Consider the following 62005-nt stretch of genomic DNA (forward strand, 5'->3'; position numbering starts at 1 on the left):
CGTCACCATCCGGGCCTGGCTGCAATAACACGGCGCCCACTCCATATCCTGAGGCATCACATTGGACAACAAAAGGCAAATTGTAGTCAGGACAATTAAGTATCGGAGCAGAAACTAGACATTCTTTTATTTTCTGAAAAGATTCTTCACAACTCGGGGTCCAATTGAATTTTCTTCCTTTCTTCAATATCGCTGTAATTGGAGCTAGTAGTGTCGCAAAGGAAGGAATAAATCTTCGATACCAGGAAAATGTGCCTATGATGCTACGAACTTCCTTGACGGATGTGGGTGTTGGGATACGTAGCATAGCCTTGACCTTATCACCATCAACATGTAGTCCATTCCTATCAACCACATGACCCAAATACTTTAGTTCCGGTCTACAAAATTGACATTTATCCCAGCTAACGGTTAACTTAGCTTCTCTCAAGCGTCTAAAGACTTCCTCTAAGATCCTTACATGTTCTTCAATAGACTTTGTCACGATGACCACGTCATCCAAGTAAGTAAAAACATAGGGTTCCAACTCCGGACCGAGGACACGATCTATCAACCTCTGCCATGTAGCCGGGGCATTATGTAATCCAAAAGGCATTCTGCAAAACTGAAAAAGACCTCGACCAGGAACCGTAAAAGCAGTATAAGGCCTGGAAGCCTTAGCAACAGGTACCTGCCAATACGCCGACTTAATGTCTATGGTGGAAAGATAATGCGCGTTCTTTAATTTATTTAAAATATTAGAGATGTACGGTAATGGGTAGCCATCCCTCTCTGTTACGGCATTAAGCTTTCGATAGTCTACGCAGAACCTCCATTTTGGTTCTTCACCTTCTGGAACCTTTTTCTTCACCAAGAGAATCGGGGACGACCAAGCACTATTCGATCGCTCCACTACTCCTTTCGCCAACATATCTTCTAGCTCTTTATCAATATGGCTTTGGATTACTGGGGATACAGGATAGTAACGTTGTTTTATGGGTGCAGATTTACAAACAATCACATGCTCAGTGACATCAGTACAACCAAGAGAAGTGCCCATTAGTTCACGACTTCTATTAATAACTTCCTCCAATTGCGACTTCTCTGCATCGGTCAAAATAGTTTGACCTCGGAGATGATCCACTGAACCTACCATTGCTGGAGCGTCCGAAAAATACCATTCGTTATGCCTCAAATCTGGAACGATACCCATAACACGCCAAAAATCAGATCCTAAAATCAGAATGTGCGGTACGTCCAAAATAACTAATACTGGCAAGACACGCAAGCGATCCCTAACCATGAAAGGTACTAAACATTCCCCCAACGATTCACACATCTGACCATTCGCCACTCTACAAACGATCTTCTTCGAAGTATCCAACTCTAAACCCAAGTTTTGTAAAAATTTCCAACCAGTTCTTCCTACAATGGTCTTTGAAGCACCAGAATCCAATAATCCCAAAATTTCCTTTCCTAAGACTTTAACTTTCAAATATGGACGTTCATCTCCTTCGGAATGATGTAAAATAAAGTCTAAAATAGGACGTAGGTTGGTCGAGTCAACGTCGGCAACACCTCTTCGACCAGTTAGGTGCGCTTCCTTCCGTTTCCCGAATTACACGAAGGACAAGTTCTGACTGTAAACCCTTCTTTCTTACACTTAAAACAGTGAACAGCCTCCTTCTTCATTAGACACCCTACTGCCTTATGGCCTGACTGATTACAACGATAACAGATTAAAGTCCTAAACTTTCCTCTAGCGGACTCCGATTCGGATGAAACAACAGGACCCTCACTAACACTACTACAACTTTCAGCATCCACACTGATATAAGCTAGGTCCTTTTCCAAAGTATTCATTTTCCTACTATTCGGTTCAACATAGTTCCTAATACAATCACGTCTTTCCTCCATACTGCGACATAGAACACGAAGTTCCTCCAAGGTAGCTGGCAAAGGATCACGTAATCTATCTTGATAGAACGGATGCAAATTCCTAATAACTATAGACAATTTAACTTCCTCTGGAACATGACAACGCAAGCGATTAAAGTAACTATTCATTATTGCCAAGTAAACTCCAATAGTCTCAGACGAATGCTGAGTTCTCCTCCGAAGCTCTTCAAAAAGCGCTTCCCCATGGTGAGCTGACAGGTACTCCCTACGAAACTCTTCAACTAATTCAGCCCAACTCCCTACACGTAGACGAACATCTTTATAAAACTGATAGGCTTTATCCGAAAATAAATCTATACCTGATTCCAAAAGTATACTATCTGGTACATGACGAGCGAGACTCAATTCATTCACCATCTCAAAAAATGCAGAAATAGACATACCCCTAGCAGAACCTGAAAACTTTTCTATTCCCCATTTATGAGGAAGTATCATCCCAGAAGAAAAACTAGAGACAGACCCTGAAAAAACATTATTACCAGCTTGTGACATCGCTCCAGGAGAAGAAGCATGAACTTGTCCTACCCCTGCCTGAAAAGACTGATTTAAAACCGAAATCACATCGAGCGCTACTGGTACCGAACCAGATCCGATTGGATGCTGCTTATCATGTAAATCCTGTGACAACTTCAAAATCTCAGCAAGAAAGTCTGACTTAACAACCTGGGCTGCGTCTGCATCATCACCTGTTGGCAATACCATAAGATCAATTCTCCCCAAGACATGGTTAATCTGTGTCCGCAATCTCAAGGACTCAGCACAAGTAGGAGTTCCGGCAAACTTTCCAACAGCCGTATTCAGCTCCGCAAGTTTAGTCTCGATTGCAGTTTTATCCTGTGAAAAGGTGAATGGGTGCTCAGGATATCTAAAGCTTTCATTTGCTGCCTCACGACTAAGTGCATCAGACAGACTAGACCTCATAGACTCAACAGTGCCAGTAGACACTCCACGAATTTTGAGTTCATATTCCAGTTCCTCTTTCCTTAAGTAGTTGGGTACAAGTTTTCGCACCATCTTGCCAAAGTTCAAAATTTAAAAAAAAATGTATCAACCGAAAGGAGCAAATATTCAAACAAAATCAAGATATAAGTAAAAATATTAACACACAGGTACAGTTTACTTTATTAATGGGAGCAAACCAAAAGCAAAATAAAAGTAATAGTCGCTTTATTCAATCTATAAAATTTCACAAAAGATTTTCAAAATTTCATTGTTTCAGAACAAATTACAAGTCACAACATAATCTCAAAAAAAAAGATTTTACATTCCCTAACATAAGTAAGTTAAACCACAATGTAGAATTTCGAAGTCCAACTTCTCAAAAAAATAAATTTGAACTCCAACTGAAATAGAAATATTTCAAAGTCCTAATATATCCATAATTCTTCTAAGTTCCACAACACCACTTCAAAGTATCTTCTTTTAAGTTCCATTTTTGGCTTCTTCCAACTTCACGTCACACAAAAAAAAACTAGTAAGCACTTCTTGGCATACACTTCCACTAAACACGAAGTTCTAAGACTACTACTAAGTGCAAAACCAGTGGTAAAGTAAATAAATCAAAGTTAGTCAATTAAAGCCCAAACACGTTAGGTTAACTAATTAAAAGGAATCTACACAAGGGGTTGACAAAAAAAAGGTTAATTAATTAAGGGCCCCACGTTGGGCGCCAAAATATGTGGCGTACAAAACCGAATCTATATAAAAAAATTACAAATTGTACCAAATATAAATCAGACGTACACCCGGAAAGAAAAGTACTATACGGTGACAGTCTGGGAATGGCTCGCGGCTAGACAAAACAGTGGAGATGGTCGTGCGGTCCACAAAACAAAAAAATCCGAAGTTATATCAGGGGCGCCAGGTAAATTGGCCCACAGCCTTCCCTACGTTGCTATTCAATAAACCACCAACTTACCAATAGGTTTACTACTAAAATACTAAGTAACAGTATACAACCTGAATAAATAAAAAAATAAATGAAATTGTCAGATTAGAATTTAGTCAATTTTAATAAATAGATTCCCAAGATAGTTGAAAATAAATACATACATATTACATATTACAATATTATTTAACTTTACCATAGGCTTAATAAAAAAATAATATAAAAATGCGGCTTCTGCTTGCCTAACAAAAATTCATAAGTTATTTCTACTTAACAGAACAAAATGAAAGGTAAGACGTATCAAAAGTACCGGACGCTAAGGGGTGTGCGGTTCAATACCAACCAAAAAAAAAATAATTAACGCAAATAGGACACCACGTGAGCTCAAGTGCGTGCGCAGAAAATAATATAAAAAAAATAAATCTCAAATATATAACCCCCCCTTAGACGCAGTTTACAAAATTAAAATAGGTATGTGTAAATATTGAATTAATAAAATAAACCGCAAATTATCTTTAAAAAAAATCTGTAAAGTATTTGTAAATATGAAAATGAAAACTAACAGCAAATAATCTTTAAAAAAAAACTATTGTATTCCGCAAACCAAATTAGACGGTGCTTAAATCTTCCGTTGAAAATTAATTATCGATCCATACCTCGAATATTCATATACTTCACCGCGTGGAATTCCAGTTATAGTTCAGCGTGTCTTCAATCCAAAATCCCATACGATTGCCGATGTACATAGACTTGTGTGACAATGTTGAAAAGTTGAAAATTACAGCCAGATGGAAAAATACGAAGAAGAAGAAGCAGAAAAAAACAAACAAACCAACCAACCAACCCTGAAGCAAGAAAACATTAATTACCATCTGTGTCTAAAATAATTATTTGGAAATAAATATATTGATTTTAACACTTTGTTTATCTGCCTTTTGGCGATAATGGAGCAATACAAAAAAAAACTTGTCTCCGAACTTGAATGTATGAAAACTGACAAAAATGTGAATAGCTTTTTAGAGATGGGATAAAAAAATAACTACAACTTTTTAATTAATTAAAAACGAAATGTTCTAACACTCACCCTTCTTAGCCAGATTAGGGGTTTGAAATATCCCAAATTGGACCGAAGCGTAGCCGGCTATTTGGACTCGTGATTAAGGCTAATTTCTTGATCTAAATACGACTCCCGGTATTCACGTGTACTGTAGATCCGCTTTTTTTTAGCGAAATTGTGGATATTCCAAAAAAAACCCTTCCACGAAGGCAGCAAATCCCCTTGAATATCCACACGGTTCGGACTAGTCCAGATCCCACATGGAACAGCAGCAAAAGCAAAAAAACAAAATGCCGTTTTTAATCTAGCCCAACCTTTCAGTAACACCGTCAAATCTGGAATCACTTTCTTTCCGTCGTCTTTCCGAACACTTGACAACTTGACACACGGAGGTCACCGAATAATACCGAGATTCAAAAATTTCAATTTTATGATCCCAATTCTTCCAAGATAACTCTAGAAAGAACGATCTAAATTAGTTTCTTCACAAAAAAGAGGACGTGTTCCCTTAACTTCAGCACAATTTGCCAGACATTACCCCTATTTAAAAATTACTAATTTTATTTTCGCCACCTTGCTTATAATATATTATAGGCAACCGCTCTTACACGTCCTGAATTATTTAAATTTTGATAAAATAGAGGTGGGACTTTCTACTTTAAATTTGGAACGTAACAATGCAAATGGTTTTTCACCAGTATGAATTCTTAAATGTCTTTTTAAACCCTCGCTCCGTGAAAATTGTTTCGAGCAAATTTCACATGTAAAAGGTTTTTCTCCTGTGTGAACTGTTAAATGACTTTTTAATGTTGAACTTCGTGTAAACTGTTTGGCGCAAATTTCACATGCCAAATCTTTTTTTGTAGAATGTACTACTACTATATGTTGTTTTAAATAAGAACTTCGGGAAAACTGTTTGGGGCATATTTCACATTTAAATGGGAGAGTATGAATTCTTGAATGTCTTTTTAAATGAGAACTCCATGAAAATTGTTTCATGCAAATTTCACATGTAAAAGGTTTTTCTCCACTGTGCACACTTGCATTGTCTTTTAATCTGGAATTTTTTGAAACTTGTTCGTTGCGATTCTTTGTTGTTTTTGACTGTTTAGGAAAAATGTTTGATATAGAAGGTTTTTGTCTAGTATTCACTGTCGTAGCGGCAGTTAAATATTGGTTCAATTGACTACTTCCATCATCTTGGTTTAATATCTTACTTGGATCAGTACCTATATCATCACACAGAAAACCTAAAATCACATTTATCTATTAAATCAGTGTTAGGGAATGAAATCAAAAATGTATGATTGGAAAAGGAAAATATTAACTGACAGTAAAAAGGTATTGAATTATAGTATACTAAAAAAACTTACAAAGAAGTAAAAACTTCTGGTGTATGATGGTATATTATGTTATTAAAAATAATTAAAATTTATCCAAAAGGACTACAATTATTCCAAAACGTTTTCAGTCCAGTCAGACTATCAACAGTGATGGTCCAACGACCGTGGAATCGTTAAGTGCCATCTTATCAAATCTATCAATATATCTATCTATGGCATATGCTGATGACCTAGATCTAATGCTCACACTGACCAAAAATTTAAAGAAGAGCTTACCTCCTTTTTAACTGCCGTAGAAAATATGGACCTCACACATCAAAATAATACAAACTTGAGCCAAAAAGAAACTAACTATTCTCACAAGAGATACAACGCATCTACTATTCAATTATTTTTTAAGTTTATTTTAATAGTAATTTGGCTTATGAGTCACACTTAGAAGTTATTTCTACATATCATCCACAGTACAATAAGGAATAAGTGAGTAGGATTGGTAACTAGAAAAGCATTTTTTGTACTGAATGTTTTGCTACAAAAGTCGAGATCAACATAGAGATGTCTTTGCCGATTATGAAAAGGCCTTCAATACGAAAGAAGTATTAAAAGATAAAGGAGTTGACAGCGGCGACATCAGGATCCTTGAAAAATTATATTGGTGTCAAACAGCAACCATTCATATTAATGGGAAGTAGACAGAAGAGTATAAAATTCTAAATGAAGTTAGGCAGGGTTGTGTGCTGTCCCCACTGTGGTTTAATGTATATTATATTACACACAGTTATATTGAACAATGACTTTATGAACACGGTTGGACGAGAGATGGAACTAAAAATTAATTGTTCTAAAACAAAATACATGGTATTTAGTTGCTTACATTATCAAAATACGCAATTACAAATAGATGGACAACCAATATAAAGATTATCCAATTTTAAATATCTAAATTGTTATATTACCAAACAATTAGATCCAGATAAAAAGACAAAATGTAGAATTGAAATGGCTTGTGCAACTTTTTTAAAAATGAGGTAACTCTTCTATAACGATAACTTGAAACTTCGGAAATGCATGATTAAACGTTACATAATGTGGTCATTTGTCTTATACAGTCTCGAAGCATTAACCTTGAAAATATCTACATTAGATACTTTAGAAATGTAGTTGTATAGATGAACCCTAAAAATAATGTGGACTGATAAGCGGACAAATGAAGCAGTTCTCAACAGAGTAGAAGCTAATTGATAGCGTAAAATAATAATCTTTGACTAATTAGGATGGGTAAAATCAAAGAATGCATGGGAATTAGTAGAAAGCAAATCTGGTGGTTAAAGAATATCAAGATAGAGACAGTCAAGGGTACTTATAAGGCATGATAAGAAGAATGAGACTCAGCTAGTGTAAAGTATGCTTGTATGGGATTAAGCCACAATTGATTGCATTTAAAAGATACATTTTTAATAATATTTGATGTTTCAATTGCCAGAGTGGAAATCAGAATGTCAATAATATTAGTTTAAAATGTAGTTTTCAGTATAATTAATTGTAACCGAATCCCATACAAATATAATATTTAACTTACGATATTCCACAAGAAAAGAGTTTCAGAACCCTTTCAACTAGGGTTGATTCAATTCTAAGAACTATTTGTGCCACTGTCTGTCCCAAGTTGGGATAAAGATAGAAAGTCTAATACAGAAAAAAGCCTAAATCTAGATAAGTGACACTAGCAAATCACATCCATATATAGATGGGGTGAAAACAAGCCTCTAGCAAATTAAATTTGGATCATCTTGGCAAAGATAAGATACCCTCTAGAAGAGACTAGAGACTTCACTTATAGAGATTAACTAAAAGACATAAACAAACCCTTGAAAAAATAATTGTTACTAATATAATTGCTAATATATAATTTTGAAACTGAAATTTGAATCTGGCAAAAGAACACTAAAATTAAGTCCAGAGATATTTTTAATGCAGGATATATAATAAAAAAAAATGAGAAATGAACAAAAACAAATTCTCACCACATTATTCAGGAAACTAAACTAAAGATTAAAGAACAGTTGTGTAGTAAATGAAATAAGTCCACTGTAGCATTTATATCAACATAGTCCACTATGGTGTTTATGTTAATATAGTACATTGAATAATGTGATATTTGTAAATTACCAATAAATGTTGAGGAAGAAGTGAAAGAGATACTCTTGGAAAATATACAGTAAAATGATAAAATTCAAAGACAAGAGGCTATTTAGACTTACTAGCTGATTTTAACCCCTTAACAAACCATTTATTTCTCTAAAAGCTCTCAGAAGAAAAAGATATGTAAAAAAATGGTACCGCTAAAGATGTAACCACTGTATCAGTGAATACTCAAGATCCTGTCGACTGACTGAATTACAAAGGAAGAGGTCATCAAAAGAATGAGGAAGAACCAAGAGGTAATAAATAGCATCAAATCTCGAAGGCTACTCTATTTAAGACACCTTATGTGAAATGGATCTAAATATGCTCTCCTACAAGCCACCCTATAAGGGAACATCCATAAACTATGTCATAAAAAATGTGCACCCTTTAAGCATTTAATGCATTGTTCCGTGTCTGACATGGAGCGGCTTGCTCGTAAATTCAGATCCATGTCTCACATGTTTAACCATAGTACAGTGCCATTCAAAGGTTTTATGACTGTTTCTGACCCATTTATGACGAATTTCCAGAATAAAAAAGTTGATAATTTCATATTTGATCTCATTTAAGTGTGAATTATGTGAGTTTACGAAAATACTGAAATTCGGGCAGCATTGTAGGAATTAACTGTATTATAAGTTACCTAGATTTGACACAACTGGGAAACTTTAAGACATTGGAAACTTCGAAAATGGATAGTCATATAAATATATGTGAATTACATATATTTAAAGCTTGGTCAGTATTAAAGGGAAAAAAGTAAATATTTTTATTAATTACAATGAAGAAATTATGTGTGAGGAACATAAAAAATAAATCAATTTTCGTGATTTATTTACCTGCTTCCTTTGTTTGTTTCTCTTCAAATAAATTAAGTGTATCATACTGTTCTATTTCAGTCTTTATGGAGATTTTATTTAAGTCTAAATAATCAAATGTATTATCTGTACTTTCTCTCTTGGGTTCTTCAATAACCTCAATTTTGAAGGTATCCAAAAGACAATTATCCACCTCATAACCTTTTTCGGCTTTAGACGGATTTTCACTAAATTCTTGTTTTACTTCCATTTGATTTAGCTTGACTAACAGAAATATATTTACCCAATAAATAACTAATTCTATAACGGATGTCTAATTTACCCCAAAACAGAGTACATATACCCAAATCAAGATAAATAATAATATATTATATTATTATTAGGTATAATAAAAATAATAATATTAGGTTATTTATGTTATGACGACGTCTGTCACTGTCGTCATTGTCACCGACCGAACGTTATGTCAAAATTCTTTGGTCAAGGTCAAAGGGGTTGAGTTTACCAAAGGTGCCAAAAGTACAAGCTGCATATAGCCGCAAATTTCAAAAATATTTCGGTTTGGCAGTGTTGGCATGTTTTTAGAATTCATATGTTGAATGCTTCAAATATAAAGAGATAAAGCTTTTAAAAAGTACATTTCGATAACCCTACTATTTTATGAATTCTGTAATTTTTAATTTATATGAAGTAATAACGAGTTTTCCCTTTTATGTGAATGCACCTCTAATAAGTCTTCAATGATAGCTGTTTATGTTTTCATTGCTACTCTTTTATCTCTTCTTACTGGAGGTTCACATTCTGTTTGTTTTTAAACATCTTGAGAGTTTAAGTTTTTACTTGGAATTGCTACAAAATAGTTATGATAATAGTCAACAACAATTACCTCCATCCTTTAATTTCAACTTAGGCCTAGTTCATCCCATTATTCGAGCATACAATTCATCCACAAAATCATCCTTCTTGAAATAATTACTACATACTCTAACAATTTTTATATTTATTTTATCTTTTCTGCAACAGCGCATAATCCATATTTTTTCTAATTTTGTATTTCTGGGAAACGTGAAAAATGCTATTTGTTAATCAGAATCAGCAGATTTCTTGTTTTTATAAAAATTATTTTTACAAGTGACCATACTAAAACCTGTGCCTGGCATTTTAAAATTTCATTAATATTATTATAACGTTAATACACAATAAAATTTTAAAGTTTTAACCTACCTTATAAAAAGCTATTCTTGTGTAAGGTACTCTACAAGAGGTACGATGTACAACTACAATAAATAACTTTTCTTTGATAATTCAAAATAAGTTTTTACATGCAGTGCATTGTCTTGGTGAAAGAGCATTTTTTTGCGTTCAAAACCGGGGCGTTTTTGACGCAACTCGATCGAATCGATCCAATAATGCTGCGTAGTACTCACCATTGATTGTTTTTCCTTTTTCCAAGTAGTCGATGTGTATGATGCCCTTCGCATCCCAGAAAACAGTCGCCATCACTTTGCCGACCGAATGTGCACTCTTTGCCTTCTTCGGCGGCCCTTCACCGCGTTTGCGCCACTGTTTTGACTGTTCTTTGGTTTCCGGTGTGTAATAATGCGCCCAGGTTTCATCAACGGTGATAAATCGGCGAAAAAATCCTTCGGATCGCGCCGTATCATCGCCAAAAGCGTCTTCGAAGTGGTCACACGTTTTTGCATTTGATCGATTGTCAGCAAACGCGGCACCCATCGCGCGGATAGCTTTTCATGTTCAAATGATGGTGAATGATGTTGTGTACGCGTTCGTAGGAAATGTTTAGGACCTCTATTAACTCGCGGAGCTTAATTCGACGATCTGCCATAATCAAGTCATGGACTTTGTTGATCATTTCCGGCGTGGTGACTTCATTTGGCCTCCCGGGACGCTCATCATCAAAAACACTCGTACGACCACGAACAAATTCAGCTTTCCAAAATTTTACTGTTGCTAACGAAGGCGCAAGCTCACCATAAACTTCGTCCAGGTCGGCACATTCGTTTTACCCTTTTTGTGGCGGAACTTAATAACCGGACGATACTCAACTTTTTCCATTACTCCGAAAACACAAAATTTGTTAGCTTTTGACGGCTGTAAAAACCAAACTAATTGTTTTTAAATCTTAAAAGTTGACAGACGTCATGTCATGAATGGCAAATGTCAACACCGAAACCAATTCGGTATCAAGTAGCGCCATCTATCAAAGGCTAGTTTAATATCAATCTATCCTAGTATTATATATATTATTGAAATTATTTTTCATCGATTGCAAAAAGTATGCACTTATTCTGTTACAATGAAAAAAGATTTGGAGAATTGGACCAAATGGACGTCATTAGTGTTAATATGTAAGAAGAAATAAACCCGTCACAGAAACAAACGGATAATGATAATGCTGAACCAATAAAAAAGGCTCGAATTGAAGAGGACAGGCCAGCAGAAAACGGGAATACACTCGTATAGTAAAAAGACTATTTTTCGGTCAAATTGTCTCACATGAAACCACTCACATAAAAACCCATATAATTATCACAGAAAACAAGTGAAATTTCAAACAATGTTTAAATTTGTTTGTCGCCTTATTTGTGTCCACCTAGGGGACAACACGCGTACTAAACTTTGAAAAATCGGCTTTACTTATCGTCCTCCAGTTCTACATCTAGCTTATTAGTATCTACTAAAACTATGTTGATATGTAAACCGTGCGGTATAATAACCATAGATCAGTGTTCTCACCCCTGGAGAGTGTGATTATTGTACCATGGCCATAAAATTATAGTAAATTTGAACCTTCTACCTTTATTTTAATATCAACTCGCATTAACCTTTTTCTTGTTGTTTGAAACGTTCTAAACGTTGCGTTTGGCATTCCTTTCCTCAGGTAGCTTAGCTTACACTGTTTCAATTATATATTATCATAAAAGTGTTGCTATTATATATTCGAATGAAGTTTTTATAAACATCTCAAAATCTCCTAATAGCAGCACTTCAGTTCCCGTGGTAGAGTATACGCATTCAATTGTTTATGTACACAACTAAAATCTTAGTTTTCGATTAAGTCCAATGTGAGAAACTGAGTAATTAGCGATTAATAAAAGGTTGGAATTGAAGTGGAACACTTTTAGCCCATAGGGTAATTTTTGCGACTAATATTGCCAGGAAGTGTGGAAATTGAGCTTTAGTACAGACCAAGCTTTCAAATGGGACGGTAGAACTGGTATTCTTCCACTTTCTAAAGACTTTGAGCCTGTAGAACCAACAATTTTTGAGTTTAGTGCAGTAGCAGTTAAGTAAAAATTTCTCCTTCGTTTGCTTGCCGAAGTATGACAAGGGAAACAAGTTTTTTTTTATTTTTATTGCTGAGAAACATGGTTTGATTAATATTGGGAAAGTCTTTTTCTGTTCTCTTGGACCACGAATAAATATTTGAAAACATGTTTGCTAAACGAAGATACGAGGTAAGTGCGATAAATACCTTTTATTTGTCTGTATATGTATACTGTTTATTGTGTTTGTTTATATAGGTATTTTGGTTTTGAGGTTTCTTTGTTCCTCACAAAAAAAAACAAAGTGGCGCCCTCCTTTTGTGTCCTTTTTTGATGATCTGTTTGTATTGTTTACCCATCTGGTTTAGCTTTAGTAGCTATCATCTCCCTAATTTTTCTTCTGTTTCTGAGCAACTAAGAATAATCCAAAGAACCACACACACATCTCTTCCGATTCTGAGCAATGCGGCCTCGTTCTATTTTTGAATGTACGGTAGGTGGGCTTAAGGAAAAGGAGAAAGAGGGGAGTGAGGGATACACTTTATCTTTTTTTCAGCCTGTAATTGTTTCCGTTTGTTTAGATACAATAAATATGTTCTGTGTGTTTTTCATTTAAGATGACCAAGTTAGTTTTGATGAAATTTTTGGACCTATCTTTGGTGATTCGGTTAATATACTGGGATCATTAATTTCAATAACTCCATTATCAATGTAAATGTATTAGTTCGTAAAATAACAACAATTTCCAAGTCTAAAATTTATACAAAAAGTAAAATGCTTTTAAACAACGATTTTATATTTTTTTCGAATTCAGAATACATGCCCCAATTTCAGACTAACCTTACTCTAGATATTTAAAATTTTAAGCTTGCAATAAAAAAATAAAATATACACTTTTAGACAAATCAAAGACAACTGTCAAGTGTCCTCAATTTTTTCAATTTATAATTTATCACAGATAAACTTGCTAAATTTAAATGTTTCATAAAACCATCCTATTGACTTTTAGATATAAAGATATAAACGAAATTTTGAACAATTCAAAATATATGCAGTGTCATATTTCTGCAGTTTTCTTCTGAAAATCACTAATAATTAGAGGTACATATTTTGTTTTTATTAATTGGTAATTACAATTGTGTATTTGATATGTGTGTTTAATTGAATAGAGAATTACATTGATTGAAAATTAATAAATTTCCACAACATTTATTCACCATTTACCATTTTATGACATTTATTTGGGCATTAGTGCACATTTCTAGTTTTTTATTTCAATATTTAATTGATAATTTTTCGACTGTTCTAACAACCATTCAAATTTCGTCATTTTGTGTCATGTGGAACAATTTCACCCAATCATGTCAACATTAGACTGATAATTGCATTCAGTACAATTTTCAATCTCTATGACAACACGATCGAGTTTGACAACTTCATCCAAATAAATTTCAAAATGTCACGTTTCGGCAATGAGAATGTTCAAAGTATAAATGCGCTAATCAAAGAAAAAGTTCCCAGAAATACAACCTACAGTCACAAATATATTTGGGGAATATTCATGGAATTTTGCTGCGGACGAGAATATGAGTTGAATGAACATAGAAATCAAACTTTCACTAACTGTACTTTTAATAAATAAATGTTTCGTTATGTTGTTATTTTTTTTTTCGAAAAATTATCCGCCGAATATCCCTCGGACATTGATGAATGCCTCATAATTTCATGACAAATTTCTCAAGCTCGTTGCTTGGTAACAGCACTCAGCCTTCGGCTTCGTGCTGTTACCAAGGAACGAGCTTTCGATTGTCATGAAATTATCTCGTCTGTTATCAATGTCCTAGGGATATTACTACTGAAAATGAAAACGACCCGTAACTTCAATTATCTCATTGTTTCGCTATCATTATCGGTAGCTTCTTCGGAAGCAGGAAACTGCGGGTCACGGTAACTCAAAGTACCCAGATGCGAAAATCAACAGCCGGAAGAGAATTCACGTTTCACTTCTAGATACATTTGAGTAACGATGCGCGAATCAATCCCCCGGATGTTGATTAAGACTTTCTTGGAAGGTTTAAACGTAATGGTAATAAAACGAAGAGTTCGACTCTACCCCTAGAAGACGCCCTTAAAGTATATTATAAATATACATATGAATTGAAAAACGCGCGTCTTACTAAATACTTAACGCTAGAAGACAGCACATAACAGAGAGCATTAGAGTGAACAATGCTGGAGATTTCACTATAATACAGAATTATAAACGAATAGATCAGAAAGAAAATCAGATTGACAGATGCGATTGAAGTGTTGAAGCTTATAAACGGTTATGCCGGACACGTGGCAAAACAATCTGGTAACAGAAGGACTTGTAGAGTGACAGAGTGGAGACCATGTCAAACGACAGGAGATAGAGGCATGCTATAAACATAAAAACCAACTGCATCAGCGGCAATGGGCGTATCTAGCAGGGAAATCTGGTGAAGTCACTCTGCACTATCTGGTGTCAGAACTCGAAAGCAATTTACACCAGAAAGAAGTCGTCCTTGCTGTATTTTTGACATCGAAAATACATTTGATAATACTTCTATTCAGTCAATACATATTGGAAAAAACATTTATCAATATGAAGAAGCAAATCGTTGCTCTAACAAACGAAAACACCAGAATTACAGTCAGAAATGAAATAATACAAGTCGTGACTAAATTTTACAGCGAACTATACAAAGCACCTGGCACACTTGAAGAAGTAATCAGTAACCAAGAAGATGTACCAGAAGCCCTTCCGGAAGAAGTAGAATCGACAATTACAAAAATGAAAAGCGGTAAAGCAGCTGGAATAGATATCATAACAGTGGAACTGCTTAAATACGACGACAAAAAAACCTGGAAAATCTTAGAAAGTATATTTACGAACTGCTTAAGATCAAGACGCATACCAGACCACTGGAATACAGCAATAATTCTCGGTTAGAAGAAAGGTCGTAAAGAGAATATCAAAAACTACAGACCTATAAGTCAACTACCAACCATATATAAGATATTCACAAAGATCATCGACAACATAATAACAAATGCATTAGATGCTGCATAGCCAAGAAAACAAGCTGGATTCAGTACCCTGAATCATATCCATACACTAGAGAACTCATGAGTAGAGCTAAAGAATGTGAAATGCCGCTAGCATTAACCTTAATAGATTTCGAGAAAGCTTTTGATTCCGTATATACCAAGGCTGTAATAGAAGCTTTGTACAACTGACAATAGATGATCCACTAGCATTACACTGTGGTATCCAAGAGGCGTCAAGAGATCAAGAGAAAAGCGAATATTAGACAATCGTGAATACGTTGAGTATAATGATATATATTATAGTTTCGACAACTTTAACACTAAGTTATAAGATAAGAAAATGAAAAAAATAACAATTAATTTAATAAACGTTAAACAAGATCAGAAAACTGCAGAAATATGATTTATATAATTTTATAGATATATACAAACACATAATTTAAAATTCAAGATAACAAACAATGGTGTAAAAAATTGTAAATCAACAATTTAATTGAGTAATACAAAACTTTCTTTCCCACTTACACAGACAAACATAGCCGCGCATGCGTATGAATTCCGTACATACTCAGGCTCGCAAATAGCATTTTCAGTTCTACCACCTGTTATATAGCGCGCGCCAGCTAGGAAGTATCAGCACAGATCCTCATTTTCGAGCCACTCCAATTCGATCGGTGTTAATAGTTTCTCGGCCTGATTTAGAAATATAAGTCTTTCCTAGCTAGCCATTACTATATTATAATTATTATTACCTATATAAAAGACTATAGAAATCCAAATCTTTTACAGCAAATTCAAATTGGTTCATGTTGTTAGATATATTAGAACGAACGGATGGATTATTAAAATAAGGTCACTATTTTGCAAGCTTCTTTCAAATATTTACCCTTACATGTACATGAGCCAATTATACACATAAGTAAGCATAAACTACCACACGATATTCACATCCACGTGATCAGATTTGTCAAAACATCAGTGTGAGCATACATGCGGACAAGTACAAAATACTGATCTCTTTCACTCACGCACACATACAAATACACACACACAGATATATATATATATATATATATATATATATATATATACATATATATATATATATATATATACATATATATATATATATATATATATATATATATATATATATATATATATATATATATATATATATAAGTAATTGTGGATAAGTATCGCCTGGACAAGAAGGTAAGTGTTGTTAAATGGGAACCTTCATAATGATGATTTAACTGTTATTACATACATATGACGACGAATCTTGGATATAATAAAGGTATTATATTAGGACGTTCGTCCTCTGTTGGTAAATCTCTAAACTTCATTCAATATTAACAGTACTTACATTTAACTTTATTAAAAATATTTTTGTTAAGGTGCAGAACTGTTTGGAAAATATGACGTGAAGGGCTTAAAAGTTATCTATTTCGCAAGATAATATGTAAAGCAGCATCACCTATTAAAATAACTATTAGAGAAGTGAAAAATACCTGCAATTCTGCCACAAAACGTATCACAAATCAATGATGTAGAAAACGAACTGACTCCAGCGTGCTTTAAATTTACGGAACTATTTTAATTTAACTGAATAATTTTATTCGAATGCCTTCACAAAGTTAAAAAGGAGTTCTGTTACTCACCCTCGTCTTATAATTTACTTATCCGCAATTACTTTATTTTTAACAGAAGTAGCCGTAACGGCTACTGTATGGATGCCATTAAAACTTCCTTCAACAGAATACGTAGATCAATAACCCGCAGAAATAAAACTTGTAAATTATAATAAAATGCAGGGCGTCCCAATAAAAATATTTATAAAACTTTACAACGTTATTCTAATTTGCTACACCCTGTATATGCCTAGACAGTTTTGATTGGTAGCTTTTATTGATCGATTTATTCCAGTTGACGGAATCTTTAACAGCAATGGTCGTAGTATCTCCATTAGGCTCCTTACTAAAGAGTGTCACACTCTGTATATTAAAATAATTTTGACATTTAACAAATTTAAAAATGCAAAAGCCACGTTATATTGCTACAATTCTATACAATTGACAGTAATAATGACGTCGATGTTCTTTTAATGAACGAAAATATGTATTGTATTGTTAAAAATAAATCTAAATACTGCGCATGAATAATAAGATAAGAAAACAAATCGTGTTGCAGGTGATACCTACATTGGATTGAGATCTCCTTGACTCTTCACATTCTTTAAACGTATTCATTGTCAATTTTATCGGTGTTTTAACTTGCGTGATTTTTCAAAATGTGATTTGTACTTTAAATTGATTAACTTTCCCTTTAACGTTCAAAGTGTTGTTAATTTTGAATTTGCACACAGTGGAATATTGGCAAACCGTTGGATTGTGTAGAATTGTACAGGAAACATGTAATTTGTCGAACAACGCAAGCTGATAGTCACGCCGAATTCCTCTGTAAATTGCAAAGACGGGCTTCACTTGCCTCTTCATGCATGCAATGCTGCATCAAGGAACGCACGAAAAGAAGAATCCTGTAAATATTCCTTTAACATTCTGTTGTTTATCATCCTATAAATGATTCGACTTTTAAATCTATCTAAGGTTACAATAAGGATTATCTCCTTTGAATTTAACAGCGTATGAATTGATCACTATGGTCTTTTTAATTTATTGTCCTGTTCTACTTATTGTGTGTTTTATACAAACTAACAAAAGAAACTTGTACCCGAAAAAATCACTGGTTTGACGATGAATGCAAAGACGCAACACAGAAAAAAAAATGAAGCCTATGCAAAAAATGCTTACCCGCCGAACTAGAACAAGTATAGAGAATTACCAGACAAAGAGAAGAGAAGAAAAGAAAATACACAGAATGAAGAAACGAAACCACTTAAAAAAGGAACTTCAATATATAGAAAACCTCAACAGAGAGAAAGAATTCAGAACATTCTATAAGAAAGTTAACATCAACAGAAAAGAATTTAAGGCAAACACAAATCAATGTAGAAGTTTAAATGGCGATCTCTTAACAAGAACAGACGTACTAAACCGATGGACGGAATATTTTAACCAGATACTTAATATAGAGGAAGAAGAAAAAAACCCGGAAGACGAAAGCTGCGAGGTAAGCGGAGCAGACGAGAGGGAGGAGGATCCACCAACGATCTTGGAAGTTAAAGACGCTGTAAACAAACTAGCCCGAAACAAATCACCCGGAATAGATAATCTTCCAGCGGAATTATATAAAGAAGGTGGCTACGATATCATAATAGCGCTACAGCAGCTTATAAAAGAAATATGGATACAGAAGTCCCTTCCCAATGATTGGAATATTGGAATACTTTGCACCATACACAAAAAGGGATATATCTTTGAATGCTCTAACCATCGAGGAATTACGCTCCTAAATGCAGCGTATAAAATATTCTTCAATATACTATGCCATCGTATGGCACCATATGCAGAGCGAATAATAGGACAATACCAGGTTGGTTTCAGAGGTGGTAAATCAACAATTCATCAGATTTCAACCCTGAGACAAATTCTAGAGAAAACACTGGAATACGGTGTAGACACGCACCACATATTTATAGACTACAAGGCAGCCTACGACTCTGTAAATAGAAGAGAATTGTTTAAAAACAATTCAACTTTGCATTCAACTTGAAAAAGTTGAATGCAAAGTACGAATCCAGGGGGAACTCTCTGAACCTTTTAAAACAAATAACGGGCTACGTCAGGGAGACCCACTCTCCTGTATACTATTCAATCTAACTCTGGAAAAAGTAATACGTACGTCACAAATCACAACTACCGGTTCAATATATAACAAATCTATGCAAATCTTAGCATATGCTGATGATATCAATATTGTTGGGAGAACGGAAAACGCAGCACGAGAGGCATACGTAGCATTAAAGGAAGCGGCTACAAAAATGGGTTTAATAATAAACACCAATCAAACAAAATACATGAAAATAGGTACGCAACCACAAACACTACGGCCACTTGTTATAGAAAATGACGTCATCGAAGCAGTCAACGAATTTGTATACCTGGGAACGCTCGTCAATACTGAAAATGACACTACCGCAGAGATAAACCGCAGAATTTGCACGGCTAATAGATGCTATTTTGGGCTTAATCTCCTTTTTAAATCTACAGTTATATCAAGAAATACAAAAGTAAAACTCTACAAAACAATAATACGCCCAGTCCTAACATATGGTTCAGAAACCTGGACTTTAACAAAAAGCAATGAAAACATGTTAGGATGTTTCGAAAGAAAAATACTAAGGCGCATCTATGGAGCGGTAAATGAAAATGGTGCCTGGAGAAGACGATACAACTTCGAACTCTATAGGATATACCAGGAACCAGATATCGTAAAACACATAAAGATAGGACGTCTGAGGTGGGTAGGCCATGTAATACGGATGGAGCAAACCGACCCAGCTATTGGTCCTAGACCTATTGGTCAAAGAAGAAGAGGAAGACCCAGAACAAGATTCCTAGATAACATCGATGAAGACATGAGAAATATGGAAATACGTGCTTGGCGGAGGAAGGCGATGGATAGGGACGACTGGAGAAAAATTCTTGGGGAGGCTAGGACCCACACAGGGTTGTAAAGCCAAAATGATGATGATACAAACTAAGTTTTCAATACAATCACCGCTGCACGTCACAAATTCAATGAGATTTATAAATACAAACAGTATACCAAAATAATTCAATACGATTTTCGACTAAATTTAGAAATAAAACAAAAAATATACAGGTATTTTACAAATCAAATATTGGATACACTATTTCTTCTTGTATCTACGAAAATGTGTCAAGAATAAGCAACTATCTATATTAAATTGCCAGTCTCAAGTTGTAAACAATTATTTGAGGTTATGTTTTCTACGTTTGTCCTTTTAGTATCCAGTAAAGAACTCTGTTATAATTAGGACATGATTTGATTATAGTTTGTATTTATCCGTTTTGATTCAAACTGTTGAACCAGCGGATTGATTTAAATGCAATGCAACAAAAATTTGGCAAATGGTAAACAGCAGATGCAAACAATTAACTGAATCTATAATATAATAATAAACTGAATATTTTTTGAAGAATAACGTGACACGCAATAATGGTTATTATTACCAATAAAAATCGCTAGAGATTTGTATGGCGTTTTATTAATTTTTAGTATGTGTATTGTACAATACACAATGAATACACATTTATTCAATATAACCACATTGTGTGATTTTAATCAATTTCTTGATAACTAGGACATGTTTCCAAAAAAATAGGCGCAAAATTCTTAAAAAGAATGATGACATCTGAGCGTTATTCTAGGACTTTCCATAAAGTGCGAAAAATGTAAAAAGACCTTGTAATGATCACTTGTATGTATGTCATCCAGATAACTACATAATTAACAAAACCCAATACAATGTACAAACAGATAAATGAGAATGGGGGAATCTTTATATTATCTTCCTCTCTTTTAGACCTCTCATATCTGTTTCTTTGCCTTAACCTTCTGTTGCACTTCATTTTTACACCAAGTTATTTTTCCCTAGAGGTCTTTACCAGATGTTTTTCCTAACACTTTCTTTCCCACTAGTACCACAACTTCGCTGTTGGCTTCCCAGCAGTCATTTACCGTATCCTTTTCGTCAAACTCTTCCAGCACTCTACTCTTGAAGACTTTTGCCATCCTTCACTCCCTTTAAAAAGCTAAATCATTTCCACTGCTAAATGAGTTACGGCAATGTTGATGTAGCGATATTTTCTACTTGTCACAAGAAGAATGATGTACGGTTTGTCATAAAGTTATCAGGTATGCCTTTTAAATACAGAATATCATCGCACCTTAGATTTTTGAATAAATATGATGTTAAAGGTACCTTAATGAATACAACACGATAAAATATAAAAAAAAAGCTGGCAACAATGTCGCCGTTCTAATGTCAGATTTCTAAAAATTTAGTGAATACAATTTTGAAATGATACTATATGCAAGATTGGAATTTCACCAAATATTTTCATTGGTGTTTATTCATTTTGTCATCCTAACTCATCTGCTTATACATAAAAAGAATGAAACAATTTCAAAAACACACAATGTACAGATAGCTGGAATAAAAAATGACTAAGAATATCCAATTGAAACACCGACATCACCAATGTTATTAAATAAAATTTGTATTGACAGATTCGAAATATGACAAGGAAAATATGTGACATGCAACGGTTTTTGTTTTATTTTTACTGTACTTTTTTGCTGTTATTTGTTGTTGTTATTTTGTTGTTATTGAGTATGTAATTTACAAAGTAGAGACATACAAATGACAATAACTAACTAGTCAGTCAAGTCTATTTTTTTAAGAGAAATTCTATTACGATAAAGTCGTATTTGTATTAATACAATATAAAGTGGCTTTTTGCTAACTAAAGAAACACAATAAAACAGATTTTTTCCAACGGCTTACCTGGTAATGTTGGAAAATATATAAAATTTAATTCAAAACTAGTGAAAATTTCATATTACCCAAATAAAACCGAATTGTAATATTTGTTAATTTTAGTTTATACATATTTTCTTCATTATGAAGATACATTTGTATTTCACTATATTGAAAGAAGAAGATCATACCTCAAAAAGCCAAAATTGAAAAATAAAGTCTAATCGTACACAAATAACTAAATCCGCGATATGCGCAACCGTGAGGAATGTCAAGGATACTCGCTTACTACGCGTTGCCAAATCAATTAAGAGTTTTGTTTTCGTATTTCGTAAACATACTAAAATTTATGTATAACAATCACTGTAATGACTTTATAATATATTTATTATGTGCACACTATGTTAACACTTATGTTAGGAGTAATTAGTAAAATGTATTACACGAGGAAAGAGGTTGTGTGGCAATATTTGAAAACAACCCATATTGTATCATAATATGCTTTTTAAATGAATGTTGACGTTGTCAAGATCACCAACAAACGTACCATCTATTCGATCTCTTTGATTTTTTTAGCTATTTGTGTTTATATACAGACTTTCCAATTGAGTTTCCTTTAGGTCCTTCAGGTAAAATTCTTCAACATAACATGTTGAAGTATTTTAAAAGTTTTAAAAAATCTTTCAAATAGAATTTCTGCGAATTTGTGCGTTTTAAGATATGATGGCCTTCTTTCAAATTAGCCCTTGATATTTGTATTATATTCGTACCTTACATGTAAGCCACAATTCCAATATTTAAATTCTAAATGGTCTGTGAACTGCCACAAGTGATACATATAATTGTAACAGAGGAACATCGATAAGAAATAAAATAAACAAAATAAAAGTACAGATTGTAAAACCAAACATTGTTTAAAATTTTTTATTGATGTCTGATGTAAATAAATAAAAACGTATAAAACCGAGACAACAGTTACAACATTAACAATTTATAAAATACTTTATAATGGTAAAAAGGTTTAGAAAAAGTATAAAGTGTAAAATGATTAAATTTTTGATAAATATAACAATTTAAAATTAAATTTTTTATCTTTCACAATTGTCTTTACTTTTTTAATATTTTTGACGAATTTTTAACATATTTTTGAGTAACCTAAAATCGGTATTTACGGTGAAGTGTGCGAAATGACGTATTTTCCTTGAATTATCTCCGAGTCAGTACGCGATCGGAAGCTTGGCATTGTTTCAGTGACGTATCTGCGACGTATTAAGTGTTGATGTTATCTGCTATTTGGATAGGTCCAAGACTGTGATCATCCGTAACATTTGAATGTAAACAAATGACACCTTTAGTCCGAAAAAGTTTAAAAATCACTAAAATGAGATTTTTGCCCAATATGTTTCAAATAAATTATGCAAAATATTTTAGAACTCACTTTTGGCAAATAACTTATTTTTCTCTCTTTATATTAAAAAAGAGCAATATTCTTTAAATGTTTTTAACTGTACGTGTTGGGCAAGTCTGACAATGATTAATTACAAGCGTTTATCTTTGAAAAGGATATAATGTTGATGGGAATATCTCGTTGAAGCTAATTTTAACAGTATGATTTAATTTGGAAAATCCTCGAGCGAGAAAGTTGACATATATACAGAATAATTTTACAGAAATATAGAGAACCAAATATAATATGTTGTTCCTTCAGACAGTTCTTTTAAATACTACCAACAGGGTAGAAGGACCCACAAGAAAAAACTCGTTCGTGATATAACAAGTTAAAACCCGGACATTATGCTATATAAGAATCATTTTAAATTGTTTCAGGACCTACATTTTGGTTATTTTTATTTATTTTATCTAACAAGGATGGTTGTATATGTGAGACAGTCAATAGATAGGAGATGGAAGAAAGAAATTGGAAGTTTCATCTTAAAATTATAATGTGAAGAAACTATTTATGACATTGGCGTTTACTGCATGTAAATTCGTGTTTAATAATAATATAAAACAATACAGTGTTTTAATTTCCTCAGATTTTTTCTTCTCAACTGACATGCTTCGCTGAAATATCAGCTTCTTCAGAAGAATGATAATTTTAAACTAATGACTTGCATCTGAATTAAAAAAAAAGTTCAAAAGTGATGTAAGGTGTATAAAGTACTTTCGTACTAAAGTACCTGCTAGCGAAAGCAAAAGTCACACTTCAATATATATTTATTCATAAATTTTGTACCAGTACTTTCTACTACTAGTACTAAAATTTCAAAATTACGTTTAGATTAATGATTTTCTGTAATTCAATGATGGATATATGTGAAATAGGTTTTTCCTTTGACGAAACTATCCGTTTTTTGAAGCTTTTACCAGTCTGAAGTATGTATACTTTTAAACGTATTCCACAAGTTTTCTTATATACTCCTGATCTTCGACTATTCGAAAATCATAAAGGTAGAGAGGATATAAGCTGAAGTTCAATATAGAAGATCACTTGAGATACATCATGCCTAAAAGTATACATAGGTCAGACAAGTAGAAATTTCAAAAATCGGATAAGTCGATGAAGAGCAGCACAGGAAAACCAAACGTATTCGATGGTCAAACAGCATGGAAAACTTATCGTTTTCAATTCGAAGCTGCAGCTAGAGCAAATAATTGGACTGAGAAAGAAATGTCAGCTTCCTTGGTAGTGTCGCTTCGAGAACAGTTATACCTCTCTCTTTCAAGTTTTAAGAGTCAAGATAAGGCCTGCAGCATCTATAGCAGGTTTTCCGAAGTCAGTTGAAAGTTGATATCAAAAACATACGAAAGCCTGCAAGAATTTGAAGTCGACATTAAAAGTTTATTACATTTGGCGTACCTACCCTCAGACATCTAAAGATTTTCTGGAACAAATTGGTATATAGGCATTCATATATGAACTACAGAATGTTGAAATGCAACAAGGTCTCCAATTACATCACAAAACGCTAAAGGGATCACTAATCTCAGCACATGAGTATGAAGCGGCAAAAAATATTTCCAATTAAAAGAAATATTAGAAAATTAGAATTATAAGAAAATTAAAAGAAATAATATTTAGAGAAGATGAGGAAGTCACTACTGCATATAACCAATAACCTACTTTATTCAAAATGTTAAGCGTACTGCGAAATCTTCAACAAAAATCTCAAAATGAAAACTAATTGCAGAAGCCAATCCCAAGCAAGGAAAGAAAAATAAAAGAATGAGATCAGGAGGTCGCTTAGATCGGCATCCAGAAGCCCGACACATAGTCCTAGTAGAAATACCAGTAGATATAGATCTCTAAGAAACGAAAAAGATACTCTGGAATCTGAAGTTGCTCATTTTAAGGAGCAACTAATGATTAGTAAAAATGAAATAGAAAAGTTAAGAGAACAGTGTCAATTTTGCAAGAGGAATGTAAGGTAACTCGAAATAATAAACAAACTACACAGTCCACAAAACAGAAGTCGTGGTAAAATGGAACAATATCTTTCCGGAGAACCTTTTGAACGACTTGCAGTGGATATTCTCGGTCCACTTCCGATGACAGAGAGAGGAAATCAGTACTTAATGGTCATAATTTATTATTTTTCAAAATGGCCTGAAATTGCACACCTTCCTTATCAAGAACCGACTACAGTAGCAGAAGTATTCGTAACACACGTATCAAAACATGGAGTTCCTTTAGAGTTACATTTTGATTAAGGAACAAATTTTGAGTAAAAATTATGGCAAGAATTAATGAAAATCTTGGGAATTAAGAAAACTCGCACTACTCCTCTCCATCCGCAATCAGACGGAATGGTGGAAAGACATTATAGAAGCTTCCTCAAGATATTATTTTTGGAAGTTTGCTTCCTCGTGAAAAAGAACGTTCATCCCTGACGTTAATTAACAATTTAAAAAAGAAAAATTGAAAATTATTTATCTAATCTCCCGCATACCAGTTTTCGACTGGAAGTAAACTCAAGGTAGTTCATATCGAGTGATTAGCTGCATATCATGGAACTGATTCACCCTCTGGGCTTCAGTCGAACCCTGGTAGACTAGTTAGTCAAGGCGAATAACTATAAAGAAAGGAGCAGTGTCACGACAGTACCGTAAGGTTTATTCCCCATAGAGAAAGTCCCTTGACAAAAAAGAAGAAGAATTCAAAGTCTAGGATGTTCTAAATCTCATCAAAATATTCCGAAATGTCTTTTTGGAATGTCAGAAAATGTATATAAACAAGAAGTTGAGAGTTCAAACAGTAGCAGTAATTGAGTTTTTTGTACTATTTTATACTATTTGTAATAACGTACAAATAGTATAAAATTACTATCAGTTTGAGGAAGCTGATGTTTCAACGAAGCATGTCAAGTTGACTAATACATTCTGGGGAAATTAAAATTAGTGTTCTGTTTATGTTATGCGATTCATGGCGTGAAGATAACCAACCAAAAGCCAAAATTCGCCTAACGGTTATATTTTTGGTCCCAAAAAATTATCTACTATATTTAATGATAATTAACCTTAATTTTAATTAAAAATAAACGTATTTTCAGTTAAAATTGTGGTTATTCTCATTCAAAACAGAAATGTCACAATAAAATTTGTAGTTTCAGAACCTCAGTTCCAAGTAATGTTTAAGAACACTTTAGGGAGGATTTTCATCTGATTCCACGATTAGGAATAGGATATTAACAACTAACAGATCCCAGCAATTAACAGAGATAAATGCAATTTTCAAACTACAGTACGCTACAACTCACAAGCAAATTAGTTATAACCTGTGCATCGCAATTTTTTAATGGGCTCTTCACTATTAGGTTAACAAAAAGAGACAGCCTCGTCTGGTTAGAATTGCAGCACCTTTAGAACATAAAATCTCTAAAACTAGAGCAGTAGTTTTGGAGTCCAAAGTGAATTTTCTCTTTTCACCTCAATTACTATAGTCACCTGAGACCTATATCGGTCAAATAATCAATTTTATAACTATTTTGAACATATATGTTAATTCTACATACAACAAAACACATTAGAACAATACTTGTATCTACTGTGTTTTTTCTTTAAAAAATCAGTATTATAGATAAATAAATTACCCATAAAACTTATTTTGGCACGTTTTTTGAACGTATTTTGAACAATTTGATAATTGTGAAGAAATATAATTAAGCTAAAGCGTAAAAATATTCTTCAAAATAACTGTTCTACCTTTATTCTCTAATAGTTGTAGACCTCATCATTAAATGACGTTAAATGAAGAATATTAGGTTTCTTTCTTTTAATTTGTTATGTTTTCAAAAGTTCACGTATCGATAAAACAAAACAAAAAATAAAATATCAAAAAGCAGTACGTATACGTTAAGTAATATCTATATTATGTTTTTCCTACTAATTCCGTTTCACATGATCAATGATAAAACTATGGCTCCATAGACAAACCAATTCATTATAATGTCATTCACTGAGTTATTTATTTGAAATATACAAGATTAATAACATTAGACGAAAAATATATTTATAGACATTGTACACAATTATAGGCTTCTCCAGCCAACCACAATATCAATGTATTCTGCTTTAGTTATTGATAATTCAAAGGATATTCGACGTTATAAATGTGTCCACTGTTGCCAAATATATACAAATTCATAATGAAACTCATGAAATATGATGAATGAAATATGAAACATATTTTTCATAAATACTCATGAAAATTACAACGTCTTCAATTATATACGTTTATTTAAAATAAAATTAGGGCTTCCTCTTCAGTGCAACCAACCTCCGCTAGGAGAAGGAACTGTAATACACATTTTCAATACTTTTTGCATAAGGTAGTCATTTGGCAATCTATTTTGTAAAACAAAATGATTTAAAAAAAAAGCATTTAAATATTTTTCTGCGATTTAGTGTTATATATCTCTCTAATTAAAATGTTACTCTGTGTTATTTTCTTTGTTTCCCCATAACTAAGAATACATTTATCTAAAAACAGTACATTTTTAATCTTTAAAAATAGCCTTAGCGACTTTATATAGAACCAATAACCAATTCGACAATTAGATAACGCTCTATAGCCTGAACAACATAAATTTAAACATTGATTGATGACGTGAAACAGACTTAGTAAGAAAAATGATATATCAATTACTTTTTAGTGACAGTTCACACTATAGTACATCAAAACACCAAAGAAATGTTTAAATAACTTGACAATTGATCCTCAGTTTAACATTCATCAGTTTTTTTTCACCTGCCTACTCAATGTTATCAGTAAAAGTGGCTTCAATCAACCCCGCATTCAACAGCTGACTCTCGTTCTCAACAATATCGAATTCAGTGGTTATGTCATGGGGCAACGCTTCCACTGTATTGTCCCCGTTCACTTCGATGTCCTGAAGATAGCTCAAACCCTCCACCATGTCGTTTCTGATCGGCTGCCCATTCAAAAGACAATCTCCGTTTAGGTTGTACGTAAATGTTTCGTCATTGTTTAAAGGTGTCGAAGGATACGATCTAGAGTTGTTGTAATTTACTTTTGGAGGTTTATTGAATGGTAGAGGAGTGCTGGGAACAGACCGAGAAGGTAAAACTTGCGGTATGCTGATTTCTTCATTGATGCTTTGCGAACGGACTAATCTCGGACTTGCGTACGTTTGTTGAGAAAACTCGCTGCCATCTAAGCCGTTGTTAAATAACTTAAAACCAAATTCTCTTAAATTCATGTTGTTGGAAACAATATTCATACCGACAATGTCCATTGGCTCGTTAGGAGGATTTCCAGAATTTAAAATATTTTTTACTTCTTCGGGGTCTTGTTCCGGTATTGAAGCGATTTCGGACAAATTATTTGTTGATATAAACACACTATTAACTGGATTAATCATGTTGTGTAATGGTACAGACCTAGATCTGTACCCTTCTAAATTAGATTCTACATTTGATGTTAAAAACTGAGTAACTTCCGGTGAAGTTTTAGGAGGAATAGGAATTTTTCTAACTGCTGTGTAACTGGGATTATAAGACACTTTACTAGTTGAATTTAATAGTTTTTGCAGGACAGACTTATTATTCATTATAGGACTTGGAGGCGCTGACATGGCGGTCGAATGCAAGCCAGGCTGATTTTCGGGAGGAATCTCTATAGTGAGATCGATTTCTCTTTTGACTTTTAAATATTTTCGAATTTCATTCTTTAGTATACATGCATTTTGATGAGCCGGTTTGCTTCTTAAAATAGGCGTACTTCTAGGACTGACGAAAGGACTTACTGATGTACTAGAACATTTAGAATGTATGCCACTTGGAGACTGTGGACCCGGTGATATAGGAGTAAAACTGAAATTTTTCCTTCTTGTATTTGGACTCGGAGGTACGGAGTTCTCCGAGGCGGACATTTCAAAACTGACCCTTCTCTTAACGTTAGCATTTGTAATAGAAAGTTCTTGAAAATTCATAGGATTAACATGTGTAAAATTAGTTTGTACTGGCATTTGATTCTGACAAGTATTTGGAAAGGAAACACTTTTTGGTTCCACTACCCTGTTTTCTAATATTGACGGTTTGGTGTCTACGATATTTTGAACAAGCAGCTGCCTAAGCGTTGACAATTTTGATGTATCTTCCGATTCTGTTGTTTCTGGAAAGTTATTGTTGCAGAAGTATTTTGACAGTTCTTCTTCATGCTGACTATTATTTGTACCTAAGACACAAAAGGAAAGAATTTAGTAATGTATTTTCCAAATAATATTAATATTATATGGCTATTAATCAGGGTTGGCAGGTTTAAACCAACATGCTTGAATCCTCGGTTTAAACCAACTAGTTTTTTAAGAAAAAAAACCTAGTTTTGTTATTGATTTTTTTCTCTGTTGATACATTTGCGATCATAAAATCCGGGTCACCTTTAAAATCACCGATATTTCATTTTTAACGAGCTTTATCGTAAATAATAATAACACAAATACAAACTAATGCATGTTTCTGAGAATTGTTGTCGGTTTAGCGGTTTCCTTTGTAACAAAGAATTCCAATAGTGCCGATTTCGAGGAAAAGTGCACACTTCTCAAACTGAACGGTACCTGTAACTGCCACTTGTTTTAAATGTCTTATTTGTGCTTCGCCTTTCTGTTCAAACACAAAGAACATACCTTTATTATTGCCACCATTAGTGTTTATTATTGTTTATTTTTTGCAAAAAATGCCTTTGACTGTTGTTGAAACAGCACGAATTGTTGGGCTTGTGGAAGACGGTCACACTCAACGACAAGTCGCAAGAACTGTTAACGTAAGCCTTTTAGTGATTTAACGAATGTCAGTTTTTGAACATTCGCGAATTCGAATGCGAATATATGCCAATGACATTCGCGAATACGAATGCGAATATTCAGTTTTTTTTTTTAATTTGGCAATTTTAATTGTCTCCGGCACTACCGGCAGTCTTATTTGCATGAGGTGTGTAAATAGAGAAGTTCAGATAAATTTAGTAATCCAGCAACTTTCAGAACAATAAAATTATACAAATCATGTACTGTATCACATTACAGTGTAGTGTGCATTATAATATGTATCTTGTTCCGAAAATTGCTGAATTAATAAATTTATCTGAACTTATCTAACTGAAGTCGAACTGTTTATGTTTGTTTGTTTAAACTCTTTACATAAAAACACATAGACTATTTTTAATTTGTAGTTTAATAATTCTTAGACTTTTTCAAGATGATTGTCTAAAATAAAAAACTTTTGGATAATAAAAGTTTCAGAGAATAATCTGTTTTTGTTTGTTTACACTGCATCATTTATTTTTTGTTTTCTAATTTTATAGTTTTCTAAGCTTGTAAAATAAAGTGAGTTTTCTTAATAAAAAAAACTGAGAAGTGAATGGATTTTTATTTTATTAACCTAATCTTCAAATTATTTTTTTTCTTATACATATTTATATTCGCAAAACATTCGCACAAATTTCGCGAATGCGAATATCCAAAAACATGCGAATATTCGCGAATGCGAGTGCGAATATTCGTTACATCACTAAAGCCTTTCTACGGTTCAAAGAGTGCTTCAACGCTTTCAGAAGGCAAGTTTGCTAACCAGACGACCTGGCTCTGGACGAAGAAGAACGACCACGGCACAGATGACCGTTTCCTTGTGTTTTAGGCTTTACGAAACCGGACCTCAGCTGCGGTTATGCATCGAAATCATCTATAGGAAGTATGAAATCCAAAGTTAGCGTTGCAGCAGTCAGGAGAAGACTTCGTTCTTCTGGACTATCTTCTCGGGTAATGGCTACCGGACCGCTACTTCGCCGGGCGCATTGAGTTGTATGACTAGCTTTTGCTCGACAATACGCGCATTGGGGAATTAACGATTGGAGCAAAGTGTTATTCTCAGATGAGTCCCGTTTCTGCCTAACTGGATCCGATGGACGCGTAAGAGTTTGGAGGAGAACCGGTGAACGATTTTCACAAGCTTGCATTGCTCCAAGAATGCCATTTGGTGGAGGCTCGGTCATGGCTTGAGGAGGTGTATCTTCCGACTTCCGCACATAATTACCCTTAATCGAAAATGGGTCCTTAACTGCACGAAGATACATTACGGAGATTCTGGAAGAACATGTTATGCCCACCATGGCAGGGCTTGGAGAAGACGCCGTTTTTATGCAGGATAATGCGCGACCGCGCGGTGCCAGGATCAGCATGCAATACTTGGACTGGAATTAAGAGGTTACCCTAGCCAGCTAGATCTCCGGACCTGAATCCCATCGAACATCTCCGGGACGATCTGAAAAAACGTATTCAAACCCGTACACCTCCTCCCAACAACGCACAGGAGCTTAAGGATCTGTTAGTAAGCGAGTGGAATAACATACCACAACATTTAATCCGGAGAAAAATTGAGAGTATGCCCCGTCGTCTGCAAGAGGTTATTAGAGCAAGGGGAGACAATACAAGATATTAGTCGTTGAAATTTCACTGATGTTTTACCACGTTCTGTATTTTTCATTTTATTTTTTTTTCGTATGTCTGTTTTATCAACAATTTGATTTGTTTTCTACTTTTTCAATAAAAAAAATAAAAAACCGTTTTTTCTTTCTTTCAAAACAAACATTGATGACAAATAAAAAATACATTACCCTAAAAAAAAGGCTATTCAGAGGCAAAAATATTCAAGAAACGTGAAATTTTCAAGGTGACCCGGATTTTATGACGGCGAGTGTATTATTCTAATACTGAAAACTACAGCTCAATAAACTACAAATAAAAATTTGATATTTAAATTTTTAAATTAATATATTTAGAATTATTCTGATAATTAAAACAACTATAATTTTACACTAGTAATATTTAAATTTTTCTTCATTTTGTTATCTTAACAAAAATAAAATAATTAAAGACCGGTCCTGATGGAGATCCCTTTTGGGCATCTCTATTTTATTTTATTATTCAATAAGGTGGTTCCCCCGTCGCATCGTTGCTGTGCACGACGATCAGGCGGCTCAGAGGATTACCAAGTTGATCTTCTGTGATTCCAGTGTAATAGTTTTGGCACTCATAGTTTTTGTTGTGCACAAGATTTTAAAGAATTTCAATTTAGATTGCAAAATTATTATGCGAAATCTATTAAATGGATTTTATTGAAATTTGGTGGACTGTGTTATTACTTAAACAGCACAGTACGTTTTGAGTACGTACATGATGTAAAATGTACGTTTTAAGTACGGACACTGCGGTACATACCAGTACGTACAGAAGAGTACGTACTATTCCGTCTTAAGTATGTACCATGAGAAAGACGAGCTAAACATATTTATTATGTTAGGTTATGTTAATTTAACCTAATTTGTTTGCTTAGGAATTTTCCACCTCGAGTACAGTTTTGATGTGATAATTCATTGCAAGACAGTTTCATTTAGATTTTTTTTACTTATTTTTGGTGTTCGTGCTTATAGTGTGGTTTCCTGTTATCTTATTAGGTCGAGTGTTTTTTAACTTATATAGTCACAAAGAAAAATGTATTTTGTGTGTGAGGAAGTATATTTAAAACAAAACCATTTGGTAAACTTTAAGATTTATAAGTTTTGCTTGTTTTTGTACTTCAAATATGAATAATAAAGATATATTCACCTATATTTACTTTTATTTACATAAATCATCATAAGTGTGTATAGTAGGTACATAATATGTATATATATAGTATGTACTAGGTACATACCTTCAACATGTACTAGGTAGGTACCTTCAGTATGTACTAGGTATGTACCATGTACCAGCAAAGTATGTACATTGTACATACTTTATATCCCATCAGTACATACTTAGTTTGTCTTATGTACGTACTTGTGCTTACTGGGTATATTATAAAGATTTTTTTATAGGCGAATACGAAAAGGCGTGTTCCACCTTCTTTTGTATCTATTGCTATTTTGCAGCAAGGATATTTTTTAAGGACAACTTTTATTACAATTAGATACGTGAGTAGTAAGTGAAATATTCCCAATATTTAAACCTCAAACTGTGATAAAAGGAAATAAATTAGTTTTATTAATAACAGCATTATATTATTTCACAGGAACAAGTTTAAAACTTACCCAAATACTCATCCATGGCATCTTTATCGACACTGCTGACACTATTGAGTCTTTCCCTGGTTAACGGAAAATCAGGGACATCACATTCATCATCACTATTTCTTTCCTTAATTCTAGCTATATCATGTATATTATGTTGAGATCTGTGTTCAGCCTCAGCCTCTGGCAATATCAGCGGCTGCGGGTTGTACGACGCAATATCACAAGGTTGCAGTCTGGGCCGGACCGATTTGTACTTTAATTGTTTTTTGCTGGGCGAGGGCATTTCCAGACACGGGACCAAATCTGATGATACTGGTTGAAGTTTCGGTAATTGAACTTTGTTGTTGTTTGTGTGTATCACCAGCTGTGGGTCCTAAACAAATTTAATATTTTAACACTTAAAATATAGAAGTGGAAATTGAAACGTCAATAAACCTATTTTAACCTTTAATTGTGGCTTATTCCCATTTAAATAGTAATTAATTTAAAATATAGTCTTGAATACTCATGGATAGCATCAATGTTTCCTTTTAATTTTGGGAACTCCAAACCCTTTCCCGCTAACTTAAACATTTCAAATTGCCAAAACAAACCAGATCAGAAAGTTCTGGAAACACTCATTTATCTACCATGGCATTAAAACGATTTTTGAGGATAATAAATAACATCTTCACAGAACTCAAATCATTCAAAAATTTGCAATGGAACGGTCGCTCCGATGTTTCGAATAAAAACAGTTTAGCTCTTTAATAACTGAAGTATTGATATTGAATTATTAAGTGAAATTTAATCCCAGATTATCTACAAGAAGATCTTCAATTGTTAAAAAATATTTTAATTGAAAACTCTTATCCTCCAGATATGCTACATAGGATGCTTTTTTCTAATATTGTTAATATAAATAACTTAACATCATTTTTTGCTAAATCTCAAAACATTGTATCTAACAATCAGAACATCTATTATCATTCACTACCTTTTATAGCATCATTAACACCTAAATTAACACAAACACTAAAGGTTATTGACAATATAAAAATAGCAACAAAGAACATCAAAACTATTTCATCTTTATATTCCAAATCTAAATATCCTATAGACAAATTTGAAAAAACGAATGTAGTATACAGCATTAGTTGTACTCAGTGTGAAGCTGAGTATGTTGGTGAGACCGGAAGAAATCTTTCAAATCGCATTATTTCTCACAAAAGTGATTGCAGAATTAAAAAACCATCTTGTGCTTTGGCAGAGCATGTAATCGATAAAGACCATATTATAGATTTTGATAACATTAAAATATTATGTAGTGAAAGTAATAAATTCAAAAGGACTTTTTTGGAAATGGTTTCTATTAGCAAAAGTGATAATAATTTAAACAAAAGATTTAAACAGAAATTCAAAATCTAAGCAAAATTTATAATTATATTATTTCTTTATAATTCATATATGAAACTTGAAAAATATCACATTTTGATTTAATTTTCCATATATCTGTTACATTTTTTTAGACATCTATCAATGGTGAATAAATCTTCTTCTTTTTTGTTACTAAACAAAAAAGAATTTTTAAACAAAATTTAATTTTTGGCAATTGTCAAAAATATAAATTTTAAGTTGGCATTTATGACATTGAGGCTTATTTGTAATTGGTCGCTACTTTAAATTATTTATAAATTCAATTGTTTTTGTGTTAAGAAAATTTTTTCAAAATTATATTAAAATTTCAGAGAAGCATTTATTAGACAAGGACATTTTTGTATTAATTCTTTTTGAAATGTATTTGCAGCAATTTTATTAACCAAACTAATTTTATTTGGTGAGTTAACAAAATTTTTTTTTTCTTTCTAATTCAACTTTGTAAGATATTTTGTCTTTTTCAGCAGCTCTTGATAATAATTGTAAACACAATTGAAAGCTCGAGATAATAAATAGTTTTATTGACTCCAACCCATCCAAAACATTTATTTATATATATATATATATATATATATATATATATATATATATATATATATATATATATATAGTCATTGAACCGATTAGATTGGGATTACAGAAAGAGAATTTACTCCAAAAACAGTTTGGATTTTGGAACTCTAGACGCTTTAACAACTTGCAGAATAACTTAACTAGGAATAACTATTTAGCAGGACTATTATTGGATATTGAAGGAGCATACGAATCAGTTAGAATTAAAATACAAAACAGTAAATTTCTTTCAAACACCAATTGTTTTAGTTAACACAATTATCAGTTTCTACACAGACAGAGTATTCTACATCAGAGATCATAATAACAAGCTAATAGGACCTCGACATAATTACTCCATCAAGCCTTTGAATATTAGGTACATTCGTACCAAAGTACATTCATTTTTAGTTTTAACGGTGCTCAACAATAATTCCTGAGAAAGTTATACTAAAGCTACCATCAGAAAAAAACGATGGTGTGATCCGCTACTTGTGTTTTCACAGATTGGTGGTGTAGATTTACACCAATCCAACAACAACCCAAATTTAAGTTACAGGTTTCGTTAGTATTTTAGTTAATATTTCTTACCTGTTCAGAACTGCCCATGGTATCGCCATCTACTGCCGGCTTTTGGAAACTGTTGAAGTCAGGTAGCTGATTGAAATCCAGTGATTTATCACAGATAATTTTCGCCTGAGTTGGGCTGGTGCTGCTACTGCTGCTGGTTGTGCTGCTGCATTCTCCACTTAGCAAGTTGACATTGCCGTTTGTAGTCGTCGGAGAAAAGTTGGTCGTTACGTTCTGGGCGGGAACGCTTTGCGAACGGGACTTTTTAACGCCTGGTTTTTGTTCTGATTTCGGTGACTAAACAAAATAGTACAAAATTTATTGAATAGAAACTCGATCACGAGCCACATTTTAAAGTTATTTCTAAAAATCATACATCAAAGGATACATAGACTATGCGAAAAAAAAAAGTCGTACACAGTTTGGTATACGGAACGCAGTGGGTACGAGAGAGGGTCTCTAGCATACTCTAGTTTATCAAACAGTGGATGAAAAATTATTAGTAAAATCATAAAAATATTTATGACTTTTAATTTTACGTACCTGTGTTCGTTTCTTACGTTCCCTTCCTTCGTGCCTCTCTTGAATTTTCCTTTGAAGCTGCAACTGCATCTCTCTGTGTTTTGTAACCTTTACAGTTCCGTCATCTATGAATATAAAAAAAATGTGTTTTTCAGTCGGCCCAAAAAAAAAACTCTAAATACTGTTACGATAAATTCTGACCCAAAACCGTAAATATATTTATTACTAATATTTTCATTCATTCACGTATTTTTTAGGTAATGCCTACCTGACACACGATGGGTCCCCCTTTGTAATAAAAACCACAATTCGAACCTTCTGGAGACAAGCCGATTTAACCATACCGGTTCTGAGAACAATTCGCCGCTCTGTCTAGAAGGCCTTTCAGCAAAACAGCGGTCTATGTTCGATGTGTTTCGAGAAACAACTGTTTTCATTCTCGAATAACAGGACTTTATATTTATAGAGGAATTTTGGTTATGGAGGGACAGTTAATAAAGAAGATTCGCGCTCGCGATATTGTTGTTACGCTCGCCTACTAATAAATTATTGTATATGTAGTGTAAAATAAATAAATATCAGTTATTGTGCTTTTTAATGAATTAAGATAAGAACAAGACATTATAAATTAAAGACTTAACAATTAATAAATTCACAACAAATGGTGCCAGAAGTGAGATCGAACATAAATTAGACTTATAATAATAATACAAGTGAATACGTAAAATAAATTGTGAAAATGGCTACGATTTATGAGCTCACAGTGACGAATTTAAGAAGACATCTCGAAGACAGAGAATTAGCTTCTACCGGAAAAAAGGCTGAGTTAGTCCAACGACTAAAGAACGCTTTGCTAGAAGAAGGTCTAGATCCAGAGACTTATATATTTGAAGATGCTGTCCTCTCGTCGATTTCGAAAGTTTCTGGTGATATCGCATCATTAGAGAACAAAGTTTCCGGCGACATCGCATCATTGGAGAACAAAGTATCCGGCGACATCGCTTCTTTAGAAAGCAAAGTTTCTAACGAGATTTCTTCTCTGGAAAGCAAAGTTTCTGCTAACATCTCTAAAGTCACTTCAGAGATATCTGCTCTTGACGATAGAGTGTCTTCGTTAAAAAACCAAGTTGCTGCCGATATGTTGGCCTTCGAAGAAAAGATTAAAGAGATGGAAAGGAAGATGGAGGAAACAGGGACAGCAGAGAGAGGAAACAATCCAATTACAGTGGAGACAAAAGAAGAAGAGACGAAATGTAAGTTGGAAACACGGCCGAAATTTGAAGGAAGTGGAGGTTCTGTCCATGTGAAAGTCCCAACTTTCGATGGAAAATCGTCATGGAACAACTACATGAAACAGTTCGAATCAGCCGCAAGAGCAAATGGATGGTCTGAAAAAGAAAAGGCGGTAAACCTGACTATCGCTCTTCGAGGAGATGCCTTAGATGTGCTTCAGACCATAGCAGTAGAGGAGACCGATGATTTCGAACAACTGAAGAAGAGGTTAAATATGCGATATGGCCAAGAACATTTGGAGCATGTATATCAGTCGCAGCTTAAAAATCGTAGACAGAAGAAAGATGAGGCTCTTCAAGAATATGAGGTAGATATTGCCAGATTAGTACGATATGCTTATCCAATAGCTCCCGAAGACATGATGGAAAAATTGGCCGTTCAAACGTTTATTGATGGTCTTCGTGATCATGAAATGCAGAGAACACTACGATTAGCTCGTCACAAGACGCTGGTTGATGTCTTATCCGCCGCCCTCGAATACGAGTCAGCTACGCAGGCCTCTGGTGGGTACAGTAAAGTTAGGACTGTAAAAGAGGAAGGAGATGAAGATAAACTTGACCAGCTCGTTAATATGATGAAAAGCATGACATATAAGAAAACGAAGACCATCAGATGCTGGAATTGTGGCGAAATAGGACACGTACGAAGCTCCTGTAAACACCCTAGGTACGACGCAAATCAAGAAACTCACCATCAGGAAAACTAGAACGGGTCAGCCTTAGGGGGGCAGCTTCGACCCAGAACTTTTCCAAAGACCCTCTCATACTAATAGCTTCTTTGAAATGTCGTGAAGATAGTGTATATATAGATGGAGAAATAAATGGTAAAAAGCATACGTTGTTGGTGGATACCGGAGCGACCAGAACCATTATACGTCCAACAGTTATAAACAGCCGTAAGAAACTGTTACCAACGAGGTTGCGACTTCGGACCGCTACAGGTGAAAATGCCAACATTCATGGAGAAATCCAGGTACAATTGGGAATTGGAGCAGAAAAGTTTCTTCCATACTGTTATAGTTGCTGACATCGAAGAGGATGTTATATTAGGAATGGACGTAATGAATATGCATGGATTCCAATTGGATTTTAAGAATAAGGTAATCAAAGTTGGCAACGAGGAGGTATTTCTTCATCCACATAATGACAACACTGTGCAAGCAGCCATTACAGAAGATACAGTCGTGCCTGCGAGAAGCGAAACGATCATAGTAGCGCGACTACAGGGAATTGTAGACGAAGGGAGACCTGTTATGATGGAGCCTTGGAACCACGACGATGAGGTTGGCCGTGGAATCATAATTGGAAAGGAATTGGTGACTTCGGCTAAAGAAATTCCTGTGAGACTTATCAATGTCAACGACTACCCAGTGACCATAAAGAAAGAGACAAAAGTAGGAACTTGTGTACCTGTGACATCCATAATTCGTCAGGCGACAACATCTGATAATTCCAACGACAAATTCGACCAAATGGTTGCAGTTGCAGGACAGTCTCTAAATCAGATGGAGAAAAGGAAATTAAGGGAATTTCTTCGGCAGTATCGTGATATTTTCGTACCGAAAGGAGGAAAGACGGGAAGAACTACCGTTGTTAAGCATAAAATTGATACTGGTAATGCTAAGCCAATTCGTCAAACAGCTCGACGATTACCACAGGCGAAGAGAGAGGAAGCTGAAACGATTGTTCAGGAAATGAAGAAAGACGGGGTGATAGAACCTTCTACGTGTCCATGGGTCTCTCCGGTGGTCCTGGTTAAGAAGAAAGACGGAACGACGAGGTTCTGTGTGGATTACCGTTTGCTGAACAACGTTACCAAGAAAGATAGTTATCCTCTGCCTCGGATCGATGACACATTGGACACATTGGCTGGAAGTAAATTGTTTTCTACTTTAGATTTGAAGTCTGGATACTGGCAGGTAGAAATGGACCCAGTCGATAAAGAAAAGACAGCCTTCACCACAGGATCTGGATTGTCGCAATTCAACGTTATGCCATTTGGACTTTGTAATGCTCCTGCGACATTTGAGAGGCTTATGGAAAATGTGTTGAGAGGGTTATCTTGGAAAACATGCCTGGTTTATTTAGATGACATAATCGTCTTGGGGGAGACATTCGAAGATCATTTGAGGAATTTAGAAAACGTTTTTAATCGACTTAAAGCTGCCCAATTGATGCTAAACCCCAAGAAGTGCCAGCTATTTCAAGGTAAAGTCAATTATCTGGGTCATATAGTCAGTAAAGAAGGAGTGGCCGTGGATAAGGGAAAAATCGATTCCATTAAGGAATGGCCAAAACCAACTGACAAACATCAAGTGAGAAGTTTTCTTGGACTATGTACTTACTACCGGAGGTTTATTAAGAAGTTTGCAGATATCGCTAAGCCATTAACGCGACTTACAGAGGAAGCAAGAGAATACCGCTGGGATATAGACTGCCAAAATGCCTTTGAAACGTTGAAAAAGCATTTAATAACAGCACCAATTTTGGGGTATCCACTGCCAGAAGGAGAGTTCATCTTAGATACGGATGCAAGTAACGTGGGAATTGGAGGAGTGCTGTCTCAGATTCAAGGAGGACAGGAACGAGTCCTCGGATATTTTAGTAAAGTCCTTTCAAAACCTGAGCGGAATTATTGCGTCACGAGAAGAGAACTTCTAGCAGTAGTTAAATCAGTAGAGCACTTCTACCAATACCTCTATGGCAGAAAGTTTCTAATCCGAACCGACCATGCCGCCCTTAAGTGGTTGATGCAGTTTAAGAATCCAGAGGGTCAGATAGCCAGGTGGATCGAACGACTCCAAGAATACGATTTTAAGATTGAGCACCGGGCCGGAGTTAGCCACAGAAACGCTGATTCTCTTTCCAGAAGGCCATGCCCAGCAGAGTGTTCCCACTGCAACAAAACGGAATCCAAGGAAGCAGCAGTGCTAAGAACGACGATTGTCAACGACGACTGGACGCCTACTAAGATAAGGGAAGAACAAGAGAGAGATCCAGTTATACAGAAAATCCGAAAATGGAAAGAGGAAAACCGTCGACCACCTTGGCAGGAAATATCAAACCTATGCTCAGTAGTTAAGACGTATTGGGCCCAGTGGGACTCATTTATCATCGAAGATGGCTTGCTCAAACGAGTCCTGGAAAATGATGACGGTTCAGAGAAGAGAAGACAGTTGGTGATCCCAAAGAGCAGAATAGCCGAAGTACTTCGTCAGTTACACGACAGTCCATCGGGAGGGCATTTTGGTGTAAGGAAAACCCTTCAGCGAATTCGGGAACGGTTTTATTGGATAAACAGTTCCGACGATGTAAAAGACTGGTGTAAGAAATGTACTATTTGTGCCACGAGTAACGGGCCTTACCGAAAAAGGAGAGCTCCTATGAGACAATATAATGTTGGAAGCCCGTTTGAAAGAATAGCTTTGGACATCGCTGGGCCATTTCCAGAAAGTGAAAAGGGAGGCAAGTACATGCTGGTAGTAATGGATTACTTCACTAAGTGGGTCGAGATTTATGCACTTCCAGACCAGAAGGCCGCCACCGTTGCAGATAAGTTGATCCAAGAATATATCAACCGATTTGGAGTGCCTTTGGAGATCCATAGTGACCAAGGCAGGAACTTCGAAAGCGATCTATTCCAAGGAATATGTGATAGACTAGGCATGAAGAAAACAAGAACTACCGCGTATCATCCGCAATCGGATGGTATGGTAGAACGAATGAATAGGACAGTTGGCAAGTATTTGACAAAGATGGTGTCCGATCATCAGCGAGACTGGGACCAATACCTTCCGTTCTTCACAATGGCCTACAGATCTGCTGTTAACGAATCAACAGGCCAGACACCAGCCAAAGTCCTATTCGGACGCGAAATGCGACTACCTTGTGATCTAGAGTTTGGGTGTCGACCTGGAGAAGATGTAGCAGGTGAAGATTATGTGATCGAATTACGAAGAAGAATGGACGATGTACATGAGTTGGTCCGTTCCCACCTTCAGATCGCTAGCGACCGAATGAAGAAACGGTACGATACACAAGCCGAAAAGGGTTGCTTTAAGAAGAACGACAAAGTCTGGCTGTATAATCCCAAGAAGCGGAAAGGTTGTTCTCCCAAATTGCAGCAGTTTTGGGAAGGTCCATACCTCATCATAGAGAAAATCAACGATGTCATCTACCGAATAAACAAGATTCCGAGGGGAAAGCCGATGATAGTACACCATAACCGGCTGGCGTCTTTCGAAGGTGACCACGACGTAGATGAAGAAGTGGAAGTAAACCAAGTCCAAGACGTGTCTGACCTCACGTTTGAGGAATTCATGGGTGCCTATGGAGGTACCGGTAAAGCAAGACATGGTGTTACCACTGAAGAAAAGCAAGATCTACTCGCGCTCCCCGATGACTACTCGCTGGCCCTTACCATCCCGGCCAGTATCAAAGACGCACCAGGGTTGGCGTCCGTCTTTCGAAGGAAGTTTGGTCGAGTTGCAGAACTGCAATGCCAGGTGCCAGCTCCCGGTAAAACCTTGAAACTCCAAGATGCATCACGTTACCTTTTCTACCTGGTAACAAAAGACACTGCCCGTGACCAACCTACCTACCGAGATGTATGGGAAGCCTTACTTCAATTGAGAGAGCACGTACTAGAGTCCGACGTGCAAAAGTTAGCCATGCCAAAGTTGGAGTGCCGCCAATTAGATTGGAGGGTTATCCGAAATATGGTGGAAGAGATTTTTAAAGACACCGAAGTCTAGGTGTTAGTCTGTTGCAATCCGCATAGTTACTGGTGCGGAGAGAAAACCGTCCCTTGTCATTTTTATACGACTAGAAGTTGTAAAAGAGGGTCCAGTTGCCGATACCAGCATACCGTTCCGGTTCCAGTCCCGACAAGGTTCCAGGAGGAACAATCTTTTAAGAGGGGGGCAATGTTACGATAAATTCTGACCCAAAACCGTAAATATATTTATTACTAATATTTTCATTCATTCACGTATTTTTTAGGTAATGCCTACCTGACACACGATGGGTCCCCCTTTGTAATAAAAACCACAATTCGAACCTTCTGGAGACAAGCCGATTTAACCATACCGGTTCTGAGAACAATTCGCCGCTCTGTCTAGAAGGCCTTTCAGCAAAACAGCGGTCTATGTTCGATGTGTTTCGAGAAACAACTGTTTTCATTCTCGAATAACAGGACTTTATATTTATAGAGGAATTTTGGTTATGGAGGAACAGTTAATAAAGAAGATTCGCGCTCGCGATATTGTTGTTACGCTCGCCTACTAATAAATTATTGTATATGTAGTGATAAATAAATAAATATCAGTTATTGTGCTTTTTAATGAATTAAGATAAGAACAAGACATTATAAATTAAAGACTTAACAATTAATAAATTCACAACAATACTTATAAGTACACATCGTGATTGTCTACATCTCTAAAATTCTTGTACCCTTTATAAATCAAACTGTGGATATGAAAATAGATAACCAGTTAACGAATCTCGTATCAATACAACGCGGAATACGACATGGATGTATATTGTTTCCTCTTCTCTTTAATACAGAGTGAGGATAAAGTATGGAACAAAGTAAATATCTTTGAAACGAAAATGATGATATTCATGAAACTTGCATGTAAATACAACGACACATAACGTATCTGATGCCACATTTTTTGTTATTACTCTACCTCCAGTTTCACCGGAAATAACCCTTATTTAATTTAAATGGGTAACCATATATATGTTGGCAAATTTTAAAAGAACTTATTCCTAATTCATACATACCAAGTTTGATAGAAAAAAATTGTTAAAACGAGAACTAAATCGCTTTACAGTTAAAGAATAGGTAGTCTTATTTACTAAACCCAATGAGAATAATAATTTTAAAAAAAAATTATTCAAATATTCAAAATGCTCTTAGTTCACATACTCCAGTCGTCATGAGACGACGAAGCATAGGAATCCCCCCTAAAACCGATTTACCAAAAAAATCGATTTACCAAGAATCAGTACGCAGTAGAAAAAAATGTTTTAAATGAAAATTTTAGCTGAGGTAATTTTAAACAAAAATGTTTATTAGCACGTTTTGTGCAGAATAAACCGTTCTCTCGCAAACAACGCTTGAAGCTACCGTCGATTTTGAATGTCAGTTACGCGCGCGAAATCAATGTTCAATAAAAATTTTTTCGGCTCGACGGTAAAAAGTTGATAGCTTTTGATTCGTGTCGTATCGACAAAATTCAAGATGCGTTTTAAAGGTAAAAAGTTCAGCTCTCGTACGCAATTTTTGTATTTTGCCGCAAATAAACTCAGATTTTATAAAGGTGATAAATAAATAAACGTGGCGCAATTTTTCCATTTTTTATGATTCTCGTGAGATCAATACAATCTATCCCTTTCATTGACTGGCCACTATGAAGTTTCGATTACTAGAGCCTAACATTCAAAGCCTCTAGCATGAAATTTTAGTTTTGAGTTTTGTCAACAAATGAGAGGCATTTGAAATATGATTAAAAAACACTGAATTTAAACTTTCACATATCAAACGATCTAAAAAGTTTAAAACTTTTTTTTTTTCAATTACACTAGTACGTTTTTCAAAAGAAGCAAAATTCTTTTATAAACTAAACCCAAAACCGTCTTCTTGGAGGCATTTCCCGTGACGTGCGATCGTTTGAAATGTTAAACATTAAATTCTGCGTTTTTTATTCATTTTTCAAATGCCTCATATTTGTTGCCACAAATCAAAATTCAAATTTCATGTCATAGGTTTTAATGATTAATCTCTAAAAATGGAAATTTTACTACGACTGGTCAGTCTTCTTCTTCTTTTGGTACCTATTCGTTTCGAATATTGGCGATCATTCTGGCTATAATTATTTTATTAACTGATGCTTTAAATAGATTAGTTGTTGTGGAGAACCATTTCCTCAGGTTTTTTAGCCATGATATTCTTCTCCTAATTCCTCGCTTTCCGAATACTTTGCCTTGAAGAATTATTTTCAGTAATCATATTTAGTGCAGTTTCTCATTATGTGTCCGAGATATTATAAATTCTCTTTCTTTTCCCATTCATCGTAGTACAGTCTCGCTTGTTATCTTGTGCGTCCATGATATCCTTCGGTTTCTTCTGTATAGCCACATCTCGAAGGCTTCAAGTTTTTTCTCCATCGCTTCATTGAGTGTCCAGGATTCAACTCCGTAGTATAATATCGTGAAGATATAACATCGTAGGAGCCTTACTTCTATCTCCAGATTAAGGTTGTGGCTTTTAAAGAGTTTTACTCTACTGTACTCCGTCTGGTCCTGGAGCTCTCCCTTCTTTTAGTGATATTATGGCTGCTCTTATTTCTGCCACTAGTATTGGTGGTCCTATTTCCGCAGGTATTGGGGACTGGTTCCCCCTCTCATCAAAAAATAAATTTCGTATGTAATTTTTCCAGGTATTATCAATACTCTCTTTGTCTACGATTACCTCTCCGTTGTCATTAACAAGTTTACTTACTCTTCTATTTTTACATTTGCCTGTAATTTCTCTTACCTTTTTATGCCCTTTGAAGTCGTCGTATTTACTTTGTTGAATTTCGATTTGTTGGCATTTTTTCTCCATTTCTTTCTGTTTGGCTTCTCTGATCTTTCTCTTTATATCTCGTTGTAATGTTTTATACATAGAGTTATTGTTCTTGTTTTTCCTTCTTTCTTCCATCAGCTGCAGAATCTTACCTTCTTCGTTCTTCATAAAATTGTCTTTAATGTCGTCTATCGTTTTATTAAGGGATTTTATCTTCTCTTCTGTGCTTTCCGTTGTATTATCGATTTCTTTGAATTTTCTATTTATTGTTTTGCGGACTATTTCTTTTACTTCACTACGTTTCAGTTTTCTCATGTCATGTTTTTTACAGTTTTTCCGCGTGTTTTCTTTAACTTGGTTCTATACACGCCCACTAAAGGATTGTGGTCAGATTGAATAACTGCGCCTGGGTAGGTTTTAACACTGTTGAAACTATTTCATTGACTGGCCAGTGAAAGTGATCAATTCGATTGATCTCACGAGAATCGTAAAAAATGACAAAAATCGCGCCACGTTTATTTATTTAACACCTTTATAAAAACTGAGTTAATTCGAGACAAAATACAAAAACTGCATACGAAAACTGCACTCTTTACCTTTTAAACGCATCTTGATTTTTGTCGATAGGATGCTTGGATCAAAAGATATCGAATTTTTACCGTCGAACTGATACAAATTTTAATGAACATTGATTTTGCGCGCGGCAAAATCAATCAAAATCGACGGTCGCTTCAAGCATTGTTTCTGAGAGAACAGTTCATATATATATACAAGGATTTCCACAGTTTTCACTGTATTCCTTAACTCAACCGTTTTCTCCAATTTTTCCTGTTTAGCCAGTCCCCTTCCTGTAGGTTTCTTCTACTCATTGCTTCGTCCACTTCATCTCCGAAAGATCTTCGGGGTCTGCCTCTCTTTCTTCTTCCTATCGGGCTCCACTCTGTTATTTTATTTATCCACCGATTTTGGTCTGCTCTTCTGACATGTCCGTACCAGGTTAACCTCTTCTGTTCGATGTAGTCTATTATGTCGGAGTTCATTCCCATTCTCTTCTTAATCTCCATGTTATTTATTCTATCTCTTCTTGTTACTCTGCAGCTTCTCCTTAGGAATTCCATCTCTGTTGCTCTTATTTTGTTTTTGGTTTTCTTATTTATTGTCCAATTTTCACACCCATAAGTGAGGATACTTCTTGTCATGGTATTATATATTTTTATCTTTGTTTTCATGCTAATGTTCTTATCCCATAGTACCGGGTTCAATTTTCGTATACAGTCTCTTGTTTGTCCTAGTCTATTTTTTATATCTTCCTCCGTTGTTCCTTTGTTTGATATTATGAAACCTAAATACTTATACTTGTCTGTTCCGTTGATTTGTTTACCTTCGTCTATTTCCAGCTGTTTTATTTCTGTATTCTCCGTTGTTAGGTATTCAGTTTTCTTTAGGTTTATTTCCATCCCATTCTTTGTATATTCCTGCTCCAGTTTTCTCATCATAAAACTGAGGTCATCCTAGTCTTGTGCGATTACTATTTGGTCGTCGGCAAAACTTAGCGTATATAGATATTCGTTCCTTACTGGTATACCCATTCCTTCGCACTTTCTTTTCCATGGTTTCAGGGTTTTTTCCAGGAATATTTTAAACAGGGTGGGGGATATGGAGCAACCCTGTAGTAGTCCCTTTGTCGTCTTAAATGGACTGCATATTCTATTGCCCGTTTTGATAGCTACTTCGTTATTCTTGTAGAGCGCTTTTACCGCGTTTATTAATCTTCGTGGAACTTCGATGTCTTTCATTGCTTCCCATAGTTTGGTTCTAGGTATTGAGTCATATGCCTTCTTAAGATCAACAAAAGCCACATGGACGGATCTATTTTTGGCCATTATTTTTTCTATTAGTTGTTCGACCGTGTAAATGTGATCTAAGCATGCTTTCCCCGCTGTGAAACCTGCCTGGTCTTCTCCGATTTTATCTTGTATATATATTTCTAATTTTTCCTTTATGGTCTTTCCATACAGTTGCCTATAGACGATATAATGCTGATTCCCCGATAGTTTTCGCAGTTTTTTCTATTTCCTTTCTTGTATATTGATGTCATATATGCTTAGGTCCATTCTGCCGGTAAGTCTTCTCCATTCAGTGCTCTCTCAAACATTTTATGTATCATACGGAATAACTTTTCCGATCAGTTTTTTATCAATTCATTTGGTATTCCGCCGGGACCTTCTGCTTTTTTGTTCTTTAGAGTTTTGATCGTTCTTTTTACCTCAGCTAGGCTTAATTCGATTTCGTCATGTGTGTAGATTTCTATTCCGTCTATTTCTGATTCTTTGAATTCAAGGCGGTCTTTTGTTAGCAATTTTTTATAGTATTCTTGCCATTCGTTTTCTTTGATTTGACCGATCTTGATTTTATCTGTCTTATTTCTTTGGAGCGACTTTAAAATGCGCCATGACTCTGAATTTCTCGTTCCTCCTATGTGCTGTTCTATCTCTGTGCATGTTTTTTCCCATCTTTAATTTTTTTCATTTGCCACTTTTCTTTTCACTTCTTTATTTTTTTCCTGTATATTTACAAGTCCTCATAGTTCTCATAGAGAACAGTTCATTCTACACAAAAAGTGCTAATAAACATTTTTGTTTAAAATTGTCTCAGCTACATTTTTTATTTGAAACATTTTTTCCTACGGCGTACAGATTCTTGACAAATCGATTTTTTTCAAAGCCCGGAACTAAAAGTGGTAAACTTTTTCCAACTTTTTTTGGGGTCCCAAAATGAATATTCTCGGCAAAATTCAGCTTGTTCGTATAATTTTTAGGGGTCAACTCTCTGACGATTGGACTAACATCCTAGCAACTAATATTAAATACTCAGCTATTGCTAAACAACCAACAAATCTAGGCATCTATGAAGAAGATGGAAGCTTTTGTTGCTTCATACTTCTGAATTTGTAGGTTCTCTGCAGAATCAGAAAAGAAAATTCAAAAATTAGAGTATTTTGGACATATTATGAGACATTGAGGCACCACAAGAAAAAAGATCGTCAACTACAGACTTTACAATCTAATTTTTATATCTGATTATCTTTGTTAATGTTTGGTGTAAATGTTTGATGAGGAGTCTCATCATATTTTTGATGATTTATGTGTAACGTTGATCTACAGATATTTGAAACTTGTAAACTTACCTTTAGATGATGACATTCCAGCAGCACTAATTTTGGATGCAGCTTCCGATCCTGTACCAACAAGATGGTTTAAAATTAAATGGTACGCCAAACACTGAATAGATGAAAATTGTTGAGTGAAGTGGCACTCAGACCATTCTTTTACAATCAACCAGGCAGCTGAAGCCAGACTTGATTGGCTGAATGAACCTTCGGCGAACTGTAAGCAATAATCGAAAGTCAGTTCAATTAAATTAATAGTTATTTTACAAAACTGAAGAAATACATCATAAAGTATAAGAAATACATCAGTGGTTGTTATGACTTGGCAACCATTTACTTACCAATGGTTTATCAGCCAGGTCTGGTAATAATGGAGATTTTAATTTGGTACATCGTCTTAAGCCAGAGTAACAATACCTTGAATTTCCTCTTGTACCTAATCTTCGAGCTCTGATTTTTGGATAAACTTGTTTCATTACTTTTCCAAAATCTGCTTGAGATAATGATTTGATGGTGTTGTTTGCACAGTAATTACTAAAAAAATCATAAAGATGGAAAATACATACTATATTGTCAAATACATATAGCATCTGTAATACTTTGGAGTTAATATTGGGATTATCAAAGAGTAAAAGACAGCTACCAACATTAAGGTGAGATAGCACCACCAAAAGCTTCTACGTAGCTTTGGTAGGTGGAATCAGTAACCGAGGAGAATTAATACTTGTCAAATTGTTTTAAGGTAAATGAAAATAAACTTTAAAAATGAAAATATCTTGTATGTGGTAAAAATTGTTGATAGACAAATGAAACATGTTTAATTATTTATTATTTATCAACGGGCCTAGCCCATGTTTGGATACAATTATAAAATTTACAACCTCAATAGCAATACTAACTATATAATAATTTATACATACAGAAATTAAACTAATTAATTCAACTGTTCATTTGTTTAGCACAAAAATGCTGTCACTAGTTACAAATACTTCAAAAGCAAAGAAAATTTCATAGATGCAAAATAAAATCTAAAATTTATCTTAAAATAACAACTCACAACACTAAGAGCTCAGTTCAGGCTAGTTTTAGGTTAAACACACTTATAAACTTGCTGAGGTTATGTTAAAAAATTCAAAATTATCTGCATGAAGATAACGTAGTAGAAGTCTTAAAAACGAATGATAGAATAATGATGTTAAAAGGGTGATGGAAAAAGTACATTGACAGTTTATTATTGAATATTTTGAAAGAAAAATAGTTGAGCTAACTTATACAGTAACCGCAAAATCAGAAATGGGGAAATTATTCAAGCACTTCAAAAAATAAAGATAAAGCAGTTTGACCAGCTGGTTTCCTGGGAAGTGGGAGGGACAGGATTATTTAATAGAATTATGGAAGTTAGACAAATGCCAGAAAAATTGATAAGCAGTATACTAGTACCAAACTAAAACGCACAACCTCGGGACATAAAACTACTTAGTCACACCATAAAACACGTGAGAAAGTAACCGACAGATGGATACGTCAAGAAATCGAAATATCCGATAATCAGTTTGTTTTTCTGCAAGGCAGATTCAAGAAGACGAAATTTTCGTTAAAGGCAACTGATGGAAAAATATAGGATTACCGCCCAATAGAGTTCCTGATAGATTCTGTGGTGGTCGCTCAACGAATATGATCCCTGTGAATAAGTGACGATTGTAAGATACATGTATTAGGGAGTAAATAGTGTTAAGATACATGTGGGAGAGACTGACAAATTCCTTGTGAAAATAGGGTTGCACCAGGACTCAGTACTTAGTCTTTAGGTAACATCCATAAACTATGTCGTAAAGAAGAGCGGGGGCATGAATGCACATGTCGTTTTGTGTATTTCAATTTGTCGCTATTGCCTCTATAAATATATTTTTTTACTACTCCTACCAGAGGACAGCAGTGTCCAAATCGGATAATCATATAAAAACTCAAAGTTTTAGAGTTAATTTTAAAAAATCCAGAAATAAACATTGAATTTTTTTAAAAATCACTGCGGCATGAGTTGAAATTGAGATGTAGTATGCGATGCACAGTATTATACCCCCTTTACATGCAGTTCACTTCCGCGGCAGTATGTAGGGAATTAAGCAGGAAAGTTGGCAGCGTGAGTATGTAAATACGTCGCTCGCGCGGCCATTACTCATGCCACTGCCGCTGTAGTGGCCACTCATGCCACTCACTTCGTTGGCGGTTTTTTAGCGGAAATCAAAGGACTTGAAGTGACTGTTTACATGCTACTCGCTGTCTTGTCGGTGCATGGACTTATTTGTTTATTGCTTGGTAAATTTTTCGTTAACTATGGTTGAGTGGAGTAATGACCAAGTGCTGTTTTTAGAGCTATATGCTAGTAAGAGATTATCTTCACATAAAAACCACGAAAAAAAGCACAATGTACCCGATGCGGTTTGTCCTTTAAATTTAAAATTGGTCCTTTAAAACGACATTAATTGCTTTACAAACTTCTGGCACAATCAGCGAAATTGCTGGTGATGATATTTTAAATAAATAATGCAACCTTTGGCAACTGTCCCCAGTGGCCAAATTACGTAATGTTATTGCCAAACATATTTTTGGTGGTATTGGAATTCTTACTTAAGTCTGTTTTTTGAATCATGGGCTCAATTTTCTAAAGCAAAAATTCAAAATCTATGCGTGACATTCTGCAAAAGTTAAAAAATTTTCTGGATTCCTCATAAGTCAGTTCATTGAAAAAGTGTCATGTTTCCTCTGTAAAAAGTCATTTTCAGATTATTATCCAAATAAAAGACTTTTTCTACACCATTTGTTGTACACACCAAAGAGAGCCTAGAAGGGAAACAAATCTGTCTATCAGCATTCCTTGATATACAGCAAGCATTTGAGAGTGTGGCACGAGGGTCTTCTCTTTAAAATAAAAGCTCAGCTAACTGACCAAATCTACCTCCTCCTTAAATCATACTTGTCCGACATATACTTCCAAGTCAAATTCGAAGGTGCTCTATCCAACTACCACCAAATAAAATCCGGAGTACCTCAAGGCAGTGTGCTTGGCCCATTCCTTTATCAAATCTTCACTGCTGATATTCCTATTAGCGAAAATACACTAATGACAACATTTGCGGATGACACTGGTATACTAGCATCAGACATCAACGAAATATTAGCATTTAACAAATTGCAAAATCATCTCAATGAACTAGAAGACTGGCTTAAATGCTGGAAAATAAACGTCAACACAAACAAGTCTTGTCAAGTAAATTTCACAAATCGAAGAATTAGATGTCCACAACTACACCTAAATAATTCACCTATACCTATAAAAACAGAAGTAAAGTACTTGGGCCTTCATCTAGACGAAAAACTTACTTGGAAATCACATATTGCAGCCAAACGACGACACCTCGACCTAAAAGTTAAAAATATGAGCTGGCTAATCAACAGAAGATCGCAACTTTCATTAGAAAACAAACTGACCATCTATAAAACAATACTCAAACCAGTGTGGACATACGGAATTGAGCTGTGGGGCTGTAGCAAACCATCCAACACCAAAATACTGCAGACATTCCAGTCAAAAACTATTCGTATGTTAGCTAAAGCCCCATGGTATGTGTCAAACCAAACCCTTCATGCAGACCTCAACATCCCCTTCATCAATGATGTGATTGCCGACCACTCCAGAAGATACATGAATCGCAGCGCAGACCATCCAAACCATCTCATAGACGAATTATTCAACCCCCCACTGGTTGACAGACGTGTAAAAAGACTTTGGCCAGAAGATCTAGCTGCTAGGTAAATTCCAGAGAGTCGTCAATGGACGACACCTGCCACAAGCCAAGAACATACATCATATTTACTTATTACTGTATTGAAGTAGATTGTAAATTAGCAATAAATAAAAAAAAAAAAAAAAAATTTGTTTTTAAAACGTTAAGATAATTTTTTAAACTGAAAACACTATATCTCTATGCCCTCCATTGCTGATGGTACACTGATGCAGCAGTGTGGTAGCTGCATGTAAATAGTCATTTGTCTTAAATGCTGCCGTGGAATTATTTCGGACAGGACAGTGGGCAACGCGAGTAGCAGCAGTAATGGCTGCATGTAAAGGGGGTATTAGATTTGCTTCTATTTAATTCATTTAGAATGCGCTAGTCACATGCTAAAAGATTGTAGTATGTATAATATAGTAACAAATAGACGAGGTAAAAATATCTTATGCATAATATATATTCTTTACACATTATTTTTGACTTTTCTTACACTAACAGTTGCAAATTATTTTATATGACTGGCGACAAAGGCAACAATGTAGTGCCTTTTAAAGAAAAAGAGCCAAAAATGCAGTATTAGATTTACTTATATATGATTCATTTAGAAGGAATGATTCCAATGACACTGTTTTGACGTTAATGTCATAGGCACATAGTTTATATTATTTTATCTGACGCAAAATTAATATTGAGCGAAAAGGAATGATACTGTTGAAAAATACATAAAAATAAAAAAATTAACCTGTGGTTTTACTTAAAGTATCAAAAGTCATCATATATATATATATATATATATATATATATATATATATATATATATATATATATATATATATATATATATATATATATGTATATATATATATATATATACTATTTAATTAACGTAATATATTATTTAAATGAATCAACTTACTGATATTCATTGTACACTTCTTGTTTTGGCAGAGATATATCCGGATCTTCTTGTAAGTGTGTCTTGATCCAAGATATGGTTCTGGTAATTTCTGACCTACTACCAAGAGGATTTATGGTCTGTTTGAAGGGATCTACAGCATTTGTTACTTCCGATGGTAATTTTAGAAACAGAAGAAATTTTTCCACCTGTGACAGTTGCTTTATATGTTCTAATATTGAATTTATAATATTTTTCGCTTTTTCGCTAAAATAACATAAATAATTTTAAATTTGTATATGACGATTACATAAATCATAAACGCCACATATTTGGTCAAATATTTTAGCAATTTGAGAATGTAACTGGAGCTTTAATGTGCTTTTCACTGACTTTTGATGGATATACCAGGATATGAATATTATTTTCAAATATTTGTATCTGATGACATAATTGAATTGATGGTAAGAGAAACTAACCAAAATTCTCAAACGTTTTTACAAAATAACACTGTAAGAAGAAGTAGTAAGTATGAACAATGGAAGAATAAGAATGTCTAAGATAAAAATATTCTTAGGTCTTAGGATATGGACGGAACTGGTACACATGCCGTCAATCCAATCATATTGGTTGAATAATCTATACAAATTAAATGTGTTCTTTTTTTGACTGGAAATTGATTCCAGTTTTTGTTAAGATCATGGCATTTTGGGGAAGATATCGAAGTGGGCAGATTATGCAACTACTAATACTACTATATACTACTTTATTTGATAGAAGAAAAACTTCAACATATCAAAACACCAAACTTAGTAATTGATGAGTCAATGGTGCCTTTTACTGGCAGACTATATTATAAACAGTATATCCCAGAAAAATCACATAATTATGGTATAAAGCTGTTTAAACAGTAGTCAAAGTGATTATACATATAAAATTATAGCATATTGCAGAAAAAAATGAAATCCAGTCAACAATGTATAAATAATGTGGTCATTTCTCCAATGACCTCCTATCTTGAACATGGGAGAACTGTATAAACTAAAATAAAAGAAAATATAGCTCTGGCACCCTGAGCAGTTCACAAGATTTTTGTTGGCAACAGAGAGGGGTACTTGTGTCCACCCAATTGGGTGTGTGTGACACTTAACCTATTAAGAATTAGGTAAAAGAAATAAGAATAAGACTCACTCACAATCAATTTATTCATAGAATAAATTGGTGGAATAAATTGATTGTGAGTAAGTCTTATTGTTATTTCTTTTACCTAATTTGAAATGGACTCACACATGGAATGAATACAACAGAGCAGTATTCAAGACCTGAGCGTACCAGAAAGCAATACAATAATTTGAATACAATAGGTGAGAGATCATGACTGTTACGATAAATAAAACCAAGATTACGAAATCCTGTTTCCTTAATTTAAAAAAAAATGGCTTCTAAATTTCAATGCACAATCCAATAATACACCCAAATCTCTTATCTCAGTACCTGAATCCAAGAGTACATCATTAAGAACATATCTATTAGCTATTAGATTATTTATTTATACGACCAAATGAAATACAAGAACATTTAGTTGGATTTAAGCTTAAACTATTTTGTTTTGACCATAAACATATATTATTTACATCATCTTGCAGGAGATCTCTATCCAATTTATTATGTATACAACGAAATAACTTAACATCATCAGCAAATAGCAGAAAGTGTGAGTTTTGATAGCCTTACCAATATCGTTAATGAACAAGTTTAAAAACAAGGGACCACAATGAGACCCTTGTGGTACACCAGAATAACAATGGAATTCTTTTGAAATATAATTGTTAATATGAACTTGCTGTGTACATCCCAAAAGAAAACTTTTAATCCAATTAACAATGGGGTCACCAAAGCCAGATGCATGAAGTTTGTGGACCAAAAAAATTATGATTAACCTGGCCAAAGGTCTTTGAGAAATCAGTGTAAACGCTGTAGACCTGAATTTTATTCTTAAATTCACCCGACAAGTATTGTTGACTGTTGACTTCCCGTTAGAAAATCCATGTTGTTCATCAATAATTATGTTTCTGCAAGCCCAGGTAAGATTTATCGATACCAATTTATCAAGAAGTTTCGGGATTGCTGATTGAATAGTTATACCTCTATAATTGTTAACACACACGCGATTTCCAGATTTATAGAAAGGTGTAAGAAAACTATTTTTTAAATATTGTGGAAATAAAGATGATGACAATGATAAATTGAAAATTTGTTGTAAAGGTTTGCAAAGGGAAAAAATACAGTTCGTAATAAGTGCTGCAGGTATATCAGGCACTGAAGAATATGTAGTTTTTAAACTCATAATCCCCTCGCAAACATCAGTCAAAATCTGAAAATCCACACTATATTTCAATTTAAAATTAGATACATTATACTCAGTATCATTATATGTACCTGAAAAATAACTGGCAAAAAGATTGACTATTTCATCACCATTCTGAGCTATTACATCCCCACCTTTATTAGACATTACATTAGTATAAGCACTAGACCCACGTGTAGTACTAACATACCTCTAAAAAGAGTGGGGATTACTTGAAAGATTTGCTTGAACATTCTCTAAATAGTTCTTATAACATACTGCTTGTAATGATTTACATCTTTCCCTTAACACCGAAAAATCCTCATATGAGTTGCCTGATGCTTTAAAATTCCTGTGAGCTATTTTTTTCTGTATGACAAGCTCACTTAATTTTCGCAAAAACCAAACTGGTAAATTTAATGATTTAAACCGTTTGATAGGAACAAATACATTGATGGCATCATATAAAATATGGTAAAAATTTTCAAAGCAGAAATTTATATCTGATTCATCTAATACCTTGTTCCAAGGAATTGAGGCTGAATATTCATTTAAAACTTGATAATTACATTTTTTTAAATCATGATAGAAGACATCATATTTAAGAATCAAATTTAAATTGGCTGCATGTAACAATATAGTATAAGCTGAATGATGTTGCGAAGTATTCAATAGAATATCAGTTGAAATCGACACAACTGCATCCCTCTGAATACAGAAAACTAGATCTAAAAATTTATTATCACCATGCATGCAATCACCACTTGATTAGCAGGTAACAAATGTTTAAAATTCAGTAATTCTATTTTATGGATTTAAACAGTCTTCTAGGGCCTGGGATTATGAAATAAATAATGTTTTGGAAAATATTAATTATAAGAAATCAAAACATGTCTCTTTTACCTATATAAAAAGAGAAAATAATAAAATTACAGTTGTAGCTGTATGTGTAGATGGTTTTTTTGTGTTCTCAAATGATGAAAGTGAAAGAAGTAGACTAATAAATGAGCTGAAAAGTACTTAAATCTGTTATTAAAAATCTGGGTAGAATTACGGAATGTTTAGGTATGAAAATAGATTTTGATCCAAATAAAGGTTATATTGCTTTGAATCAGAAAAATTATATTATCCAGTTGTTAAAGATATTTAACATGAAAGATGCCAAAGGAGTTAAAACTCCAATTGAACCAAAATTATCTTTAACAATGGATGATAATAACAATTGTATTAGAGATAAATTTCCTTATCAGAGGCTAATTGGTAGTTTGATGTATTTATCTATTTTAAGCAGACCAGATATATCATTTGCAGTCAGTTTCATGGGTCAATTTAACAATGTATATAATGAATCGCATTGTAAATGTGCAATAAGAGTATTGAGGTATTTAAAAGACTATTAAAATTATTCTCTGATTTACTCAAAAGATGACTCACAATTGCAAGGTTTTGTAGATGCTGATTGTGCAAGCAATACATTAGATCAAAGATCCTTTACTGTATATGTATTTAAACTTTGTGGCTCTGCAATATCTTGGCAAAGTGCAAAACAAAGAACAGTAGCCTTATCTAGCTGCGAGGCAGAATATATGGCCTTGTCAGAGGCTGTTCTTCTTAGGGGTTTGCTAAGTGATTTAATTGAAAAAACTGAATGCATTACTTTATTTAATGATAATCAAAGTGCATTCAACTTATCAGCAAATCCTATTTATCATAAAAGAAGTAAGCATATTGATGTAAGATATCATTTTTTGAGAGACCTAATATCTGACACGATCATTAATGTAAAATATATGCCTAGTGATGTTATGCCAGCTGATGTGTTGACTAAAGGTTTAGTTGCTAAATAATTGCACAGGTTATTGAAACTTTTAGGTATAGGTAACCTATAAATTTTTATTTATCGATAAGTAGGGGTGTTGAAATATTGATATCAACTAAACAAAATTTAAATATTAGGGCTATATGTCATTTACAGTAAGCTAAGGTTGGTACAATGTAAACTGTCAATTGTATTTACTTTTAGAACAAAATAAAGTTAGTCTTAACTGTATACTCTACTGGTTCGTTCCATTTAAGAGTTTTAAAAAACATTGTTGGTTGAAAAAAATTGAATTTAACAAATCATTGAACAGGTCATTTTGATAGGAAATTTAATTCTCTACAAAAAATATGGTATAAAATATTTACTAGAAATGCATGAGTTAGCCAAAAAAAAAAACAAAAAGTGCACAAAAACAAATACAACAAAGTCTAGTCTAAAAATAATTCTTAATATAAGTAAGAGGTTTTCAAAAAATAGAAAAATATATAAAAATACAAGTGATAAAGAAAACAAAAGTCTTTTATAGCTCCTTCAAAACAATTTCCCAGGGTTGCCTAATTAACTAATTTAAATTTTTTAAAGGAACTCGAATACTCATTTAATCTTCCATGTGTAAAAGAAATCAGTGATAATACAAACAGAACTGGATTGCAAAATTAATATGCAAACATAGAAAACATATCTCATTTTATTACCTACACTATTATTTGGAAGATAATTTTAAATTTTTCATAACAAATTTTCAGAAAACAGTAACATGCTTTTTAAATTTACCTATGAGATAGTTTGCTTAATAAATTTTCAAGAATGAATTTTGAATTTTATGAAATGTAAAAATAATTTTTTACTAATTGCACAAGCAACTTGTAATGGGAAAAGATTGATACCCATGGTTCCATATCTATATCAATGATTTTTTGTTCTAAAATTTATTCTGAATTTCACACTTTTCATTTGGAGCATCTTCAAATTAAAGCTATAAACCATCTACCTGAGATATTTCTAAAAAAATTAGGTTCACTAGAGCAACTTTTTATTTTTGTATATATTCTGACTGGACTAAGTACTGTATATACTGCTGCTGTTACCACAGCTTAGACTTTGGAAATAGTCACAAATATAAACTCTGTATCAACAGATACAATGGAAAACTTACATTTTAATATTAAAAAATAAGTAACTAACAAAATGATAAAGTATATAAAATTAATACACAAAAGACATAAAAATTATTATATATAATATAGCCATAACAGAAAACAAACTAGCTAACCAATAAAATAATTAATGAAGCTGAGGCTGTAGCCATAGCGATGAAGTAGACTTAAAAAAAGATTTAATAAAAATTAAGTTTTACTCGAAATATATCTAGAAAAACATGATCTGATGAGAGAAGTAAAAAATGGGATCTAAAGAAGGAGAAAAGAGAAAATTGCACATGCAAAAATGTAAAATAATTGTCTAAACTTGTAATTACACTTTAAACAATATTATATTAAACAATTGCTATATAAGAGGAAACGTTATATTTGTTTATTGTAGCAGATGGTATAGGCACTATAAATAAGTCAATCAATTATCACTAACCTAATGGTGATGTTAATGAGATCATTATCTTTGTGACATTCCTTTCCATTTGAATCCTTTACCTCCTGTTCGTTAATTGTGTTAGAACATTCACTTTCTTCAACATTTTCTCCCGTACCCGTAGCCGTACCATTGTTTAAATCATTCTCGAGCTTTTCAGTATCTGACGGTATAGACTGATATTTGTCAGTCCTTATATCATTTTCCATTGCTACCGAATTGAATTCGGTATTGTTTAAAACCTTTGAGGCAAAATTACACAATATTTTATCGAATTTACAGCTAAAACAGCTTGTTTGCACCGGAACATTTTATTGTCAACTCAAATCAGCTGGTTTTCAATGGACGACAGTCTAGAAGGAAAGCAATGAATTAACCAGGGATGCAGTGTTGCCACGATTAAACGATAGAAAATGTTTATAGGATATCGAAAAGGGGTAAATTAACATAAGAAAGAGTAAAATAAGCATAAGGTAGGAAGTTTAATTAAGGTAATTAGAAAATGATATAATATATAATACTTTGACACATCTTAATTTATTAATAATTACCACATTTTTAACGAAAACATTTTTTTTTCATTTTTAAACTGGAAGCTGGGAGTATAGAATAATTGCAATATTATTGGGTTTGTGTAAATACATATGTATTTTTGTATTTATTAAAATATAGGAGAAACGATTTTAGCGATATTATAAATAAATCTCTAGATGCCGTATAAGTCTGCAGTAACGGCAACAGGGTGTGACGATATCAGTGGAATGAACAAAACTCGTACATCGGACACGGGACGATTCCATATATTTCGATTATCACGAATGAGTTCAATTAATTATCGGTTTATGTAATTGTAAATTTTTATTAAATATAATGATTGACATTATTAATTAATATGTTCAGAGCACAGTTTTGGTAACATTATGTTTCTTAGTTTGTTTTTTGATTATTCATTTTTATAGGTGTTCTGTGGGTAATACAAACTTGTCGACAGAACACAAAATACTTAATTCATTTTATTTTCTATTAATTATATATTTTCGTAGTTACTAAGACTTTGGCACAGATCGAAGTGACTCCTCTTTTTGCTACAACGAAACGCCACTGCAATGTTTATTGAGTTAAATAAAGACCATGGCTGTATGCATGATGCCATGCACCTAACCCTCTTATCTATGACTTGAGTAGGGTTCTAGGGAGTAGGGAAGTATAGTGATCGTGATGAGTGGGCAATACAATTTTATTCTATACATAAATACAAAGCTAACAAACTACTGTTTTCTCACAATAATTGAAATATGACAGTGTGCCGGAGAAAGAGACATTTCTGTACCAGGAAGTTTTTTTCTGCACAGGTCCATGTAACATTATAAACATCATATTAGTTATACTATTTTTGTCTCATTAAATAACTGAACGTACTAACTCACTAACTGAGTGCTATTTAGTTACCCGATTCCCTGAATACTAAAGTTTGTCAGTAATCAATCTACTATCAATAATATTTTGCATTTTAAAATGTAGTGCATAATTCCATCCAGTCTATATTTAATATATTTATAATGAAATTGGAAAGTTATTTTTACTATCTATTCAGTAAGTTGAGAAATGCAAAGTACCGTTCAAAAAACTGTGCTAGATAGTCTTTAAAATTCAACCGGACAACGGATACTACTATATGAATTTGAGGTGTAGGACGGCACATGACATGCTCTCGATTAGAGGGGAAGAAGTGGAGGCGGACCTAGTCATTGTGTCTGAACCAAATAAGAAAATAGTGACCAAAAGTGGTGGTTTTCGGACAAGAGACAACATGTTGGGTTGGGATCTTCGTACGAAATAAAGAACTGAGGATAAAGGCATGTCAAACTAAAGAGGAATTCCTCATTTTAGACCTTGAAATCTTCGTACTGGTGGCGATGTACATCTCCCTAAATATCATTTTGAGTGATTATTGAAACTCCGCTGACGAAATAACGAACCACATAGCCAGGAAAGAGAAGTTAGTAAAAGCAGGAGACCAAGATGTAAAGTCAATAGGTACTTTGCGGAACATCGGCAAACCATAAGAGAGATGCCTATTCAAGTAATTGAAATAATTCAAGCTATGAATTTGGTCGTATTAATTAACGGAAAGGCAACATTCGAAAGAGGGGACAGACAAGCCACGTCGATGTAACGATCCCGACTAAATAAAAGTAGAAGAATGGGATAAACGCATCATAAATATATCCTATGCAATGGAAGAGAAACATGAAAGCCAAGGAAATAATAAGAAAAAACTAAAAGAATGACATAATGGGACACCCACATAATGGGACACCCACATAATTTTGAAGCTGGATATGAAAAAATTAAAGAGCTAGTCGGGAGATGTTGCCCACGGGAAAGAAGTATGAGCACCCGCCCATAATATTGGGCACTTAACATTAGAAGTTATAAGAAGAAATTACAACTAATTCAGAATAAAGTCACCAGAAACAGGGAAAAGAACCGACTAGTGGAAGAGGCGGCTTTAACTAACCAGATAAATAAACAGTGAAAAGAGAAGGTACTTGAAAGAACTATGCGAAAGCCTGGAAAATAACATCTGAGGGGATGCATATAGGTAAGATTGAAGCAAGATAACTCAAAGGAAACCTACACTTTCAAATAATAATACCCACAAAACGCCAACAAATGGCTTCACAATGGAAGTGGGAAAGACACTAAAAACAGGAAAGTCACCCGGATTTGACAGAATAACGCCGGAAATAATAAAAACCATTATCGAGGAAAAGACTGAAAAATTACTACATTTTGGCTGAAAAATTCCCCACGCTATGGAAAGCAGCAAACCTCATCTGC

At 34.1% G+C, this 62005-nt stretch overlaps 2 protein-coding genes across 2 annotated transcripts; both read right to left on the minus strand.

Annotated features, from left to right (window-relative positions):
• Window positions 1–5501: 5501 nt before the first annotated feature.
• Window positions 5502–9593, minus strand: LOC140444256 (uncharacterized). Its single transcript, XM_072536001.1, has 2 exons — window positions 9253–9593; window positions 5502–6133 (listed from the first exon to the last, which is right to left on the minus strand). Exons 1-2 carry the CDS (start codon window positions 9479–9481, stop codon window positions 5502–5504), a joined length of 861 nt encoding a protein of 286 aa, XP_072392102.1. The 5' UTR covers window positions 9482–9593.
• A 3624-nt stretch (window positions 9594–13217) lies between these two features.
• Window positions 13218–59530, minus strand: LOC140443286 (uncharacterized). Its single transcript, XM_072534444.1, has 8 exons — window positions 59162–59530; window positions 53427–53672; window positions 49061–49253; window positions 48738–48936; window positions 36704–36807; window positions 36182–36457; window positions 33641–33995; window positions 13218–29755 (listed from the first exon to the last, which is right to left on the minus strand). The coding sequence occupies exons 1-8, from the start codon at window positions 59368–59370 to the stop codon at window positions 28311–28313; spliced, it is 3027 nt and encodes a 1008-aa protein (XP_072390545.1). The 5' UTR covers window positions 59371–59530; the 3' UTR covers window positions 13218–28310.
• Between the last annotated feature and the right edge of the window lie 2475 nt (window positions 59531–62005).

Source organism: Diabrotica undecimpunctata, chromosome 6 (assembly GCF_040954645.1).
Source record: "Diabrotica undecimpunctata isolate CICGRU chromosome 6, icDiaUnde3, whole genome shotgun sequence".
Taxonomy (NCBI): domain Eukaryota; kingdom Metazoa; phylum Arthropoda; class Insecta; order Coleoptera; family Chrysomelidae; genus Diabrotica; species Diabrotica undecimpunctata.

What these genes read in the sequence shown, in the direction of transcription:
- LOC140444256 (XM_072536001.1), bottom strand. Translation starts at nt 9,481, where the DNA reads ATGGAAGTAAAACAAGAATTTAGTGAAAATCCGTCTAAAGCCGAAAAA. An exon ending in GAAACAAACAAAGGAAGCAG is followed by an intron (nt 6,134 to 9,252) that starts GTAAATAAATCA and finishes ATGTGATTTTAG; the next exon opens with GTTTTCTGTGTGATGATATA.
- LOC140443286 (XM_072534444.1), bottom strand. Translation starts at nt 59,370, where the DNA reads ATGGAAAATGATATAAGGACTGACAAATATCAGTCTATACCGTCAGAT. An exon ending in CTCATTAACATCACCATTAG is followed by an intron (nt 53,673 to 59,161) that starts GTTAGTGATAAT and finishes ATGTTATTTTAG; the next exon opens with CGAAAAAGCGAAAAATATTA. An exon ending in ACCTGGCTGATAAACCATTG is followed by an intron (nt 48,937 to 49,060) that starts GTAAGTAAATGG and finishes TATTGCTTACAG; the next exon opens with TTCGCCGAAGGTTCATTCAG.